The following is a 72,089-nucleotide window of genomic DNA, read 5'->3' on the forward strand; positions in this document are numbered from 1 at the left end:
AGCGGTATGGTTACCTTGCTCACTCATAAATTTACACCAAGTTTCTATAAAAACACCTACAAAAGCTCATTCCATACTATTTGTAACTACAAAAAGTGTAGTGTTTTATTTGATTTGTATTCCTGTACAGATTATTGTGTTGTAACAAAAACGCTAATGGTGCCATTACATTGCTGCAAAGATTTTTTTTCATTAAAATGTTATAAAAATTTTAGGTTGGATAAGCTTGATTGTGAAACTATAGATTAGGAGTAAATGTTTGATACACATCATTCAATGTTTTGTGAAGAATGTGAATCCTAATGCAAGTATAATATCTCCTGAGAGGGGCAGTGAACTAGCTCTGTGCTGTGGTATAGGAAAGTCAAAGTGGGAGGGATTCTAGGGGTTATGACATAGCTATTGTGATGTTTTTTGGGGTTGTCTAAAGAGATGCTTTCTTATGCATATGACAATGCAGTTTATTTGGTCATTTCACTTTTCTTGGAGCTGAAAACTGAATTTGAATCAATCATTGGTTAGTACCCTCGTAGAAAACAAATAAAAAAAAGCTAAACTGAATACACCACAAAAATAGGTTATTATGGTTTAGTTTCAATTTTCCTTTTTCCTCAGATTATTTGTCCACCATTTTGTGCTGCATTCGCAGGCTTTAATAAGATAGGCATATGTAAACTGTCTAAGCTCAATTAAATGGTTTAGTAAATTTTAGATGATGTAGGAGCACCTTTGTTCTCTTATAAGTTGTAAGAAGCTATATATAGGATCATGCCCACGGTTGTTGTTAAGATTCATATTAGTTTGTTTGGGGTGAGCCCAACTCCCAATGTGTTGGTTATGGAATTGGGTACAAGTTATACTGCAATAGGGTGATTATTGTACTTATGTAAGCGATGACAATTACACCCCTATAATGTTTGTCCAAATGTAAAATAATGAAGGCAAATGTGTCATTGACGACCTTGTCTATGGATAAAAGGTCACGTGTGGACAAGAGAGGAGCGTGTGATTGCAATCCGGCCCACATGTTAGTGACTCAAGTCCCTCTAACCTTATTTGAAGAATTAGTTTTAGAGACTGAGTGCCACACTCCATTCATTCAATGTTTTCTTACCTCTTTATTTCTTCCCTCTTGTGCCCTCTTCCTCTATTGTCTTCAAGTTTGGACTATCATGTGGAGGAGAGAGCCTTTGCCATATCCAGTTAAAGCAAGATCATGTTTTGTTATAACTTATAACAAGTTTTAATTATCACCAAGGGTGTAAACAAAAGCATGCTCTGTGTCGACCATTATAGACAATAAAACAATCTACTTCTAAACCATAAAGGAATTTAATTAGTATGTATTTCTACACAAGCAGACTCCAACAGATTCCGAACTTTTAGTTCTGCAGTGGTGCATTTGTGATCATTGGGTTGGGTTGCGAACTATATGGTTGTGTGAAAACAACATGATACTAGTGCGTAACACTGTTAATTTATATTACCACCCTTACTCAAGGCTTTATAAATAAAAAACTAAGATATGTAGCATAGGAGTTTTATTAGTTTAGTAGCATCTAACAACATCCCTAAAATTTTCTCTTCTTTTTGCAGGGGAAATTCCAACACCTCTATTCACTCTTCCAAAGCTACAGCACTTGGATCTTTCAAATAACCAACTTTGTGGTCCTATACATGAATTCAATGGGGCATCTTCACACTTGAAGATAGTAAACTTACCTAATAATGAATTAACTGTGGGCAGATTCCCCGTTCATTGCTGGTACTTCCAAATTTGACAGAACTCAATATTTTTGGGAACAAATTGATGGGCTTAGTTGATTTGGACTTACTATGGAAGTTAGAAAACCTCACTTATTTATTTCTTTCACATAATAAGTTGACGGTAATGGATGGGGAAGGTAGTAACTCTTCATCTCTCTATCCCTCTCAGCTCACTGGCCTACGACTTGCTAGTTGTAATATAACAAAAATACCAAGCTTATTGATGCGCCTTAACCACGTGGAGTATCTGGATCTTTCAAGTAATAAAATAAGTGGAGACATACCAAAATGGTTATGGGAGAGATGGAACGATGACCTCACAGTATTAAACATTTCACATAACATGTTCACTGGCTTGGAACTCAATTCCTCTGTTATCCCATTCAGTAAAACCTTGACTATTTTGGATCTTAGCTCCAACAGGCTTTAGGGACAAGTTCCTATGGCAAAGTCATCACCTAACATCTTGGACTATTCAAATAATGCATTCTCTTCCCTTCTTCAAAACTTCACATTATACCTTAGACATACTAATTATCTTAGGTTGTCAAACAATAATATAAGTGGTCAATTACCAAATTCAATTTGTGATTCACCCATGGTAATCCTTGATCTGTCCCATAACAATTTTACTGGAGTGGTACCACCATGCCTGATGGAAAATGGAGTTTTGATAGTATTAAATTTGAGGGAGAATCAATTCAAAGGGATGTTGCCTTCCAATATTTCAAGTGCATGTTCGGTCTAGACACTAAATTTGCATGGCAATAAGATTGAAGGTCAGGTTCCAAGGGCACTCAATAATTGCACTAACTTGGAGGTTCTTGACCTTGGAAGGAATAAAATTGCGGATACATTTCCATCTTGGCTAGGGGGCCTTTTGAATCTTTGTGTCCTTGTCTTGAGATCCAATCAGTTCCATGGTTCAATAGGTTCTCTTGAAGATGAGAAATAGGGAGATCAATTCGCAAGTTTGCAAATAATTGACCTAGCCTCAAACAATTTTTCTGGTGAGTTGCATCCACATTGGTTTGAAAATTTGAAATCAATGAAGAAGTATAACAATACAGGACAAATCATAGGCCATGGAATCCTAACAAGTGGATTTTACCATGACTCTGTCACAATATCATATAAAGGGTCTATGGTGACATTTGAAAGGATCTTAACTACCTTAACAGCAATAGACATATCAAATAATGCTTTGGAAGGTAGAATTCCTGTGTCAATTGGAAATCTTTGTTCTCTACATGTACTGAACTTGTCTCACAATGCCGTCAGTGAAGAAATTCCTCTCCAACTTGGTAGCATCGCTGCTTTGGAGTCTCTTGACCTATCTTCAAACATGCTATCAGGTGAGATCCCACAAGAGATGACAGATCTCACCTTCCTTAGCATCTTGAACCTGAGCAACAACCAGTTGGTAGGTCAGATACCACAATCGCATCAATTCACGACATTCCAGAATAGCTCATTTGATGGCAATGTCAGACTCTGTGGACCCCCGTCTATCCAAGCCATGTGGCACTCCGACAAATACTCAAACTGAAGAGCATCCACAAAACTCCTTTGACATTGTTTTGTTTCTCTTTGTTGGTGTGGGATTCGGAGTGGGATTTGCAATAGCTATTCTAATGAAGCAAGATTGGATGTGGAGGTGGTTGCATATTATAAGGATTCTATGAACTTGGCCTGAAGCCGACCAGTTGTTTGCAACTTTGATTTACCAAAAAGGGATGATATAAAAGAGGTTGCTGCTCATACAGTTACGTTATCCTTAGCACATAAAGATAAAGTGTTAGTTCTTGTGTGTATGTAATCTTGTGGAATCTTGTAATTGTTGGTATTTTTGCTTACTACTACTTTCTGGTATTAAATATGTTACCAGTGATCAGAATTATTCATCACAGTGGCATCCTCGAGATGAGAATTAGACCTTTTTTTTGCACACATGCATTTCAAATGGAAAAGGTATGTCCCTACCACCGCCGATATGTGGGTTGGACTAATCGGGGGAAGGAGATGGTTTTGGGGATCGGCGGCGGGAGCAGCGAGCGGCGCAGGCAGGTAGCTGGTGAGGAAGATGCGGCCATGCAGGAGCGTGCGCGTGTGCATGTGTGTGGCGATCGAGGAGGTGCGCTGTGCGGCCGGCCAGGAGCGTGCGCGTTCCGCGATGGGCGCCGTGACGCGCAATGGCGCCGGCAAGGAGGAAGACCTCTTGGTGATCAATTGATCCATTCCTCTCACGAGCACCTCAGATTTTGAATTTCCCCCAAATTTCTCCCCTTCTAGGTTTTCCCCGAGATTTGAGTTTTTCGCAAAAAAGCTTTAACCTTGCCGATGATCTTGGTGAAACGAGTCGAAGCTGCATTTAAATCCTTGTTTCTTTGCTTTGAGATTGGCTCAATTCTGTTGAGTTCTAGGTACGCAGTTTTTTCCCTGCACTCCTGTATCTTTTCTGAAACGCATTCAGCGTGCAGCAGCAGTTCTGTATCGTTATTTCAGACCTGCACTTCTTTTAGTTTCTCAGCATTCACCAGTTCTGCTGCTCTATTTCTTTGCTCTGCTCTCAGTTTTATTTGTTCTGCAAGTTAGTCTGTGCAAGAACAGCAGGTAAGCAGATCGACAATGGCTTCAGAGTAAGTGCAGAATCTCAGCCTATCTATTTTCTCAGATTTGTGACAAGTCCTTTTCAAGATACACTGGTAAATCGTTTAAGTAATCATTGCATACATCTTTTTGGTCAGCAGCTCTTTCGCTCCTTTTGACATAGGATCTGTGTTATGTTTCAGTAGTTGTCTGAATTAGCTGCTCTCTCTGCTTTTCAGTTAGTTCAAAGGCTCAAAGCTTCTCTGTATTCCTATTAATTATCAGTACAGTTCTGAACCTGTGTTATGATGTTCTTCTTGCAATAGTGTCGCATGTTTCTGTTAATTCGAGCACGTACTTGTTTTTAAAAAAGAGTTTGACCTCTGCTTATAAGAAAGCACCATGTTTGATACAAGACTGGGGTTACCAGTTTAAGTTGATACAAACATATAACAGCCTCGGCAAACACTAAGCAGTTCAAAGCAAGGCTAACAAAACAGGGAACATAAAGCCAAGCTACAGAGGCCCTAATTTTCTCCGATGTCCGACAGCTCCACCACGCTAGGCTTGAAAGACTTCATCCATTGGAGCACCTCCTCCTTCACACTCAGAATTCGCTCCCCGTCTACCTCCTTTAGCAGAATACTCCATTTCTGCAGTAAAGTCAAAGCAACATATACCACATCAGTTGGCGCCCTTGCAGACCTCTTCTCAATTGCCATCTTGTTTCTAGTAGTCCAAATAGCCCAACTAAAACCTGCAAAAACAAACATAAGAAGTTTAACAGGTAACAGCCCCTTGCCCTGTAACCACACCCCAGAAAAATGATCCACCGATCTTGGATATGTAACAAGGTGAAACACCTCCTTAGCAATACCCCAAATTCGTTTAGCCATTAAACACCCAAAAAAGATATGATTCACTGATTCCAGCTCCCCACAAAGACAGCATCTGTCACTGCCGTTCCACCCCCTTTTGGCCAAGCTATGGGCCACCTGAAGTTTGTTGCTAAAAATTGCCACAAAAAAAATTGATTTCAAGGGAACCTTACATTTCCAAATGATTCCAACCACCCTACTTGCAACCCCCCCATCAGACAAAAATCTATACAGGGATTTCGTAGAGAATTAGCCCTTCTTCTCCAAGGCCCATATCACACTATCAGTAGAATGCCTTTCCAAGTTAACCTCATCCAAGTCCTCCAACAGCTCCTTCCACAACTCAAACTCTCTCAGGGAGAGGGCTTTTCTAAATTCTATCTGCCACTCCCCTTCTTCCCAACAGTCAGCTACTGTACAGTCAGTGTCTCTGACCATCCTGTACAGCTTCCTCATAGTATATCTGTCTGTAAGCCAATTCGAGCACGTAGCCACGTACTTAGTTCACCTCAGTTTGTTCTTGTTTTTGCTGTAGCAGTATGTCTGTCTGAATGTCTTTCGAGTTTTTGCTCTGTAGTACGTCGTCAGCCAGTAGTAGTGCATTTGGTTCCTCTTTGTTTGCAGCTTGTTTTTAGTACAGAAAAGTTTTTTGTTTTTATTTTCAGCTTGTGGTTAGCTTCTACAGTGTGCTTGTCTTTTGTTTCAGACCTTGCTTATTTTGCTTCTACAGTGTGGTTTTAAGAAACTAGGGTTAATCTGTCACTAGTTGGCTTATGTGACCTTGATGATTAGAAGAGAGGTGCTCTGGTCTAGTTTGGCATGTGTGCCGCAACACGGTTACACGAACAGGCTCGAGTAGCCAGGTCATGGCATGAGTGGTGTGGCATCGATGTAGGTTTTGTAGCTCCAAACTCAAAACAAGAAGGGTAAGAGTAAGCTGGCGACGAAGAGTTGTGAACGGACAGGGGAGAGAGTGAGAGGGAATAAAAAAAAGTTTGCATCTTAAATAAAGACTTAAACATAGAAAGTATAGATATACGTGTATATGTATACATATAGATATAGATTTGCAGCTTCTGAGCTAAGTATGTCAAGTTAGGGAATAGTCGGTCAAAATTAGGTCTGGCACCATTATTAGGTGTAAGCCCAGTCTCAAACACCATAAGCTTTTTGAAAAAAAAAACATCAGAGGCGTTGAGACAACTACGGAGTATTATTGTGAATTTAGAAGCGGGAAAAGGCAACAGATATGATAGTTCCTCTGTGTATGAAAAGAGAAAACAAGACTTTGCCTCGGTGCCCGAAACTAAACCTTGTCGATTGAAGTGATTTCTTTGAAAAATTGTAATACTCACAGCAAAAAACATAACAATTGAAAATCACATTCAAATTCGGATATAGTGATTCTATTTTCTATCACCAAATAAAATGTACCTAAATATTGAGCGAATAGCCGCCGATTAGGACCTTATGAAGAAAAGGAAAGGGGCCGTGCATGGAGTGATGATTAATGTTAATGTGGTCATTCAACTGTTTCCACTGAGTGAAATTAAACAAAGAGAAAGTAATACACTAGTGGAGTGCTTTCAGTTCACGATCCACCACGCACATGAATGTGTAGCATGCCATTGTGGGTGTAATGCGCGTGCGATGACCGACGATGACTTGGAAACTTGAACAAGACTATCAACTTCAATTACAAATGCAAATATGCCATCCTTGTGTTACCAGCCAGACAGTAGCCTAGCATGCAAAAATGGCTTCCAGTTGCATTGGTTGGACGCCATTGCTGCTCTGTCTCGTACAGCTCCTCCACTTCCACACACATGCCGCCTCCGCCTCCGGTGTCCATCCTCACGGGCATGCCAACCTCACTCGCCACCACTCTGCTCCTTGGCTATGCCGTCCAGATCAGGCAAACACTCTGCTTACACTCAAGCAGTCTTTCAGCTTCCACCCAAACGGAAGGTTCCCATATGACTTGGAGTCCACCACCACTCTTCCGTCGTGGAAACCTGGCACGGACTGCTGTCTCTGGGAGGGCGTCGGCTGCAGCAACTCCTCCTCAGGCCATCATGTCGTCACAGCTCTCGACCTCAGTGGGTTTCGATTGAACAGTGATGGAATTCACCCCGTGCTGTTTAATCTCACCTCCCTCAGGATGCTCGACCTGAGCATGAACAATTTTAGGGGATACGACATCCCATCAGTTGGTTTGGAGAGGCTCGTTTGCTCAGGCACCTCAACCTCTCCAGTTCAGGAATCAGCGGTCAGGTACCTATTGGCATTAGCAAACTCACAAACCTTATCTCCTTGGATATTTCGGATCGTTCTAATGATATTGAAGACGCAGAAGACGACTATGATATCGATGCCATGTCCGTTGCACCTAATCATGGCCTCTCGGTACCCTATTTCCACAACATAGTGGCGAATCTGAGCAATTTGACAGAGCTTTACCTTGATCTTGTGAGTATAAATTCGTCTGCAGAAGGTTGCTTCAAAGCTCTAGCTAAATCTGTGCCACATCTGCGGGTTCTTAGCTTGGGGTACTGTGACCTCCAAGGTGATATCAGCTCTCTCTCAAGGTTGAAGTCTCTAGCCGTGATCAACCTCAGCGGCAATTCTGATATCACCCCCGGTCCATTTCCTGAGTTTCTCATGAATTTTCCCAATTTAAGAGTGCTCCAACTATCTGGTATTAATCTTCAAGGGTGGTTTCCTCGAGGAATGTTTCGATCAGAAAATCTAAGGGTGCTCGACTTGTCCGGGAATTCAAATCTCTCTGGCCACCTGCCAAGCTTTTCTAATGCCACTTCTTTAGAAACACTATGGATAGACTGGACCAACTTTACCTATGTTAAATCAAGCTATTGTAGTGGTTTCAAGGCATTAACAGAATTGTCTATTGATGGAAAAATTATTTCCACGGATTTCCTCTATTCATTTGGTATGCTTGCATCCTTGCACAGATTGTTCGTGACACACCTAGATTCACCAAGACAATTGGAGTCACTCTTTTCTTGGTTTGGAGGCATCAAGAACCTGAGAAGCTTGGAGTTCTACTCCTGCCACTTCTCCATGACAATACCTTCATCCATTGGAAATCTCAAAAACTTAACAAGTTTAGTCATTTTTGAGAGCAAGCTCACAACACAAACATTATCATCAATTACCAATATTATAAACCTAAAATTTCTCAAAATCGAGTGCGATGATAGCTTCTTTGCTATTCCATCTGCTATTGGGAATATGACTAACTTGGAAAGATTGCACATCCTGAATTGTTGTTCTCGGCCAATAGGCCCAATACCACATGAAGTTGGCGCACTGAAGAAGCTGGAATCACTTGTACTACGTTTTATGGGTCTTTCTGGCAGAATACCAAGTACAATTGCTAATTTGACTCAACTGACTGAGCTGCAGCTTGGAGGAAATTATTTCAGCGGTAGAATACCAAGTACAATTGCTAATTTGACTCGGTTGACTGAGCTGGGGCTTGAAGTAAATCTTCTCAGCGGTACGGTTAGCTCACTCGCTCATTTACACCTAGTTTTTGTAAATAAAAGCTCACTCCGTACTATTTGGAACTCCTAAATTGCTCTTTTGTTTGTGTTTCCTATACTGATTCTTCTGATCTTGTAATGAACTACAGTAATAGAGCCAGTGCATTGATGTAGAAATTTGGTTGTTTAAAAGCTTATGAAATTTATACTGAATAGGTTTGAGTGTGAAAGGATAAACTAGGACTAAATTTCAATGTGCATCATTCATTGTTTTGCGTACGTAGAATGTAATTCCTTATGCAAGCATAGTATCTCCTTGGAGGGGCAATGCATTATGTGCTACGGTGATTGCAAAGTGGAAGGGATTCAAGGGGTTATGGTATAGCTATTGCACAATTTTTGGGGGTTGGTCCAAAATGATTCCTTCTGTGATGCAAATAACCATGCAGTTAATTTATTAGGCCAGTTCCATTTTTCAACCTGGAAAACCGAATTAGGACAAACTGGCCCCCGCATCGCTCCTCCTTGGGGCGGAAACCTCAATCCCCAGCGCTGGTGCCCACATCACCTCCCTCCCCTGCCTCGCTGCCGCCCGCGAGGATGGCAGTGGCAGTTTTTTTTTTCCCGCAAAGTTGAGGTCCAAGCAAGCTCCAGTGACAGTGGTGGCGGCTCTTTTGGCTCCGGCGGGTGGATCCACTTTTCCCCCGGCCGGATCTGCGAGGGGCGGCCATATCCAGTGGGTTGGAGCTTGATTCCGGCAATATCGGCCTGGGCAGCAGCGGTGGAGCTCGAGCCACAGAACCCGCATGGGTGGCGACGCAGAGATCGTGCGGGTGGCGTGGAAGTTGCCCCAAGTGGCGGCCGGCGGCGCCTGGCTCATTGGCACGGAGGCCGCGCGGGCGGCGTGCCCGTGCCTTGCTTGCGAGCTCTAGACGCGGCAGCGCAGCAGCAAGCGGGTTGTGCGCGAGTTGGCCAGCAACACATGGTGAGCGCGGTGGTCGATGACTCGCATGGTGACGTGGATCTGGATGGTGTGGCGTTGGAGGCCAGATCTGCGTGTTGGTGGCCGGATCTTATAAGAAGCCGGAGAAGCATGGTGATGCTGCAACCTTCAGGTGGTGCTGCTCACTCCTGCAGGTGGTGCTGTTTATCCGGCAGTGAGGCCGAGCAGCTGCGCGTCAATTTCGTGGTCTCCATTAAGTTCTTCGTGCCCCTGCTCTGTCTTGCACTCAGTCTTCCGTTGAGGGTGCTCCCAGCTGATGGTGCACAGCCTCGCTGCTGGCGTGACTGTGCCTCAGCTGCGTTCTACGGGGGTTGGTAGGTTGAGGTAAGCTCAGACGGCGACGCCGCTTCCTCCTTGGAGGCATCCACCCTGCCCAACCCTGCTGAGTTTCAATAGGTGAAAACCTAACCTATTTGTGGGCTGGCGATGGCGGTGTCGTTAGCGCCGTAACCTTCCTGGAGGCATCGTCTTGTACATCTTGCATCGTGCTTAGTTCCTCGACAGGTGGTGGCACCTAATTACATCTTTGTTGAGAAGTTGGAGCTACTGTGTTAAGGTTTCAACGAGCTCAACAACGATGACTCATAGTTGTGATTAGTCGTTGACAGTGGATAGAACAAGGATCTTAGTGGTAAACTTCGTATTTGACCGTGCGTGGTAGCTGTTTGGTGCTTTGACGAGGTTTTTGTCTCGTGGTTGATCTAAGCTTTCGAGATAAGGCTGAGGTCCTTTGTCGGACGATTTCCAGGCCCGGTTTCTTTTATAAACAGGACCAATTCTCCTCTTTTTACTAATATATACGTCGAATGTTTCCAGATCTTTAAAACCCCGAATTAGAAACATCGATCAGTATCATTTTGAAAATCAAATAAAAAATATACCGAATATATTCCCAATACCTCATAGGAGCTAATATTTTAAATAAATCTTAGCCTTTGGTCTATAAAATACATAAAACATTTAAATGATTAATAATTAATTGAAATATTAGAAGGAAAAAAAAGGAAAATTAAAGGCGGGAAATCTCGGCCCATAGTTCAGTGTTGGTCTCCTTCATTATCCTCATGTTTTTTTCGAAGGGAAAAATTCCACATTCTCCAAGAGTACCTAATATTTTCTTTCTAAAAACATGGTGTGCCGCGCAAGGAGGAAGACCTCTTGGTGATCAATTGATCCATTCCTCTCACGAGCACCTCATATTTTGAATTTCCCCCAAATTTCTCCCCTTCTAGGTTTTCCCCGATATTTGAGTTTTTCGCAAAAAAGCTTTAACCTTGCCGATGAATCTTGGTGAAACGAGTCGAAGCTGCATTTAAATCCTTGTTTCTTTGCTTTGAGATTGGCTGAATTCTGTTGAGTAGGCACGCAGTTTTTTCCCTGCACTCCTGTATCTTTTCTGAAACGCATTCAGTGTGCAGCAGCAGTTCTGTATCGTTATTTCAGACCTGCACTTCTTTTAGTTTCTCAGCATTCACCAGTTCTGCTGCTCTATTTCTTTGCTCTGCTCTCAGTTTTATTTGTTCTGCAAGTTAGTCTGTGCAAGAACAGCAGGTAAGCAGTAAGTGCAGAATCTCAGCCTATCTATTTTCTCAGATTTGTGACAAGTCCTTTTCACGATACACTGGTAAATCGTTTAAGTAATCATTGCATACATCTTTTTGGTCAGCAGCTCTTTCGCTCCTTTTGACATAGGATCTGTGTTATGTTTCAGTAGTTGTCTGAATTAGCTGCTCTCTCTGCTTTTCAGTTAGTTCAAAGGCTCAAAGCTTCTCTGTATTCCTATTAATTATCAGTACAGTTCTGAACCTGTGTTGTGATGTTCTTCTTGCAATAGTGTCGCATGTTTCTGTTAATTCGAGCACGTACTTGTTTTTAAAAAAGAGTTTGACCTCTGATTATAAGAAAGCACCATGTTTGATACAAGACTGGGGTTACCAGTTTAAGTTGATACAAACAGCCTCGGCAAACACTAAGCAGTTCAAAGCAAGGCTAACAAAACAGGGAACATAAAGCCAAGCTACAGAGGCCCTAATTTTCTCCGATGTCCGACAGCTCCACCACGCTAGGCTTGAAAGACTTCATCCATTGGAGCACCTCCTCCTTCACACTCAGAATTCGCTCCCCGTCTACCTCCTTTAGCAGAATACTCCATTTCTGCAGTAAAGTCAAAACCACATCAGTTGGCGCCCTTGCAGACCTCTTCTCAATTGCCATCTTGTTTCTAGTAGTCCAAATAGCCCAACTAAAACCTGCAAAAACAAACATAAGAAGTTTAACAGGTAACAGCCCCTTGCCCTGTAACCACACCCCAGAAAAATGATCCACCCATCTTGGATATGTAACAAGGTGAAACACCTCCTTAGCAATACCCCAAATTTGTTTAGCCATTAAACACCCAAAAAAGATATGATTCACTGATTCCAGCTCCCCACAAAGACAGCATCTGTCACTGCCGTTCCACCCCCCTTTTGGCCAAGCTATGGGCCACCTGAAGTTTGTTGCTAAAAAATTGCCACAAAAAAATGATTTTCAAGGGAACCTTACATTTCCAAATGATTCCAACCACCCTACTTGCAACCCCCCCATCAGACAAAAATCTATACAGGGATTTCGTAGAGAATTAGCCCTTCTTCTCCAAGGCCCATATCACACTATCAGTAGAATGCCTTTCCAAGTTAACCTCATCCAAGTCCTCCAACAGCTCCTTCCACAACTCAAACTCTCTCAGGGAGATGGCTTTTCTAAATTCTATCTGCCACTCCCCTTTGTTCCCAACAGTCAGCTACTGTACAGTCAGTGTCTCTGACCATCCTGTACAGCTTCTCATAGTATATCTGTCTGTAAGCCAATTCGAGCACGTATCCACGTACTTAGTTCACCTCTGTTTGTTCTTGTTTTTGCTGTAGCAGTATGTCTGTCTGAATGTCTTTCGAGTTTTTGCTCTGTAGTACGTCGTCAGCCAGTAGTAGTGCATTTGGTTCCTCTTTGTTTGCAGCTTGTTTTTAGTACAGAAAAGTTTTTTTGTTTTTATTTTCAGCTTGTGGTTAGCTTCTACAGTGTGCTTGTCTTTTGTTTCAGACCTTGCTTATTTTGCTTCTACAGTGTGGTTTTAAGAAACTAGGGTTAATCTGTCACTAGTTGGTTATGTGACCTTGATGATTAGAAGAGAGGTGCTCTGGTCTAGTTTGGCATGTGTGCCGCAACACGGTTACAGGAACAGGCTCGAGTAGCCAGGTCATGGCATGAGTGGTGTGGCATCGATGTAGGTTTTGTAGCTCCAAACTCAAACCAAGAAGGGTAAGAGTAAGTGGCGACGAAGAGTTGTGAACGGACAGGGGAAGAGAGTGAGAGGGAATAAAAAAAAGTTTGCTCTTAAATAAAGACTTAAACATAGAAAGTATAGATATACGTGTATATGTATACATATAGATATAGATTTGCAGCTTCTGAGCTAAGTATGTCAAGTTAGGGAATAGTCGGTAAAAATTAGGTCTGGCACCATTATTAGGTGTAAGCCCATCTCAAACGCCATAAGCTTTTTGAAAAAAAAAAAACATCAGAGGTGTTGAGACAACTACGGAGTATTATTGTGAATTTAGAAGCGGGAAAAGGCAACAGATATGATAGTTCCTCTGTGTATGAAAAGAGAAAACAAGACTTTGCCTCGGTGCCCGAAACTAAACCTTGTCGATTGAAGTGATTTCTTTGAAAAATTGTAATACTCACAGCCAAAAACATAACAATTGAAAATCACATTCAAATTCGGATATAGTGATTCTATTTTCTATCACCAAATAGCCGCCGATTAGGACCTTATGAAGAAAAGGAAAGGGGCCGTGCATGGAGTGATGATTAATGTTAATGTGGTCATTCAACTGTTTCCACTGAGTGAAATTAAACAAAGAGAAAGTAATACACTAGCGGAGTGCTTTCAGTTCACGATCCACCACGCACATGAATGTGCAGCATGCCATTGTGGGTGTAATGCGCGTGCGATGACCGACGATGACTTGGAAACTTGAACAAGACTATCAACTTCAATTACAAATGCAAATATGCCATCCTTGTGTTACCAGCCAGACAGTAGCCTAGCATGCAAAAATGGCTTCCAGTTGCATTGGTTGGACGCCATTGCTGCTCTGTCTCGTACAGCTCCTCCACTTCCACACACATGCCGCCTCCGCCTCCGGTGTCCATCCTCACGGGCATGCCAACCTCACTCGCCACCACTCTGCTCCTTGGCTATGCCGTCCAGATCAGGCAAACACTCTGCTTACACTCAAGCAGTCTTTCAGCTTCCACCCAAACGGAAGGTTCCCATATGACTTGGAGTCCACCACCACTCTTCCGTCGTGGAAACCTGGCACGGACTGCTGTCTCTGGGAGGGCGTCGGCTGCAGCAACTCCTCCTCAGGCCATCATGTCGTCACAGCTTTCGACCTCAGTGGGTTTCGATTGAACAGTGATGGAATTCACCCCGTGCTGTTTAATCTCACCTCCCTCAGGATGCTCGACCTGAGCATGAACAATTTTAGGGGATACGACATCCCATCAGTTGGTTTGGAGAGGCTCGTTTTGCTCAGGCACCTCAACCTCTCCAGTTCAGGAATCAGCGGTCAGGTACCTATTGGCATTAGCAAACTCACAAACCTTATCTCCTTGGATATTTCGGATCGTTCTAATGATATTGAAGACGCAGAAGACGACTATGATATCGATGCCATGTCCGTTGCACCTAATCATGGCCTCTCGGTACCCTATTTCCACAACATAGTGGCGAATCTGAGCAATTTGACAGAGCTTTACCTTGATCTTGTGAGTATAAATTCGTCTGCAGAAGGTTGCTTCAAAGCTCTAGCTAAATCTGTGCCACATCTGCGGGTTCTTAGCTTGGGGTACTGTGACCTCCAAGGTGATATCAGCTCTCTCTCAAGGTTGAAGTCTCTAGCCGTGATCAACCTCAGCGGCAATTCTGATATCACCCCCGGTCCATTTCCTGAGTTTCTCATGAATTTTCCCAATTTAAGAGTGCTCCAACTATCTGGTATTAATCTTCAAGGGTGGTTTCCTCGAGGAATGTTTCGATCAGAAAATCTAAGGGTGCTCGACTTGTCCGGGAATTCAAATCTCTCTGGCCACCTGCCAAGCTTTTCTAATGCCACTTCTTTAGAAACACTATGGATAGACTGGACCAACTTTACCTATGTTAAATCAAGCTATTGTAGTGGTTTCAAGGCATTAACAGAATTGTCTATTGATGGAAAAATTATTTCCACGGATTTCCTCTATTCATTTGGTATGCTTGCATCCTTGCACAGATTGTTCGTGACACACCTAGATTCACCAAGACAATTGGAGTCACTCTTTTCTTGGTTTGGAGGCATCAAGAACCTGAGAAGCTTGGAGTTCTACTCCTGCCACTTCTCCATGACAATACCTTCATCCATTGGAAATCTCAAAAACTTAACAAGTTTAGTCATTTTTGAGAGCAAGCTCACAACACAAACATTATCATCAATTACCAATATTATAAACCTAAAATTTCTCAAAATCGAGTGCGATGATAGCTTCTTTGCTATTCCATCTGCTATTGGGAATATGACTAACTTGGAAAGATTGCACATCCTGAATTGTTGTTCTCGGCCAATAGGCCCAATACCACATGAAGTTGGCGCACTGAAGAAGCTGGAATCACTTGTACTACGTTTTATGGGTCTTTCTGGCAGAATACCAAGTACAATTGCTAATTTGACTCAACTGACTGAGCTGCAGCTTGGAGGAAATTATTTCAGCGGTAGAATACCAAGTACAATTGCTAATTTGACTCGGTTGACTGAGCTGGGGCTTGAAGTAAATCTTCTCAGCGGTACGGTTAGCTCACTCGCTCATTTACACCTAGTTTTTGTAAATAAAAGCTCACTCCGTACTATTTGGAACTCCTAAATTGCTCTTTTTGTTTGTGTTTCCTATACTGATTCTTCTGATCTTGTAATGAACTACAGTAATAGAGCCAGTGCATTGATGTAGAAATTTGGTTGTTTAAAAGCTTATGAAATTTATACTGAATAGGTTTGAGTGTGAAAGGATAAACTAGGACTAAATTTCAATGTGCATCATTCATTGTTTTGCGTACGTAGAATGTAATTCCTTATGCAAGCATAGTATCTCCTTGGAGGGGCAATGCATTATGTGCTACGGTGATTGCAAAGTGGAAGGGATTCAAGGGGTTATGGTATAGCTATTGCACAATTTTTGGGGGTTGGTCCAAAATGATTCCTTCTGTGATGCAAATAACCATGCAGTTAATTTATTAGGCCAGTTCCATTTTTCAACCTGGAAACCGAATTAGGACAAACTGGCCCCCGCATCGCTCCTCCTTGGGGCGGAAACCTCAATCCCCAGCGCTGGTGCCCACATCACCTCCCTCCCCTGCCTCGCTGCCGCCCGCGAGGATGGCAGTGGCAGTTTTTTTTTTCCCGCAAAGTTGAGGTCCAAGCAAGCTCCAGTGACAGTGGTGGCGGCTCTTTTGGCTCCGGCGGGTGGATCCACTTTTCCCCCGGCCGGATCTGCGAGGGGCGGCCATATCCAGTGGGTTGGAGCTTGATTCCGGCAATATCGGCCTGGGCAGCAGCGGTGGAGCTCGAGCCACAGAACCCGCATGGGTGGCGACGCAGAGATCGTGCGGGTGGCGTGGAAGTTGCCCCAAGTGGCGGCCGGCGGCGCCTGGCTCATTGGCACGGAGGCCGCGCGGGCGGCGTGCCCGTGCCTTGCTTGCGAGCTCTAGACGCGGCAGCGCAGCAGCAAGCGGGTTGTGCGCGAGTTGGCCAGCAACACATGGTGAGCGCGGTGGTCGATGACTCGCATGGTGACGTGGATCTGGATGGTGTGGCGTTGGAGGCCAGATCTGCGTGTTGGTGGCCGGATCTTATAAGAAGCCGGAGAAGCATGGTGATGCTGCAACCTTCAGGTGGTGCTGCTCACTCCTGCAGGTGGTGCTGTTTATCCGGCAGTGAGGCCGAGCAGCTGCGCGTCAATTTCGTGGTCTCCATTAAGTTCTTCGTGCCCCTGCTCTGTCTTGCACTCAGTCTTCCGTTGAGGGTGCTCCCAGCTGATGGTGCACAGCCTCGCTGCTGGCGTGACTGTGCCTCAGCTGCGTTCTACGGGGGTTGGTAGGTTGAGGTAAGCTCAGACGGCGACGCCGCTTCCTCCTTGGAGGCATCCACCCTGCCCAACCCTGCTGAGTTTCAATAGGTGAAAACCTAACCTATTTGTGGGCTGGCGATGGCGGTGTCGTTAGCGCCGTAACCTTCCTGGAGGCATCGTCTTGTACATCTTGCATCGTGCTTAGTTCCTCGACAGGTGGTGGCACCTAATTACATCTTTGTTGAGAAGTTGGAGCTACTGTGTTAAGGTTTCAACGAGCTCAACAACGATGACTCATAGTTGTGATTAGTCGTTGACAGTGGATAGAACAAGGATCTTAGTGGTAAACTTCGTATTTGACCGTGCGTGGTAGCTGTTTGGTGCTTTGACGAGGTTTTTGTCTCGTGGTTGATCTAAGCTTTCGAGATAAGGCTGAGGTCCTTTGTCGGACGATTTCCAGGCCCGGTTTCTTTTATAAACAGGACCAATTCTCCTCTTTTTACTAATATATACGTCGAATGTTTCCAGATCTTTAAAACCCCGAATTAGAAACATCGATCAGTATCATTTTGAAAATCAAATAAAAAATATACCGAATATATTCCCAATACCTCATAGGAGCTAATATTTTAAATAAATCTTAGCCTTTGGTCTATAAAATACATAAAACATTTAAATGATTAATAATTAATTGAAATATTAGAAGGAAAAAAAAGGAAAATTAAAGGCGGGAAATCTCGGCCCATAGTTCAGTGTTGGTCTCCTTCATTATCCTCATGTTTTTTTCGAAGGGAAAAATTCCACATTCTCCAAGAGTACCTAATATTTTCTTTCTAAAAACATGGTGTTTTACAACTCCTAAAAAAGTATTAAAAAGAATAAAAAAGGTCATCTCCAAGAGTTTCTAATAATCCACTCCTAAAATACAGAAGACAATTTTACATCAGGAATCCTATACTATTTCTAAATTATCATAACCACTTTTATATATTCTTTCTCTCTTGTACACTTGCATCTGGAACCCTTTCCTACTCTTTATTCTTTCGACGCCCTTCCACCTTTAGATTGGCCGACAAACACGTTGGGTGAGAGAAGATACGCGTGATTCGAAAGCGCGTAACTTTACGTGGAACAGGGTGACTTTTCCCAAGTTCTAAAAGATTAGGAGGATGGATTAGGAGTTGTTGGAGAGATATTTTTTCTCATCTTCCTAAAAACAAAGGATTAGGAATGGATTTAGGCAACTTTTGGAGATGCTCTTAAACCGGGTAAACCACCTCCCTGAACTTTTAAAACTGTTCGTTTTACCTCCCTGACCCGTTATAAGCGGTTTTCAAAGACGATTTTGTCTTTTTCTTTTTTATTTATTTCGGACGAATCTTTGAAAAAATCATAGTAAAATTACAGAAAAATCATAAAATGAAAAAATTCCAATTTTATTGGACTCCACATGAGTAGATCTACACAGTGACCATAAAATATGATATGCTTTAGTACAAATTTTTTTGTTATACTTTGGATTTATGCTTTTCTACAATTAATTTATAGCTGCAGTTTCTATAATCCAATTGTGGTGAAATTTTTATGTTGGGCTAATTATTGTATGCTTGAACTGTAGTAAAAATTTCATACTCATTGGATCATGTATAACTTAGTTATAGATTTATTTAGGTGTATACTTGTAAAAAGTATTTAGAAATCCACAGTGTAACTAAATTTATTTTCTTTGTGCAGGAGAAATCCCAACATCTCTTTTCACTCTTCCAGCTCTAGGCTACTTAGATCTTTCAGAAAACCAACTTTCTGGTCCCATAAATGAATTCGATGCTGCATCTTCATGCTTGAAGAATGTATACTTGGAAATGAATAATCTGACAGGGCAAATCCCCCAGTCATTGTTGGTACTCCCAAATTTGAAGCATCTCCATATTGAGGGCAACAACTTAATGGGCTCAGTGGATCTTGCGTCAATATGGGGGAAGAACCTCACTTCTTTATTTCTATCATACAATAAGCTGACTGTAATAGAAGGGGAAGGTATTAATAATTCTTTATCCACCTATCCCTATCAGCTTGTGGAGCTAGGTCTTGCTAGTTGCAATATGATAAAAATACCAAAGTTAATAATGCATGCCAAGCACATGATTTATCTAGACCTTTCAAGTAATAAAATCAGCGGGGATATACCAAGTTGGATATGGGAGAGATGGAATTATGACCCCATGTGGATAAGTCTTGCAGACAACATGTTCACTGGTATGGAACTCAATTCATATGTTATCCCATTCAGTAACACCTTATATTATAGTTTCAATCTTAGCTCCAACAGGCTTCAGGGGTTGATTCCTATGCCATACTCATCAGCTGAAATATTGGATTATTCAAATAATAGTTTCTCTTCCCTTCTTCCAAACTTCACGTTATACCTTAGCTTCACTGCGTATCTTATGTTGTCACACAATAATATAAGTGGTTATTTGCCACGTTCAATTTGCCATTCACCTTTGGAAGTCCTTGACTTATCGTATAACAACTTTAGTGGACTATTACCACGATGCTTGATGGAAAATAGTCTGAGCATAATAAATTTGAGGGAGAATCAATTCAAAGGGATGCTACCTTCCAATATTTCAATTGGATGTCCTATCGAGACAATAAATTTGAATGGCAATAAGATTGAAGGTCAGCTTCCAAGGACACTCTCTAAATGCACTGACTTAGAGGTTCTTGACCTCGGAAGGAATCAAATTACAGACACTTTTCCATCCTGGCTAGGAGGCCTTTTGAATCTTCGTGTCCTTATCTTGAGATCCAACAAGTTCCATGGTTCAATAGGTCATCTTGAAGATGAAAAATACAGAGGACGACACTTCTCAAGCTTGCAAATCATTGATCTGGCCTCAAACAATTTCTCTGGAAAATTGCATCCGCAATGGTTTGAAAATTTGAAATCAATGAAGCAATATGACAATAGAGGACAGATCATAGATCATCCAAACATACCGGGACTTTACCAAGACTCTATCACAATATCATGCAAAGGGTTGACCATGACCTTTAAAAGGATCTTAACTACCTTAACTGCAATAGACATATCAGACAATGCACTGGAAGGAAATATTCCTACTTCGATTGGAAATCTGCTTTCACTGCATGTACTAAACATGTCTCATAATGCCTTCACTGGACAAATTCCACCCCAACTTGGTAGCATAACTGCTCTGGAGTCCCTGGACCTGTCTTCCAACATGCTATCAGGTGAGATTCCGCAAGAGTTAACTGATCTCACCTTCCTTAGCATCTTGAACGTGAGCAACAACCAGTTGATGGGTAGGATACCACAATCACATCAATTCACGACATTCCAGAATAGCTCATTTGATGGCAATGTAGGACTCTGTGGACCCCCTCTATCCAAAAAATGTGGCACTCCGGATATTCCAAGTGAAGCACGTCTGAAAAGCTCCTCTCACAGTGTCGATGTTGTTTTGTTTCTCTTCGTTGGTATGGGCTTTGGAGTGGGATTTGCAGCAGCTATTCTATTGAAACTGGATTATTGGATCAGCAGGTGGTTCCATATTTTCAGGATTCTATATTGACTTGAAGGTGCCTGATTGCTATAAAGGAGGTGCAATATGTCATGCATAAACAACTTGGTGGTACTGCATATCCTACGGTACCTAATTATACAGTATGGTTTAGGCTATCCTTAGCACATCAAGATAAGTGTTAGTTGTTTTGTGTATGTAATCTTGTGGAACCTAGGTTTGTTTGGCACCTTGGCTTACTAGTACTTGCTGGTCTTGTTACTATATGTTATCAGTGATCATTGCTCATCGAAGTGGTGTCATGTAGATGACAAGTACACATTTTGTCAATGTCCAAGAAACTGCTACTTTGTCAGTGACTTTTGCTCTAAATCAAACCTATTATAAACTAAATGCATGTGTTTCCTTTCCCATGTTCCTTTACATTGATGGCAGATTGGGCCTGCATACCACTCACCAAATACGGTAACAAGAGGTATATATAATTAGGATTGATGAGGAAGTATCCCGGGTGTGTCATTAGGCTTGTGGTGACACCCAGAAGAGAGTACGCTATATCATCTGTGAATGTCAGTCAAGATTATGCTACTAGCTAGTACTTTCCAAAAAAAAAAGTATGCTACTAGTAGAATTGCAATGGCTTGCAAGATAGAAGTGGGTTCAATATGTATTTTCGAATGTGAACTTACCTGTGTCTACCAACGCGCGCAAGGGCGCGCGCCTTCCACTAGTATATACACTCCATACATCATGTTACTCATGAGAAGAAAGGAAAACATGCGCCTTCATCCAGGAGCAGGATTCACGACGAAGTTTCTAAAGAGACTGATGTGTGTTTCCCAGAAACCGTTGCTATATATGTACATAGGATTGAGATGGCAAGGCAATCACGGCCGCGTCTGATGTGATAAATATAACCTAGCACATCTCGCCAAATGACGAAGCAGCCATCTTGTTCCATGTTGTCACTCTATGCAGCAGCAAAGACAATCAGTTTTAAAATAGTAGGTAGGTAGACCAGCGTGATCTTTCTTAATTCAGGTAGGATAGGGAGGAATGGTTGGTGCTTGGTAAACAGAAGCAGAGGGCTAAGAGTGTTACCAGTTCGTCATCTCCTCCTCAGTCGCTGCTGATGCAATTATAGAGGGCTGCCATGGCAGAGCACAATGCAGAATTCATTAGGGCTTCCAAGTTAGTTACCCAATTAGCTACCTATGCATAATGCTACCTAATAAGAGGCATATCAGTTTCCTTTTCTTTCTTTCTTTTTTTGGCAAATGTATAGCCAAGAAGGTGGGGAAGAAGGTTGTAGGCTATTTGCCATCTCTTGGCCGTAGCCATCAGGAAGCTACTCCTCTCTGGGGTAGTTTTGCTGTTCATAGAGGAGCTTTAATTTTGCTATGTGTAATTGCGCTATTGTTGATTGTTGGTAGAAAAGAAAACCAAAAGCCTAGATCAGATTACTCTTGAAGAAAATCTAAGCCTGCATAAATTTCTTATAGCTCATATTACAATATAAATTTGTGAAAATAGGACCATATGCAATAGTAACTTACACATGTTGCAAAGAACACTTGGTTCACCCAAAAATATCAAGTTGCACACAGCAAATCGAAAGCTATAGAAAATCAGTGTAAATACAAATATGAAAAAGTAATCGAACAGGACCTCAGAATTGAAACACCAATCAGAATAGATATATGATCCCAATAAGTTAAAATAGGATCATGATGGTACAGCTCAAACTGAGACATTTATATATGACACACTTAGATCGTAACGAAAAGAACTTAAAAACTGCCATGTACAGAATTGTCTAGCAGAGGTCCAAAGATTTTAAAAAAGAGGTGGGAATCAATGACGGGAAATTAAAGGGAGGAAATGAACACATGTCCAAAGTATGTTACTGAGACGTCGATTGCCAAATTTGAGTACCTGATAAGCGTAGTGCAGTTGCCCTTTTGTGATATCAAATTGCGTTATTACTAAAACATAACATACACTGCAGCCACAAGCATTTCCCTTGAATATCGACTGATGCAAACACCTAATACAAAGCATGCAAGCACACTTCCTAATTTGACTCTGCTGAACATCTGCAGTGTGCAGTCAAGTATTCTCGAAAACTGATAAGGTAGAGAACAATCACTGTTACTTATCTCGAATCTGCTAACATAACGGATTTTAGCTCTTTAGGTATTCCCTCATGAGTCCATTGTTGATCAATCATCATGACCATCTAAGATAAAGCCTGATACTTGACAAACAAAAGGGAGCACAAGAAAAAGGCGACATTCTGTGCAGAAAAAAATTCAGCTATACATTGCACTATCCCTTAGAAAAAGTTGTCAATCCTTAGGGAACTGTTTAGGACGTTGCAGAAACTTATCTATTTGAAGCAACCAAATACCACAAACTGATAGAAATTCCACTGCCAAACAAATGCGAACCAAACTGTGAAATCACTAAATCAGACAAAGGGAACATGAAAGAGATGACCAAGGGATTACCTAGGTACTCGTCCAGATCTTTTTTTTCTTCCTTTCCATAGGAGTCCAACCTCACTGCGGTAGCAGATTCATTATTGGGTCACCCTTGTCAGCTATCACTTTGACCTACATGTGCATGTAGATTATATAAATGTAGCAGGTGTAGGCAAACTGAACACATAGTTCTAAGTTGCAAGATAGTATCAGTAAACTAAAGGTAACAACAAGACATGACTGTATGAATGTCTTTTGTTGCGACTGTGAGCACACTCGAGCTAATGTTAGATTGGACCGGATAATGGCAACATCGATGGTTTGTGAAAAAAAAAATATGTTCGAAATCAATTTGAAGTGGGGCAGTTTCAAGACTTTACAATGCCTTATGTCTCCGAGGTAGCAGATGGTCACTAAATTGCAAAAACAATACCAAGAAAACTTGAATGCAGAATACACCACTGCAACGTACCTGAAGTCACACGGATAGGAAAGGTTATCAAGAAAACTGGAGGTGACAGTTTTGACGAGAGCACATGTGAAGTAGACGGAAGCTTACATATGTAGCGACTGGAACAGCCAGAAATAACAGAAAAAATTGAAGGACAGATCAATAGATCATCAAATATGATAACACGAATAAACTAACATATCATAGGGAGCATAGCCACCCTCTGTTTTGCTGTGTAGTCTGAAAATTCTCTCAATTCTCAGTCAGACAAATGCTAATACAGCCTATACAACTAAGACCACTCTGATCTATGTTTTAGTGAACGTAACTCATATATCTGATGCGGTGAAACTACCAAAATAATAAGCAAGTATGCGATGAAATACGAAAGGCGAAGCTTAGATTAGATAAAGGAGGAAGTCATCATAGCCAACGATCTCAGGAGTTCAGATTTCATAAGTAAGAGGCAGTTCTAACCGCATAGTATGCGACTGAATAGGCAACAAATACCAACTCTCATTGGTGCCTCCAAAATACAGAACACAGAATAGATAGGAAAAGATGGCAAAAAACAGGAATAACCAATTGACCTAGGTAGAAGGAGATGCCAAAAAAAAAAGCGCAGAGCGCTACATAAATAATAGCAATTCCCGTTGACATTTCTCTGTAAACCAACATGTTCTTTTAAAGGTCATACACGTTTCATTTAAGGATTTTCACTTTGCTACTGGGAAAACCTCCACCACCACCTTGTTTTCAAAAAGCTGGAACCTGATATTTGTTTAGCTCCAAGGCACTAAAGGTAGTCATAGAATAATCTTTCAAGGATATGAAGTAATTGTTTTTTCATCTAGAATGAGAGTTTTTTTAGTAGCATGCACACTGTACTATGAAGCCCTCGTCACAATATATCTTTGTATCGTCTATAAATTTAACACATACACCGAACCATGGGCACATATAAACAGAGAATGGCATATTGGTGCATATAGGAGCAGTAACAGAACTAAACAGAGTGTTATCACCTTTTGGCACCCGGAGAAGCGAGACAGAGCAGAGGAGAAGGCAGCCGCTTCGACGCAAATCCGGGCAGAAGCCGCTTCAAAAAAATCTAGCGGGGACAAGCTGAGCCATCGGTGGAGGAGATTGGATGGCTGGGACAATTTAGGGCGACGTGGATGGTGCTTCTACCCTAGAAGCTGACGCGGTTTACAGGAATAAATAAATTAGACCAGATTGGAAATAAACTTAAGATTAGATGAACTTCCAAAGCAAGAAAACAATGACCTTTGCTGTGCTTCTTCTTCAGGCATGCAGTCACCCCACCTGAGTTCACATAACACCAGTGCAATAATTAAGATGTATCGAAAATTCGAAGGAACAGGAGAACCAAAATCTTGACGATGTAATCATTGGGAATAGGGCATGTGCTCAGAGGCAACAACATATAACTTGACGTCAGAAAGCGACGATCACAAGCAAGGATCATAAGGCTAGAAAGAACAAGAATATATGTATCAGTTCACAGGCAGTAAATAACAGAAGCTCAGATTGCACAAACGTGTGTATCGACATCACAGACAATGATCATAAGCAAGCATGAGCGGAAAACGAAAGGCAATCATCAGCAGGCAGCGTCATCAGAAGCTGCGATTTCATAACTAAGAGATAATTGCAACCGCCTAGTCTGAGACTGGATAGGCAATAAAAATTACCCCTCACTGGTGTCTCCAAACAACACAAATTTGAACAGGTAGGAAGAGATGCATAAAAAAACAGGAACAACCACCATCGCCTCAATTAGCACAGAATAGTATGTGACTCGATAGGCAATAAAAATTATCCCTCAAACAACACAAATTTGAACAGGTAGGAAGAGCTGCATAAAAAAACAGGAACAACCACCATCGCCTCAATTACCACAGAATAGTATGTGACTCGATAGACAATAAAAATTACCCCTCACTGGTGTCTCCAAACAACACAAATTCGAACAGGTAGGAAGAGATGCATAAAAAATAGGAACAACCACCGTGGGCTTAATCACCACGGAACAGTTGGCAAAAAAATAGAATCTAACAGCCTCTGATCATTGCCTGAGTTATGGACATAGCAGAGAGATGTAAAACGAAGGAAGAATCATCATAGCTCATGAGCATCGCCTTATTAGTTATGAAAAAGAAGGAGGAGATGTAGAGCATGGAAAGATAGGCCATGATCATTGCATCAAACACTACAATAATCATCACTGCAGTAGCCCATTCCCTCAAAGTAAAACGTAGCAGGAAGAGAAAAGTATATCCATCATTGAAGGTGACCAAAATGCAAACACTGAAGCAGAAACCACCAGGACTACAGGGTAGAAGGTCACATTCTCAGATGTATGGCACAATAATTGGCCGCTCTCAAAATCCAACAGAACCGATCAGGCCACAGCCTACAAAACGCAAAACAATCGTTAGTAGCATGCAGATTGGTAAGACAAGGAGACAACAATAGATCTAGGCTGAAAATGACCTTGCCTTGCTCATTTGTCTCCTCTGACCAAGATTCCCAGCTCCAAATGTCACATGCAGCGAAAAATCATGCAAGAGGAGAGTTAAAGAGAGGTAAAACAAGGGAGGGGGCTGGGAGCGAACTGTGCGAGCGAACAACACGAGGAAACAGTGGAGCCGTGTAGACCACCTGCACCAGCCCCTGCGGAGGAGCCAGCGGGCACTGACGGCGGCCTGCTACAACAGCCGCTGTCGTGCACACGGCCATGTTCGGGGGCACAGACACCGGGTGAGCTCGAGCCGGTGCGCTCTACAGGGTGGCGCCACCTACATGGCCGCACGCAGCAGGGATCCGCCGGCGCTGGCAGCCGACGGATGCCGCTGGCACCGCATGCCGGGGGTTGCGGTCGGCGGAGGCACGGTGAGACGGCGGTGAGGCGGAGAAGACGCAGGCCCCCCGGCGCGTGGAGACGGCAACGGATCCCGCCTCCGCCGGGAGCTGAGCAAGGCGACAGCGGACGGGCCCCACAGTACGGTGACCGCGGAACCTAGGGTTTGAGCTTGCCCGCGGCCGTCCTGTCGCGGCGGGGCCCGCGCGCCGCGCTGGGGCATGGCCGGGTTGCCTCCACCGGCTGCCTCAGCCGGCCGCGCAGAACCCTAGGTCGGCATCGCGGAAGCAACGGGCGCCAGCCACCTAGGCCGATGTGTCGCCCAGGACGGCTGCCGCGAGGGCCGACGCGGGGCGCCGCGATGACCCGCTGCACCGGCGCAGCACCCCGGCAAGTGCCGCCGTCGCCCCGCCCTTGCGGCGCGAGGAGGGAGGGGCGAGGAGGAGGAGGAGGAGGAGGGTGGGCGCCGCCGCGCCGAGGGCCGGCCGCCACCGAGATGGGCAGGGAGAGGGAGGGAGAGAGGAAGGGACGACGGGGCGGAAGCGGCGGAGGCGCGGGTAGCATGAGGAAGGGGCGCGGCCTCGGGAAAGACCGAGAGAGGGAGACGAAGGAAGAGTTTTTTTTTCGATCTAGGACGAGGAGGGGGAGAGACGGAGATATTTTTGCGGAGGGGGCGGCGAATTGTAGCGGGCGGTGGAGCGAATACGGAGCATCGATCGGGAATCGAACGGCTGAAGGATTTCAGGGCGACGTGGCGCAGCTCTCTGTCGGGCGTGCACCTCCGGCTTGTATAGGTAGATTAGCCTTCCAACTAGGCTATAGATTCTGTCATTTATATGGGTTGATTATTAATACTCACAATATGACATTCGCACCTAGTACAGAGCATTGACATGCAGAATATGAAAGATCAGTTGAGCTTCTTTCTCATATTCATTGTAAGAAAAGCATCCAGTGTGAACCACAAGATCTCTCAACAGGCCTTTTGTAAGAAGTAGGGAGTCTAGGAACTACCTTTTGTATGAACCACAAGAATGTATTTTCCTTGAAGCAGTCAAGTATATTCTTGGTAGTACACTGTAATAATGAAAAACCTTACATGCGAACCTCCCGACATGCAGTTTATTCCTCAACGAAAGACATGCCTAAACTAAGGTTCAACACGAAAAACAGCAGTACATTATATATATATATATATATATATATATATATATATATATATATATATATATATATATATATATATATATATATATAAAACAGCAGTACAGCCTACAGGCACTGTGTAACTGTGTTACATCATGAACTCTGTTGTTTCAAGATGGTTACATGAGGAAGTCCCTGGGGTCCGTGACGTACCCCGTCAGGGCCGAGGCGGCGGCGGTGTAGGGGGACGCCAGGTAGATCTGCCCTTCCTTGTGCCCCATCCTGCCTGGGAAGTTCCTGTTCGTAGTGGACACGCAGACCTGCATCCAGGTTACCAGATCCATATGTTAAATTCATCTCATCAAAGCCGCACATGTCAACATACTAGAATTTCAGAGTACTTGTTTTCCTTCACAGACTGAAGGACTTCAATCAATGACAAAAAGTTCTACAATACTTGTAGTTTCAACTGGCATTGATAGCATCTATACACGTAGAGAGAGAAAAAAAGAAAGGAAAAAGAATATGCATCCCCCAACAGGAGGGGGGAAGGGTCTAGTAGTAATAAGAAGGTGCTAGTGCTAAATCTGCACAGGGTGCATTATTGTTTAGTGATTCCAGCCATAACTATTCAGTAACAACATTAGAACAGCAACCTAGCACATAACTGAGATGGAGGTACAGTTATGTACCCAAGTAAGCATAATTTGCGCATCAGTTAGCCAGTCAGAGTGTGAAATTTGTATGTGCACAGGATATATTTTATCATTTGATAGTACTTTGCTTTTTAAGGTAACAGGCAGAGCTTTATCATTCAATAGTTAAGATAACATAGCAACATACTAATTTGTGCACCAGAACCATAGTTCCCCACCCTAGGTATATACTAAGTACCATGCCTATTATATAGAAATGCTTCTAGATTTGCATGTGATACTTACCATAGGTTCATTCATCCGTGCATATGTATCACGAGGGCCACCCAAACAAGCACCACAGCTAGGACTTGCTGGTGTATCACAACCAGCCTCCTCAAATATCTGGGAGCAAGTTTTGCCACCAGATCCTGGTACAGGGAGGCTATATACGTCCATCCACACCTGCAGAGATTTATCACAATATTTCCAAATTATGAACAAGTCTACACTCTACATGGTGATCACATTGGAATATTTTTATTCTAAATGTCACCTTTTGTGTAGCAGGGACAAGAAATGTGGGAACTTTAACCTTCTTTCCCTGGATTAAAAAAAAAAGTTTCCAGTAAGTCAAGTAGCCATGGGATAGGAGGTCTGAAAGATAACAAAGTACGTACACCATGATAGGATTCAAGCTTCTTACCGAGGCTAAGAACACCTTTGCAGCAGCAAGGAAGTCCTCAGTCTTACCACCAGTGCAAGAACCAATATAGACTCGGTCGATCTTGACATCCTTGCATTCTCTTGCTAGAGCACGGTTGTCGGGCGAATGTGGCTGCAGATTCAAGACAGTTATTATTGCTTCGTTTTTATAGGAAAATCAACAAAAGATGAAGATTGCAAAATACTACATCAACAAACCTTGGCAACTACTGGCTCCAGTTTTGATACATCGAAACGGTAATCACTAAAAAATCTGGGAACAAAGGCAATCAAATAAAATAAGCAATAAATCATGCGCATGCCGTATCAGATGATCACACAGAGGCAAATTTGGAAGCAAAGAAATGACTTCATCTTTGATAGAGGACGTCCCTCCTTTAGTTCTTGGAAGAGGCTATTCATGGAGGAAGCTAAACTGCAAGCTTTGAGATTCAGTGATGCTAAACGACCGGCTCTCTCTTTGTATAGACTCCCTAGCTTAGTTTCTTCTTCTTCCGTCATCCTTAGACCTGTTGCTCTTTCTGTTTTGGTGTCTGTTGTATAGTTGTACAGGCTTGTTCCTTTTTCCTCTTTTTTATTTAATAAAAAAAATCTTACAGTGGGGGCTTCCCCTGCTGTATTCTCGCTCAAAAAAAAGATGATCACACAGAGACTACAGAGCCAAATGTCTGGAAGGAAAGAATTAAAAGGGCAGACCCAGTGCCGGAGGCTCCCACATGAGTGGGGTCTGGGGAAGGGAAAAACCGAGGCAAGCCTTCCCCCCGCAAAATCTGCGGAGAGGCTGCTTCGAACCCGCGACCTGGTGACTCAGTGAGACAGCACCCACCACTGCACCAGGCCTGGAAGGAAAGAATTAGACAACAAATTATAGTTCTTGTATGTGCATAACATAATCAATTTTTAAAGACAAGAGATAAGAGAATATGGAAAAACTAGTGGTGTATCTTTTATCCATTTACTTTCGAAGTTCGATGTTGTCTAACAAGGACTCGTGATCTGTAAGGCAAATAACTTTAAAACTGAAAGGGTTTTTGGTGTTCTTGCCCCTTATTTTGAAGTGCAATTGTGATTTTGCCCTCGTTTTTCTAACTTTGTGATTTTGCCCTTCACTGTTAGCAAGTCAACGCGATTTTGCCCCTCGTCTTTGTGAATTTGCCCCTGTTTTGACCGTTGACTAGGGGCAAAATCGCGTTGACTTGCTAACAGTGAAGGGCAAAATCACAAAGTTAGAAAAACGAGGGCAAAATCACAATTGCACATCAAAGTAGGGGCAAGAACACAAGAGCCCCAAACTGAAAACATGCACATAGATGCATACATAACATGAGCTAAAGGTCAAGAAAAGCAGGGACAGCCTATAGTCACCTGGCCTGAGCATCACTGTAGACAGGTTCATAATCAATTGATGTCTTACCCTGCAGTATACCAGCATAACAACAATGATGTCAGATCTATTCTACAAACTAAACAGTACAAGCTCATTTTTGCAAATTGTTCTGAGCACTCTCTCAAAGTTATTGGAATGTTATGAAAGAAAAGCATATTGGTCCAGCTTTATTATGAGCATTTCAAGGGCACTAGTTTTGTACCTCAAGGTATTTAAATGTAGTTTCATCTGCAGGCACAACACCGTTCTTTCCACCAGCTTCAATAACCATGTTGCATAGTGTCATACGCTCTTCCATCTAGCAAGTGTGTGAAAAGGACTAAGTTCAATGTTACGAAGTGTGGCAATTAATTAAGATAATCTTGAGCAGGAAACGCACAGTTAGACTTTCTACAGTTGATCCAACAAACTCCATTGATTTGTAGGTTGCACCAGATACTGAAATCTCACCAATAATCTGTAAGTAGCAATTAACAAGAATAAGAAGTCCCGATTACAGGTAGATCCTAAGAAAGGAACAAATTTAGCACAGCTTGTAAGCTTACTTGCAAAATCAGATCCTTCGCAAGTAAATAAGGCGGCATTTCTCCGTCTAATACAAACCTGATAGTAGGGGGCACCTGAAATGAACATTAAAACAGATCAAAACACTGTATTCTTTTTCTGGAGTTGACTGAAGCCGTGAAGCGTATCCAGTATCCACAATATATGACAATGCGATAAGATAAATATAACTGATGTATAAGTAGTGCTAACTGAAATACTGGATACAATACGCAATATTTCTATTATTGTTATCCTTTGATGAAATGCGAGTCAGTGTAACAACAATAATATTTTATTGATTCTCATCTATCTTGAACTTTGATTTGTAATATAAAAAAAAATTGTCACTCTCCTGACCGATAGAAGAAATAGAGGTACAGTTCAGTTTGCGTATACCCTGTCTTTTTTTCTTTTATTTTCTTTTCTTTTATGATTTTGGTTCTGTAAGACTGATTTCAAAATTTTACCTTCGGAGAGTAACAAGAACCATGGGCATACCTTGAGAAGAGCTTTTCCAGTGCCCAACACAAAACCTGCATCGGTGTTTCCAATTCCGGTTGCAAATTGACCGAAGGCTCCAGCATTGCATGTATGAGAATCAGTACCCAGGAGAACCTAGACAGCAATTGGAGCAGGTTAGCGCTCCCCAACATGCTGATGTTGTACAATCACAGGTGACCTGTATACTTGAAAAACAGCAAGGTACCTCGCCTGGTCGGCAGTGGCCTTCCTGAGCAAGTGCGACGTGGCAGACGCCTTTGTAGTCTGGATTAGCCTGCAAACAACTCTGAAATGTAAACTGTTCCGGAAGGGCGAAAAACTAGAAGGAACCTAAACTTTAGTACTATGAGGCAGAGAAGCTAAGATATGTATGAATTGAAATGAACCGAGAAGCAAAGGAGTGGGAGGCATACCTTGAAATTGCTGAGGTCCTTGATGTCATAGAAGTACTTGATGTTCTGCTCCACACAGAAGTCCCTGATGATATCGACATTGCGGTTGGCGCGCTCGTCGCTGGTGAAGATGTAGTGGTCCGGGATGATGACGACCTTCTCGCGGTCCCAGACCTTGCGTCCTCCCCGAACTCCTTCTTGAAGATGCCGATGGTGCCGGGCCCGCAGACGTCGTGCGTCATGAGCACGTCGACGTCCACCCACACGTTCTCCCCGGGCTCCAGCGCCGTGCGCTCCGACGCCCGCGCCAGGATCTTCTCCGTCGTCGTCATCGCGCTCTTCACCTGGAGAGGGGCAGGCGGGCGGGGCGGCCGCGCGAGTTCGTGTGTGTGAATCGAACGCGGCGCGCAGAGCAACAGCGACAGCAGTTCGGGATTCAGGGAGGAGAGGGGGGCGTACCGAGCCGGTGGACGACGGGGCGCGGGGGGCGCGCGCGGGCGAGGCGACGGCGCGCACGCGGCACGGCTTGGTCCGGCGGCTCGAGCCCGCGCGGTGCTGCGCCGGCGCCGGCGCGGCCAGCTCCTTCTGGGACGGGAAAGGGAAGGGGGCCGGTGAGTAACGGGGCGCGAGCGGGCGAGGAGGGAGAGAGGGAAGGGGGAAGAGGACGGACCTTGTGGGCGAAGGCCGCGGAGGCCTTGGCGGCGGTGGAGATGGAGGAAGCCATGGCGTGGCGGCGCGCGGTCGGCCGGGTCAAGCGAGAGAGAGGGAGGGATTGGGGCGGGGTGGTCACCGGGTGAGGAGGGAAGTGGGCGAGCACACGAGGCGGTGGTAGCTGCGACTGCGAGTGGGACCAATATATATAACGGTGGGGAAAGAGCCGAGGTGAATGGGTTTGCAAAATGTGCACGGCTTTGATGTCGGTATATGACCCATTGAGCTATGAGCTGTTTAGGCTAGCTTTGACATGACATGGAAAAAAAATGGCATTTACTTGGAGTGTTTTCTCCCTCCAAAAGCACATTTGAGTATAAATAAAAAAGGTCTTCAAAATAGTTTAGCTTCACTGTTTATATTCCAATATTTACCAGTTGTTACAAAACAGCATAATCCGGTCATGGACTTTGTATTAGAAACATGTGTATGATTTTACTGATTGTCGAGCATAAACTTACATAGTATTCCCTCCATTTCAAATTATAAAAAATTTTGAATTTTAATATATACATATATATATATATATATATTTAAGTGTATAACAAAAGCTACACATATAGAAAAACCAAAACAACCTATAATTTGGAATGAAGGGAGTAGTATAATCGGTCTATATAAAAATGCATCTCGCATTGACAAACATATAGAGTAGGTGAGAAGATTATAGATACCAGGAGTGCTTGGCTGCACTTCTTGTCGCTGCTACAATTGTTAGCCACAAGAAGTGGAGCCTAACAAAAGCTATTTATTCATGTAGTTATGGAGAACTAAATGTTTACAACCGATGATCAATTATGGTTTTTACCCTCTCGAACCAAAATTATAGGTTGTTGTCCTAAATCAAATTTCTTTAATTTTGAAAGTTTATAGAAAAGATATAGAAACATATTTAGCATCAAATTACTCTTATTGATTGTTTTCTCATTTCATTACATATATATGTTCTAGTACTGCATTTATTCGAACTTATAGGTGTCAACATATATTCTTTAAAGACGTGGCTAAAGTTGGAGAAGGTTGGTTTAGTACAAAGCCAAAGTGACCTATAATTTACGACTTATTATATATAGAGTAATGATTTTGTCAACCGGTTCCAAATTTCATCAGAACTACCTTAACAAAAAAAAAAGAACAAATCTACTCAGCTATTGCTAACAGCCATGTTTCTCTTTTGCTAGCTAATTATTTGGTTCATCTTTTGGAACTCATGGTTCCTTGGCCACTACTCTCCCCAATTGGCATTTGCAAACTTGGACAAAACTGCTGGACAAGCAGCATTTGCAAACTTGGCCGCTACGCTTGCTCATTTTGTCTTGCCAGCCCGTGGATGAATACGCGCACGTGGTCCATGTCCACCCACTTGCGTTCTCTTCTTCCCACGTATGCTAATTTGGCAGCCCACGGAAGCGCAGCCCAGTGCAACGACGCAGCCCAAGGTGAAGCCATTTGGACTGCGCGGTGGCCTGCGCTGCGTGGCTGCGCCTGCACGCTCTCATGCACGGATCCGCGGAGGGCGTCCGGCAGCTCGGCAGCCAGCGCGGGTGATGTGCAGCTGCCGCGCCTGGTCGAGGTACATATGGCCAGGACGCCCTCCCGGGCCGCGGCGTGAAAGGCATGCTCGGGCGTGAGCCCCGCGGCGATGCCCGTGGCAACGTGCTGGTAGGAGTAGAGCACGCACGGCCTGGGCGCACGTAGGCGGCGCCGAAGGAGGCGGCGGAGGACCGCCTCGCCGTCACCGTTGGCGCGCGACGGACAGCGCCGGATGGCCAGGTCACAGGTGAATGATGTAGGTGAACTGCGCACGCGCCTCGGCCGACGCCGCGGTGACAGCAGCGAGGCCGCCCGAATTTTTTATTTTTTAGTCTTTTTTTTTTGAAAAATTTTCACTATAGAGAGGTAAGATTTCAAAATCTGGACTCTTAACTCGGCGTCATCGTTGCTGGCGCCGAGCTTACACTTCTCGGCGTTATCGTTGCTGGCGCCGAGGTCTTGGGCTCAACGCAGACGTGGCGGTGACTTGGCAGTCAGCTCGGCACCGTAGATCCTGGCGCCGAGCTTGGCGCCGTGGTTATTAACGCCGAGGTGGTGTTTTAACCCCGCCCCTGCCCGAGCCTTCTTCCTCTTCTTTCTCCTCCCTCGCCTCGCCGTCGCATCCGTCATCTGCGCATCGCCGCCTCGCAGCCTCCGCCTGCTCTTCCTCTCCCCCGTCTGCGACCTCCACTGCCCGTGCCCTCCGCCGAACGCTGAGCGGCCCGCAGGGCGTGGCGGCGCTCCGGCCCACCTCCGGCCAGCTGCGACGACACCACACCGGAGCGCCCCCCTCCTCTCCCGCCTACGCCCTCCCCCGGCCATCTCCCTCGTGGAGCTTCGTCCTCGCGTACTCCTGCAGCAGCGACGGCCGCGCCCACCGCCCGCAGGCGCAGGGAGGCACCAAGCGTCCTCCGCCGTCGCCCAGGGAGATGCGAGCAGCAGGTAGGCTCTCCTTTTTTTTCTCTTTTTATTTCCTCAATTTTCCCGTATGATATATTGATATGCACATGAAAATTCATTTGCAGGGCCACTACCTCTCGCTGATAGTGTCTACCACCTCCTCCTGCATCATGTGACAGGCACGAGGAAAATCATGTTTACTCATTTTGGTTCTGCAAGCTCATTTACATCTCTGAGCATTCAGAAAAACGAATCTTTGTGTATGTCATTCAAACACATAGATGTTAGTTGTCCATTAGCCAATAAATTACTTTCTCCTTTCAGTTAGCTGTCATATCCATTAGTTTTGTTCATTGCTGCAGTGCAATTTCATCTTCTACCGGATAATCTAACGCAATGTTTGTTCACCGAAAAAACATGTTTTGTTCAGTTGCTGAACTGAATTTGACAATGTATTTTCTCTGCACAGAAAAAATTGTGATGATCCTTCTCATACACTGCATAACTTCTTATTTGCGACAAAGTCATGCTGGGCTACGATCACAAGAGTGACCTGTTGCCCCTCATCTTGGTTTTGATGCTTACTACAGAATGATTTCTTTTTTCCCAGGTGTCCACTTCGTAGATTTCCCAGGTGTCCACTTCGTAGATTCCAATATTTACCAATTTGACAAAGTCATGCTGCAACGAACACATTTGCAACTGTTTGTCAGAGAGGTTGCTAGCAGGTGCAACAAGGGCAAAGAGGTGACAATAGTTACTGAAAATTACCACGCCATCAGTAGTGTCGTCGCTATCGGGCTGGGTGGCCTCCTGGGTAGTCCAATACTCAGGTTCAGCGTCAATGCCCCCCGTTTGTGTGTTCCGACCGAGCCCAGTGGCGGATAGCTGCTTCTTCCAGTTTTGGTAATTGGATTTGAGGGTCCATAGTTTGTTGTTGACCTGTCTTTCGATCGTATTGGGGGAAGTAGGTGTAAAGGTTGTTCCAACCATCCCTAGTTACACCCTCATGGGTGAAGTTGTGCTTTTCCTTCTCTTGAAGGCACATGTCCTAGCAAAAGGTTGGTTTCAGCGTTGACCCAATGTGCTGCATTCCTTTGCAGCGTCGACGTGGCATCTGTGTGCATGTTCAATGGCTAATTTCGTTGTGTGTTTGCAAACAAATCATAGAGCACATAGCTAAGGCTAGCAGGACATCACTAAAAATACTGACATGATGGAATGTGCATCACAAGTAAACTTGCCTTGCTTATTCGCTTTCGCACATTTGGCATGCTAACTTCTACCTAGTAGCTTCCTGACGGTGAGCGGGAAGCTGTGATGACGGTACCTAGAGTTGTCTAGACTAGCAAGATGGAAGAGGGAAGAAAAATGTCAGAGTTCACAATTTGAGAACAGTCCGGATCTGCAAGAGGGAAGAAAAATTGAACGAGCAAAAGTAGTGTACGTACCGGATCAGGAGAGAAAGAAGTCCACGAGGAGGAACCATGGAGGCCGAAAGCAATGACATCGAGCTACTGGAGGCATGGTCAAGGCAAGAGCAGAGAGTGGAGACGAGGATAAAGGGCGAAGGCAGCTGCTGGCATGGCTCTATGGCGGCGGTATGTGGCGTGGGTGCTCCGCTGACGGCGGAGCACGGCGGCTATCGATGTGGCTCACGGCGGCGGTGTGTGGCGGGGGTGCACCGCTCATGGCGAAGCAGGCCGGCTACCCACGCTGGTGACGGTGGTGGTGTGGGGTGTCGGTGCGCAGCTGATGATGCAGCATGGCGGCTGGTGGTGACCCAAAACCCTAGGTGCGGCGTGATAGGGATTAGAATGAGGAAGGGGGGCCTCGGAAGAGACTAGACGCCTCTTTTAGATTGGGGCCTCAGAGTTGAATCATTGTGTGCCATGGTTTGGGCCTAGCTGATGGTTGGCCCAGTAGAACGAAGCGGATGATGGCTCGATGCTGAGTCAGGCCGCGCCAGCAGCTGGGCCTCAGCATTCAGTGCTTGAGCATCGACCGTTGGGCCCACCAGCACAACACGGCTTAGTGCTTGGCGATGAGTCGTTGAGCGCCGTGCATTGGGCCCAGCAGCACCACGCCAAGATATGGGCCTCAGCCCATTGACGTGTAGGTTGGGGTCGGTGGAGCTCGGCATCGAGTCGAGCAGCGTCGAGCTCTGTGGGTCGTTGTCTTTTGACCACACACCGAGGTAGGGCATGTCGACGTCTTTTGACCTCGCGTCGAGCGTTGGGCCTAGTAGCGCAACGCTGAGATATGGGCCTTGGCCCATTGATGTGCAGGAGGGGTCGGCAGAGCTCGGTGTCGAGTCGGGTAGCGCCGAGCTCTGTGGGTCGGCGTCTTTGGACTGCACACCGAGGTAGGGCATGTCTACGCCACGAGCACCCCAAACTCAGTAAGGAACTGGTTCCGGGCAGCCACCTCGGTGTGAAATAGTGTGACACCGAGGTTACATATCTCGGCACTTTTTGATCGACCGTCGACCTTTTTAGTAGGTATTGGCAACACAAATTAAAGGAATTGCACATAACTGAATACACACCATTTCCAGACATAGCATTTGAACATACTTCATACAACAAGTTCATACAAGTTGCATACATAGTTCCTAGTAATTATTCAAAGAGATAGAATGGTCCATACAAGTTTGCAACATAATCCATCCATTTTGTTTCCAACATAGGCAATACATGTTGCCAATAATACACACAAAAGTTAGCACATCAAAAGGAACCACTCATGCGCGTTCGTAAGATGGCATTGACTCAACTTTGCCCACTTCACTTGACGTGATGCATTCTACAAGAGTGGACCACTGAAAGGCACAAAGGGGCTTCAAGTAAGGCTTGGAGTAATAGCACAAAGGGGTTTACCAATGTAACATTCAAAGGCAAGGATTGTACCTTAACGTGGACGCCGAGTCCTACGCTTGCCTCTACCAAGTGCATACGTCCCTGGAGTGAACCTGTCGACTGGTTTGGACGTCCTATGCGGACATCCAGTAGCAGAGGATCCTTGAGTTCCCTGTGGTGCATCATCAAGCTATGACATGCCTAGCTCATCATAGTCGACGTCGTCATCGTCATTGTCATAGTCATTGTCATCATCTTCTCCTTGGTCGCCTCCTTGGTGTTCTCCTTCGTCATCATCATGGGCAGCGCTGGACGTACCTACACCACCATGTGAAGCCGATGGGCCTACACCATGTGAACCAGATGGTGCAGCAACAAACTATGGTGGGACTGCAACATCTTGGCCATGTCGACATTCGATGCGTGCTGCTATTTTGCGTAGGCGATAAATGGCACGCTGCGGTTGTCAACACGATGCAAGTAAACCAAATGTTGAATATCCTAGTCTAAAGACAACAAAAGTTTGAGGACCACCTGAAGGGCCTGTCGTAGCAGGATAGCCTCATCAGCATCACCCTCGGGAATCATCAATGCCACCCCTTGCTCTGCTACTGTCCTCATGATTTCCTTGCCCTAATCAAGCAATTCGTTAGTACATTGCCCACCAAAACTAAAAAACAAGCTTTGGTTCTCACTCACCGCTCGGGTTAAGAGAGGGGCGACCTCAACTTGTTATCCTCCTCGAGTAGCTTGGTCATAGGGGTTGTCACCTTCATCCGAGCTCACCATCTCAGCAATATCTTGCTCCGTCCAGGCTGGCTTCAAATGTAACCTTATCCTTTCCCCTAGCTAAACAAGGTACTCACGGAATGCCTTATTGTAACAGAACCGACCAATTATACAAAATTAAGTAAGAAAATCATCTGCCAGAGCAGACGATTTAGCAAACTTAAGCCCGTATAACCCGGTAGTCCGTGAAATCACGAAGGATTTCAAACCAACTTCCATTCCAGCCAAGATCGTAATAAGTTTAGCGGTCACCATCACATATTACATAAAAGTTTGCATCTCAGATACATCAGAGTTTAAACATAGTTATTACAAAACAAGTTCGAATAAAAGTAGCGGAAGCCATTTGTTCAAACCACACACACACTCACACGGAGTTCAAATACAGTGCCAACGAATGATCATCTCCAACAAAAGCATCAGACGAGACGTAAGGAATGACCATGCCCATGGTCCTAAGCATCACCCATCGCAGGATAAAGGCAGTTGATACAGTAGCCGTAATACATCTGCCCCTCTGCAACAAGTGGGAATAAAATCCTGAGTACGAGAAGATACTCAGCTAGACTTACCCGACATAACCGAAAATAAGTGACACCAAGGATTATGAAGGCTTTATAGTAGGGTAGCTGACTCATTTGCAAAAAGAAGTATTTTTAGCATTTCAAGACCCTTTTCAAAAGCATTATTGTCAAGTTAATTGTTATTAACCTGTCGACTAGATTTGCACCTATACTAGAGCAAACATGTGATTAAGCAGATAATGATAACCAATGATCATTAACAACTTCCATAATGTCATATTCATTATAACTGTCCAAGTGTTCCATCAACATTACTACGATGAAGTAACTCAAGTCAAGTACTCACTATCCAGGAGCGATGGCGATTCGAATCGATTCCTAACCAGCTGGTGATTTATTCCTTACACAAACCTCACTCACCCGTTAAAGTGAGATATTGATCACCGAGTCAACTATCCAGGAATCTCGAGTTTGCCAGGAACCACATGTACCCGGGGGCCGACCGACTGCACTTTGGTCTTATCATCTCGCCCCCGTGTCCTACCACACCTGCTCCGGCATAGTGCGCTACGGGCAATCTACTCGGCCCGAATAATCTCCCAGCTTCGCGGTCGGAAGGTACTTTATCTAGCCAGCTAAATGTAAGGCATGCGTTCAACATGACTCGAGGCCCAACAACGGTCGGTCCTTAATCGACACAGACGGAAAGCACTACAGTCCAAAACGCTGCAAGTCTCCGTCCGGTCTCAACTTCATTTAACACTTAGTTATACCATGACTTCATAGTCATCCAAGCAGATCTAGGTAACCACCTATAGCTCGCAGGTGACAGGAAATCACCCGACTTCTACCGGTCTAAGCCAGCTAAGCATTGACTCGACTGCGGATACCAGGGTAACAAGGATATAGTATAACAAAGTTAAATAAGGTATAATGCAGCAACGGTTGCAAACAACTCCTGAACGTAATGCATCAATTAAAGTAAAGTATTTAATTAAAAATTGCAAACCGGGAGAAAATGCTCCAGGGCTTGCCTCTCTCGAAGGAGCTCGGGCGGTGATTGGGGCACTCCGGAAGTTCCTCAACGTCCTCCTCGTCGGCTTCGGGCACTTCCTGCGGCTGCACCTCGAACTGCTCCTCAGGCTCCTCGGGTATGACGACTAGGTTCTCGGTTTGCGATCCTGTATGATGCAATGTGCGTAAGTGCTTATGCAATCGGTGCATCGGATGAGATGAATACAAGGGATATGCTTGAATGCAAGGTAGTCAACATCATCCAAGAACATATACTACAAGCACATGTCATCTACTACATTCTCTTCTACTACTAATATGTTAAGTCAACACATCTTATTAAATGCTTCAAAGATACACCAAAGATTCACTAATTTCTTAATCACACATAAAGCAACACTTGATTAAACCCTAATTAATAATAGGTTTGAATAGCAACATCTATTTTTATTGCTTAGAAAAATCTTAGAAAATTACCATAGCACAGTACTACCCTAAGTAGTCCACCATCAGATTTTCATGGTATTTGAATGAGTGGATTAGCCTACACAAAAATAACAAGCTATGGCATAATTATGAACATGAAAATACTTTGTACTGTGAAAAGTGTCAAACAACAGAGTTAGTATTTTTCCTATGTTCTACACAGCAATTAATCACTGTACAAAAATTATCACATGCATGTTTTATACAAATTTTGCTCTCTAGCAAAAATAACAAAAATCAGCCATTAAAGGTACTTGAACTACACCTCAAAATTTTTCTACAGCACATGCATGACACATATTTTTCCTAGGAAGTACATTACATAAGAAGGTTAACAATCTTGGAAATCATATTTTTCTGAAGCTTATAGGTTTTTCTACATATTTTTCAAGTTATCAGCAATATACATGATTAAATAAAGTTCTACAGAAAAGTATCTCAAAAATGACATACAATAATTTTTCCAAGTAGATCTGGTGATAAGGAACCTAGCAAAATTTATTTCAACAGATTTGGAGCAAATTTGAGTATCCAAACATTTTCCAAACCATTTCTATTTTCAAATAATAAAGAAAAATTGAAAACGAATCCTCCTATCGCTACTGGGTCGGCCCGCGGGAATCAGCCGGCCCACGGCCACACTTGGCCTGCTCGGCCCGAGCGACGGGAAAGGGAGGCGGCCCGGTAGGGGCTTCGGCCCATGGCCTCTCGGCCCAGCTCGGCCGAGGTGAAGGCCACGCCGGCGCCGTGACGTCGCGGCGGCGCGGCTCGGCCAACGAGGTCGGCGGCCATTACCGGCCGAGCCAGAGCAAGCGAGCAAGCGCATGTGGTTCGTGAGAAGCTGGCGAATGCAGGCATGTAGCTAGGCAGGGAGGAGAAAGGGAGGAAGAGTGCCTTCCACGGCGGCCGAGCACGGCCACGCCATGGCCGACGGTGGTGAGGCGCAAGAAGGCGCTACCTGGGCTCAACAGTCGGCACAAGCGCGAGCACAAAGTGCCAGAGAGCGAGGCGGAGCTGCTGGCGCTCGATTGCTGGCCGAGGTGGAGGAGGGGCGGCGAATTTTGCCCGGCGGGTGCGGTGGCCACGGCGAGGGGGAGCGAGTGAGCTCGGCGCGGGCGGAGAAGAGAGGCAGCACGGGAGAGCGAAGGCGAGCGCAGTAGCTTCAGTAGAAGTAGGCGGGCGCGTGGGAGTGGGCGCAGGCTGGCTGCGACGCGCGGCGGTGTCGACGGCGCATGGCCACCACACGGCGGGCGTGTTCTGCCGCTGGTCGGGACGCGACGCGGCGCGTCAGTGAGTGGGCGAGCGCGGAGGCAGGCCAGGCGCAGCGCTGGGCTAGGCCAAGGCGAGGCGCGCGGCGCTGGCGCGGGGGGCTCGCTGCTGCAGGCCGGGCCGGAAACGAGGCGGCGGCCCGCGAAATGAGGGAAGCCTTTTTCAATTTATATTTTCAAGAAATTTTTAAATGCCAGCTTTCAAATATCATTTTGAGCAAGAAAATGACATCTTTTGAAAATGTACCAAAAATGAAAATTGATTAGAATGTAATTCTCTACAACTTTGCTTTTATGACCAAAGCCAAATTCTTGATAGATTTTGAATTCTAAAATTAAAGTCAATTTTAACTCAAAACCCTAATTTTGGAGAATTATTTTGAAAAGCAAAATTTGGCAATAATTCAAATACAAACCTTGCTCCAAAAATTGTGCTAAACAGTACTAGATGATTTACCATGATAGCCAAACATGTTTTACTAGCCTAGCAAACATAATCAGGGCAAAATAACTCTTAAACAGGTGTATGCAACATTGACGTTTCACGAACATGTTTCATATGTTTCGAAGCAGTGTTTCAGTTGTTATTTACATGATTAGGCATGTATGATTAGGATGCTTTATGATGCATGATTTGTAGTGCCTAAATGCTGGCATAACACCGGGGTGTTACAACCCTCCCCCCTTATAAAAATCTCATCCCGAGATTTGGGTTACGAACCATTTGTTATAAAAATCTTCATAAGCTTTTTGTAGATACTCTCCCGTTTCCCAAGTTGCATCTCCCTCATCATAATGATCCCACTGTATCTTGTATGTTTTCACCACACTATTTCGAGTAGCACGTTCTTTAGTGTCTAACACACGGACTGGTTGTTCACGGTACACCAAATCTGATTTGAGTTGGATACCTCGAGGTTCTATTCTTTCCTCTGGAACACGCAAACATTTCTTGAGATGTGATACATGGAAAACTGGGAAAATGGTACTCATTGTCTCAGGTAACTCTAACTTGTAGGCTACCGGACCTCTTCGTTCCAGGATCTTGTATGGTCCTACGAATCTAGCGGCAAGCTTTCTTCGGACTCCAAACCTTTTCTTCTTCATTGGCGTGACTTTCAGATAAACATAGTCACCAACTTCAAACACAAGGGGTCTCCTTCTTTTGTCTGCATAACTTTTCTAACATGATTGGGCCGCCTTCATATTCTGCTGAATAATATGAACTTTCTTCTCGGCTTCTTCTACAAAGTCAATGCCATAATACCTTCTATCTCTAGGCTCGATCCAATTCAATGGTGTTCTACATTTTCTGTCATATAAAGCTTCGAATGGAGCCATCTTGATGCTTTCTTGATAACTATTATTATAAGAAAACTCAGCTAACGGTAACCATGACTCCCATGATCCCTTAGAAGACAATACACAGGCTCTTAACATATCCTCCAAAACAGCATTCACTCGTTCAGTCTGACCATCTGTCTGAGGATGATAAGCGGTACTACGAATCAAACTAGTTCCTAAGCCTTTATGTAAATGTTCCCAAAAGTGAGCCGTGAACTGTGAGCCTCTATCAGATACTATGGTCTTTGGTATACCATGCAACCTCACAATTTCTGCGATATACTTCTCGGCATATTGAGGTGGTCGATATTTTGTTTTGACAGGCAAGAAATGAGCGGTCTTGGTAAGACGGTGCACAATTACCCAAATCGAATCATGTCCTTTTTGAGTAGTGGGCAAACCCGAGATAAAATCCATACTGATATCGTCCCACTTCCAACTAGGGATTGACAAGGGTTGCAACATGTCGGCAGGTTTCATATGAATAGCTTTCACTCTACAACATGTGTTACATCTGACAACATATGCTATAATTTCTTTCTTCATTTTGGTCCACCAATAACGAGATCTTAGTTCTTGATACATCTTACTACTTCCGGGATGGATAGATAGCTTAGAAAGGTGAGCTTCATCCATGAGTTTATTCCTAAGCTCTCGATCCTTGGGAACCACAAGACGGTCATCAAACCACAACACGCCCTGTTCATCCACTTTAAAGTGCTGAGATGACTTTTCTTTTATTTTCTCTTTGATGTGGAATATTCCCTTGTCGGTTTTCTGGCCTTCTATTATCTTACTCTCCAAAGAGCAACTAATCTGAATACTATGTAACATAGCAGGATGCATCAGATCGAACCCATCTTCAAGTAATGGCTGCACATTCAAGTAATGTGACTTTCTGCTCAAAGCATCTGCCACTACATTGGCTTTTCCAGGATGATATTGTACATTCAAGTTGTAATCCTTGATCAATTCCAACCATCTGCGCTGTCTCATGTTTAGCTCTGGTTGGGTAAAGATGTACTTAAGACTCTTGTGATCTGTAAAAATGTTGCACACATTACCAAGTAGATAATGTCTCCAAATTTTTAGGGCATGCACAACTGCCGCAAGTTCAAGATCATGTGTTGGATAGTTGACCTCGTGCTTTCTCAATTGGCGTGAAGCATAAGCAATGACTCTCCTTTCTTGCATAAGAACACAGCCTAATCCAGTCTTCGATGCATCGCAAAACACATCAAATGGTTTCTCGATATCTGGTTGTGCAAGAACAGGAGCAGTGGTCAACAGTTTCCGCAAAGTGTGGAAAGCTGCTTCACACTCCTCTGTCCACACAAACTTGTGATCCTTCTGTAGCAGACTTGTCATCGGTTTGGCAATCTTTGAGAAGTCTGGTATAAAGCGACGGTAATAACCCGCTAGTCCTAAGAAACTTCTAATCTCAGGAATTGTGGTCGGTGCTTTCCAATTCATAACCTCTTGCACCTTACTTGGATCGACTGAAACTCCATTTTCTGACAGAATGTGACTAAGGAAAGGAACTTTCTTCAACCAGAATTCGCATTTGCTAAACTTAGCATACAGTTGATGATCCCTAAGTCTAGTCAAGACAATTCTCAGATGCTCTTCATGATCCTTCTCGTTCTCGGAGTACACCAAAATGTCATCGATGAACACCACCACAAACTTATCCAATTCTGGCATGAAAACTGTATTCATCAAAAACATAAAGTATGTAGGAGCATTTGTCAAGCCAAAGGACATGACAAGATACTCATACAACCTGTATCTGGTGGAAAATGCAGTTTTTGGTATATCCTGTGGCCTAATCTTGATCTGATGATAACTGGATCTCAAATCTATTTTTGAGAACACCTTGGCCTTGGCTAACTGGTCAAACAGAACATCAATATGAGGCAAGGGATACTTATTCTTTATGGTTACAGCGTTGAGTGGCCTGTAATCTACGCACATTCTCAATGTGCCCTCTTTCTTCTTCTTCACAAACAAGGCGGGACATCCCCATTCAGACTTGCTTGGCCGAATAAACCCCTTTTTTGATAAATCTTCTAATTACTTCTTCAGCTCAGCTAACTCATCTGGAGGCATCCGATAGGGTCTCCTTGAAATCAGAGCTGTTCCGGGGATTAACTCAATTCCAAACTCAATCTCTCTATCCGGCGGAAGACCAGGTAGCTCATCTGGAAATACATCTGGAAACTCACACACTACCAGAATCTAATGAATAGGAATGACTGTTGTAGCACATGTAACACTTATAAGGTCTGTTCTTAGAGGTAATGGTACTTGGAAAGTACCCTCACCTAGGGGATCCTTAAGGGTAAGTACTCGACTTCCAGTATCTATGACTGCTCCCCAATCCTTTATCCAATTCATCCCTATAATGACATCCAAAACTAATCCAGGCATAACTATCAAGTTCACTCGAAACTTCCTGCTACCTAATTCAAGGGTTGCCCCTCGAACCATCCGGTTGGTCAAAACATCAGCCCCTACTGAACTTATACGGTAACCATAACCCAATTCTGTGCATAGTTGTTCATGTTTCTGTGCAAATGCTTGACTCATAAAAGAATGCGATGATCCAGAATCAAATAGAACAACTACAGGGTTTTTGTTGACAGGAAACTTACCAGCAGTGACGGGCTCTCCCTTAGGAATTTCATCCACAGTCGTACTATGCACCCTAGCATTAAAAGTCTGCTGCTTCTTCTTGGGCGGATACAGACAAAACCTCGAGAAATGGCCGGGTTGATCACAGTTATAGCAGGGTCCCCTCACTGTCCTAGCAGATCCCACAGCTCCCTTGGAACTGCCTTGTACCGCAGTTGCGGCTGCTTTGTTGGGCTGTACTGCCATCTTGTAAGGCTTCTGGGGTCCACGGAAATTTTGACTTCTTTGTTGAGGTGGCCTGAACCTAGCGCCAGGTGCCGATGGGCGATATGGAGGATGACCTCCCATAGGTGCTCTAGCTTGGGACGGACCACCTTCAAGGGCTCTCTTGCATGTCTTAGCTGCGGTGCTGGCATTGTTATTCTTCTCCTGCTTCAGACAGTCGCTGATGAAGTCATTGAATCTGACGCGGTTGTTGGTACCAACATGCTTCATCATTTTTGGATTGAGTCCCCTCTTGAAACTAGCTATTCTCTTAGCATCTGTGTCAACCATGTCGGGAGCATAGCGACACAAGTTGTTGAAGGCATGCAAATATTGCGTCACGGTCTTGGTGCCCTGACTTAACGCCAAGAACTCTCCCAACTTCATCTCGGTCAGCCCGGGTGGAATATAAACTCCACGGAAGGCCTCAGCAAACTCTCTCCACGAAATCTGAGCATTTGGAGGGAAGGTGGTGCGATGGTGCTTCCACCACATTCCCGTTAGTCCTTGCAACTGAAGTGCAGCATACTCCGTTTTCAACACCTCAGTCATCCTCAACACACGGAATTTATCTTCTATAGTGTTGATCCATTCCTCAGCATCAAGTGGCTCTGTTGCTTCCTTGAATACTGGCGGCCTGGTGTCCATAAAATCTTTGAAGCTGCTATATTGGTTCACTCCCATGCCACCACCTTGATTGTTACTGCGTTGAACGTTGTTGGCGATGGTACGCAGAAAATCCTCCATGTTCTTCTAGGATTGTTCCGCGTTGCGCTGACTCCCGAGCAACTGTGCGAGGAACATCTCGGGGGTAAACGGGGGAGGAGGTGGCAAATGCGGTTCATGGGGAGGCTCATTGTTGTTGCCGTGGTTTCCACCACCACCACCGGTCCCCGCACCGTTAGCACCGGTCTTAGCGGCCTCATACGTGGTTCGGTGAGTGTTTGTCATCTGCATATTCCAGCAACAAGTAATGATTGAGTGAAGCTGTAATAATTGTGAGTGAAGGAAAAATTATGCCGCACTGAATTTACTGGAGAGGATAAATTCATACAATAAAACAGAGGCACAACAATCGCATCCCAATTAAAACAACATCACTTAATCAAATTACTTCAACAGTCCATACAACCAAATTGCCAGCATACATACACTAGACTTTTATGCGTTCAGATATCGCACTCCTAATCAAGTTCCAACCACATGCCAAGTCTCATAAGTTCAAAGCAAAACACATTAGGTTACATGCCAACAAAAGAAAGGTCATCATGACAGGACCTAGATACTAGCGCAAGGCAACTAGCCTACTCCTCGGGGTCATCATCGGGATCGGAGACGTCACCATCGCCCCCAGGTGAAACTATAGGCTCGTCCTCGTTGTCGTCGTCGATGTCCATGCTAGCGGCGTCTGGTGGAGCATATGGGCCAACCCCATTGTAGAGCACGTGAAACTCCTCGTGCAGGTTGCCGTTGTATTCCTCTAGCTCATTGACCCTCTGTAGCAGAAGGTCCCTCTCGTCCCAGGCTTCATTCCTTTCCTGAACTAACTGTCCCATCATATGGTCTGCATTGTTGTTGGCTTGAGTCAATGTATGCACCCGCTGCATAGCTCTATCACCTCTCTCAACTGCATGGTCTCGCTGTAAGTTCATATCAGCCAACTGCTCCTGCAAGCTAGCTATAGCACGTGCCTGTCTCTTCTTCTGCTTTCTCCCCTTGAGCTTATCATGTCCACGCAAGCCAGTCAAAGTCTAGTAGGTACTCTCGAGACCCTCATACGCTCTGATGGCGGTGAACATAGCACTCATAGAATGGTTGTCGCTAGCCTATCCCTCAGCTAGACCTCTAACCAAGGCGCTTCCCTGAGGCTGAACCCAAATGGCATCACGAGGATCATCCCTAGGAAAGGTGCCCGCTAGAGCTGCTGCAAGCTCACTGGGAAATCTACTCATAATATCCCTGATGACACGGAAGGCTGCTCCCTCTGCACCCTCAGCAGGAGTGCGGCCCTCAAACTCCATGTGCCAACCATCCCAATCTGGAGCATCACCGAGAGCAGGAACTGTGATCTCTACCACTGCAAGTCCATCCTCTGCTAACTGGCTCTCATTCCAAGAGTACACCGGCTCTTGACCCTCTGGGTACCCCACATCATGGAGCACTCTCCAAAGCAAAGTCGGCATGCCAAACTCGCTCAAGAAGGTGTCCGTGGTGCGGTGCTCACTCAGGGCCAACGGACATCGAGGTGCTCTTCCTCCGGTGGACTTACGGGTGGTCTGCTTCGTATGGGCCCATCTATAGCAAAAGTTCTTTCATTACCCCGGGGAAAACATATTTTAGGTGATACAACTTTTATCAAAAGGAGATAATCAATTTATAAGGGGAGGAATGCATGACATGAATGAAATGCATAAGTAATATGATGTATGTACGTGCCGTACGTTCTCACAAACTTATGAAATGAATAATTTCTAACGACGAATTCGGTGGCATACAAACGATCTCTCAAATACGTAGCTAATACGTTCTACATGATAGCGTTGTTATGTACCTGCAGAAGATTCATTTCAGCCCAATTCCCAATGAATGCATAAAAGCAGTAAATTTTATCTACACGCTCTACACGAATCCCTAGATACGTGTATAACGGTAGTAACTACCCGAACCATCGTCCTATTGACGGCATCGCCTCAACAGACGAAAGACCCATACATGAGATACCTTTGTAAAACATGCGTAGAACATGTAATTACTCCAACATCATATAAGCATTCACCCTAGATCAGCGGTGTATCCGATCATGCTCTCACAACTCACACTTACCGAGGCGTAGAAGCAATTGATCCATACATTACCACTGAAACAAGTGGCACTCATATAATAGCACGTCGTATGAGCGACGAAAGAGAAATATGATGCAAGAACCCCAAGTTAGTACTTAATTAAGCCACCTAAAGTCCTTAACTGGGCATAAAGGATATGACCACTGGCACACTTTATAGTTTTGGAAATCACATTTTTCAAATGCCTTTTTGTTTTAAATACACTTGTGAACAGTAACACGCTAAACCATGCTCTGATGCCAGCTGTAACAGAACCGACCAATTATACGAAATTAAGTAAGAAAATCATCTGCTAGAGCAGACGATTTAGCAAACTTAAGCCTGTATAACCCGGTAGTGGAAGCCATTTGTTCAAACCACACACACACTCACACGGAGTTCAAATACAGTGCCAGCGAATGATCATCTCCAACAAAAGCATCAGACGAGACGTAAGGATGACCATGCCCATGGTCCTAAGCATCACCCATCGCAGGATAAAGACAGTTGATACAGTAGCCGTAATACATCTGGCCCCTCTGCAACAAGTGGGAATAAAATCCTGAGTACGAGAAGGTACTCAAGCTAGACTTACCCGACATAACCGAAAATAAGTGACACCAAGGATTATGAAGGCTTATAGTAGGGTAGCTGACCTCATTTGCAACAAGAAGCATTTTTAGCATTTCAACAAGACCCTTTTTAAAAGCATTATTGTCAAGTTAATTGTTATTAACCTGTCGACTAGATTTGCACATATACTAGAGCAAACATGTAATTAAGCAGATAATGATAACCAATGATCATTAACAACTTCCATAATGTCATATTCATTATAACTGTCCAAGTGTTCCATCAACATTACTACGATGAAGTAACTCAAGTCAAGTGCTCACTATCCAGGAGCGATGGCGATTTGGAATCGATTTCCTAACCAGCTGGTGATTATTCCTTACACAAACCTCACTCACCCGCTAAAGTGAGATATTGATCACCGAGTCAACTATCCAGGAATCTCGAGTTTGCCAGGAACCACATGTACCCGGGGGCCGACCGACTGCACTTTGGTCTTATCATCTCACCCCCGTGTCCTACCACACCTGCTCCAGCACAGTGCGCTGCGGGCAATCTACTCGGCCTGAATAATCTCCTAGCTTCGTGGTCGGAAGGTACTTTATCCAGCCAGCTAAATGTAAGGCATGCGTTCAACATGACTCGAGGCCCAACAACGGTCGGTCCTTAATCGACACAGACGGAAAGCACTACAGTCCAAAACTCTGCAAGTCTCCGTTCGGTCTCAACTTCATTTAACACTTAGTTATACCATGACTTCATAGTCATCCAAGCAGATCCAGGTAACCACCTATAGCTCGCAGGTGATAGGAAATCACCCGACTTCTACCGGTCTAAGCCAGCTAAGCATTGACTCGACTGCGGATACCAGGGTAACAAGGATATAGTATAACAAAGTTAAACAAGGTATAATGCAGCAACGGTTGCAAACAACTCCTGAACGTAATGCATCAATTAAAGTAAAGTATTTAATTAAAAATTGCAAACCAGGAGAAAATGCTCTGGGGCTTGCCTCTCTCGAAGGAGCTCGGGCGGTGATCGGGGCACTCCGGAAGTTCCTCAACGTCCTCCTCGTCGGCTTCGGGCACTTTCCTGCGGCTGCACCTCGAACTGCTCCTCGGGCTCCTCGGGTATGACGACTGGGTTCTCAGTTTGCGATCCTGTATGATGCAATGTGCGTAAATGCTTATGCAATCGGTGCATCAGATGAGATGAGTACAAGGGATATGCTTGAATGCAAGGTAGTCAACATCATCCAAGAACATATACTACAAGCACATGTCATCTACTGCATTCTCTTCTACTATTAATATGTTAAGTCAACACATCTTATTAAATGCTTCAAAGATACACCAAAGATTCACTAATTTCTTAATCACACATAAAGCAACACTTGATTAAACCCTAATTAATAATAGGTTTGAATAGCAACATCTATTTTTATTGCTTAGAAAAATCTTAGAAAATTACCATAGCACAATACTACCCTAAGTAGTCTACCATCAGATTTTCATGGTATTTGAATGAGTGGATTAGCCTACACAAAAATAACAAGCTATGGCATGATTATGAACATGAAAATACTTTGTACTGTGAAAAGTGTCAAACAACAGAGTTAGTATTTTTCCTATGTTCTACACAGCAATTAATCACTGTACAAAAATTATCACATGCATGTTTTATACAAATTTTGCTCTCTAGCAAAAATAACAAAAATTAGCCATTAAAGGTACTTGAACTACACCTCAAAATTTTTCTACAGCACATGCATGACACATATTTTTCCTAGGAAGTACATTACATAAGAAGGTTAACAATCTTGGAAATCATATTTTTCTATAGCTTATAGGTTTTTCTACACATTTTTCAAGTTATCAGCAATATACATGATTAAATAAAGTTCTACAGAAAAGCATCTCAAAAATGACATACAATAATTTTCCCAAGTAGATCTGGTGATAAGGAACCTAGCAAAATTTATTTCAACAGATTTGGAGTAAATTTGAGTATCCAAATATTTTCCAAACCATTTCTATTTTCAAATAATAAAGAAAAATTGAAAACGAATCCTCCTATCACTACTGGGCCGGCCCGCGGGAATCAGCCGGCCCACGGCCACACTTGGCCTGCGCGGCCCGAGCGACGGGAAAGGGAGGCGGCCCGGCAGGGGCTTCGGCCCATGGCCTCTCGGCCCAGCTCGGTCGAGGCGAAGGCCACGCCGGCGCCGTGACGTCGCGGCAGCGCGGCTCGGCCAACGAGGCCGGCGGCCATTACCGGCCGAGCCAGAGCAAGCGAGCAAGTGCATGCGGTTCACGAGAAGCTGGCGAATGCGGGCATGTAGCTAGGCAGGGAGGAGAAAGGGAGGAAGAGTGCCTTCCACGGCGGCTGAGCACGGCGGCGCCATGGCCGACGGTGGCGAGGCGCGAGAAGGCGCTACCTGGGCTCAACAGTCGGCACAAGCGCGAGCACAAAGTGCCGGAGAGCGAGGCGGAGCTGCTAGCGCTCGATTGCTGGCCGAGGTGGAGGAGGGGCGGCAAATTTTGCCCGGCGGGTGCGGTGGCCGCGGCGAGGGGGAGCGAGCGAGCTCGACGCGGGCGGAGAAGAGAGGCAGCGTGGGAGAGCGAAGGCGAGCGCAGCGGCTTCAGCAGAAGTAGGCGGGCGCATGGGGGCAGGCGCAGGCCGGCTGCGACGCGCGGCGGCGTCGATGGCGCATGGCCGCCACGCGGCGGGCGTGTTCTGCCGCTGGTCGGGACGCGGCGCGGCGCGTCAGCGAGCAGGCGAGTGTGGAGGCAGGCCAGGCACGGCGCTGGGCTGGGCCAAGGTAAGGCGCACGACGCTGGCATAGGAGGCTCGCTGCTGCAGGCCGGGCCGGCTTCGGCCGTGGGCCGGAAACGAGGCGGCGGCCCGCGAAATGAGGGAAGCCTTTTTCAATTTATAATTTCAAGAAATTTTTAAATGCCAGCTTTCAAATATCATTTTGAGCAAGAAAATGACATCTTTTGAAAATGTACCAAAAATGAAAATTGATTAGAATGTAATTCTCTACAACTTTGCTTTTATGACCAAAGCCAAATTCTTGATAGATTTTGAATTCTAAAATTAAAGTCAATTTTAACTCAAAACCCTAATTTTGGAGAATTATTTTGAAAAGCAAAATTTGGCAATAATTCAAATACAAACCTTGCTCCAAAAATTGTGCTAAATAGTTCTAGATGATTTACCATGATAGCCAAACATGTTTTACTAGCCTAGCAAACATAATCAGGGTAAAATAACTCTTAAACAGGTGTATGCAACATTGACGTTTCACGAACATGTTTTATATGTTTCGAAGCAGTGTTTCAGTTGTTATTTACATGATTAGGCATGTATGATTAGGATGCTTTATGATGCATGATTTGCAGTGCCTAAATGCTGGCATAACACCGGGGTGTTACACTTATCTCGATTGACAGCGTGGATTCGCATGTTGTTTTGCTCAAACAAATGCCACTCATCGATGAAACACTGGTGTTCACTCTGCCAGTTCGTGACCTTCTTTTGGCGTTGTCGATTCAACCTGCAATATTGACAGCAATTCAAAGAAAATGATACGTTGCAATGACACATGACATAGTGGAGGTTACATACTTGTGGAGCTGCCAGCTCATGGAGAAGTCCTTCGGAGGACAAGGCTGTATCCTACCAAACTGTCATGCAACACGGTGAGGAAGATGGTACTCCACTGCGTAGAAACAAATGAGCGGGCACCTCATCGTCCACAACTCCTCGTCTTCCTTGCATAGTGTGCTCAAATTCAACCCCGTAATCCTTTCCCGAGTATATGGACGCCATTCAACCTGCATACAATGTGGTGAGAACTATGTACACAAATACAAATACGAGTTAGCTTGTTCACAAACTTACGTGTTGTGGCAATAGGATGTCGAACTCATTCATGTAGCGTGGCGGGAGACGCGGTAAGTACCGCATGCTCACTCATAGAGGTGTGCCATAGTAGGGCCGATAATTGGGTCTTCGGCTGGGAACCAAGCCTGAGGGTGTTCAATCTTATGCGGCCTCCCAACTGGAAGTCTCTCCCACATCCAAATCTGAAAAGTTATAGAAATGTGTTAAACAAACAACAATCGAAGAATTCATACTTACACAAGTTTTGATTTACCTAGAATAGTGTGGTGCACCCTGACATTGTAGTGTGCGTGCCTATAGGCCACCGGCAAGCGTCGCATAGCTAACGGTATAGGAAGGAAAGTACCGTCGTGCCCCAGCTCCTATTCCCGGCATCGTCCCAGTTAAGAAGGCACAGGGATGTACATCCATGACGCCATGTCTCCGGTGCCGTCAGGGGATAGAACAATACCAAACATGTGTAGGACCTAGGCCTTGCAATAGTAGTTCATGGTTGCCTCATCTGCTAAGGGTGGGCACTGCTGAAACTCCTCTCGAAGCACTTCAGTGTCATACCACTGCTGCGCCGCTTCTTGCTAGGCTGAAGCTCTAGTAGGTGACGTCCCAAGAACTGAGCCACATGGTCCTCCCATCTAGCGGACTCTGTGTCTCCTGTGACTGAGAATCCTTGGATTTTTAGCCCAAGGATCATGGCTGCATCCTCCAAAGTGATCGTCATCTCTCCGCACGGTAGGTGGAAGATGTGTGTCTCTAGTCGCCACCTATCAATCATCGTTGTCAGCGCTGCTGGGTTGAAAGGTGGCACCCCACGATGACAGACATGAGCAATAGTAGCAAGCTTCACATGCTTCAGGAGGGGCATGTAGCGCTCATCATAGACCATGGTCGTAGCTGTGGCAGAACCGCCCGAAATAGTACACTTATGGAGGCGCTCGTCTTCCACCAGATACTAAGCACCCCAAAAGCAAGCTACAACGGGCGGTATCCGTCCGGCACACCCCAAGGGAGAACCCGAAAGATCCACATTTTCCCCAAGGATCCAATAATGAGAACGAGTTACAATACAAGTCTATTTCATACATCAAAGTTTCTTAAAAAGTACATTATTACAATACCAAATATCAGAGTGTGGAATGATAAACAGCGGAATTTAAAAATATACATCTAGCGATAGGGACGAGGATCCGTCTGAGCCCACCAGAAGAATCCTCCACACAAGGTACTTCTCAAGCATCACCTGCAACAGGGGTAAATAAACCCTGAGTACACAATGTACTCGCAAGACTTAACCGACTAGTGGGAATAATTTCCCGACTCCTAGGAATATAATAAGCTTTATGGTTTACTGGTTTCTTTTTGTAGAAAGCCATACTAATAGTGAGTCCTTATTTATGTATTATTATCAGCCATATTAAGTTATCACCTAGCCCGTCTATATAAGCACATGTTCTATTTTCAAGTAAGAGTTGAGCAATTAGTTTCATTTCTTCTCCTTTCAACTTTCAGTTCTTACTACGGTGCTAAACCGTAGACAAGCCATACCGGATCGCCCTACGATTCGCGAATCAATGTGCCCAACTGGGTGCCCTAAAAACACACACCCCACTTATACCTCAGGCACAAGCAGGACTAACCCATCACTCTCCTGTCCCGGGTGTCTAGGTCCCCGTCCAAATTTGGACTCCAAGCCCCCACTCCTGAGTTCCGGACTCAGTGTGGTGCAAGGACCTCTACCATCTCCACCTCCAATTAGTTGGTCCGGAAAGAGCCGAATCCACGACAAGAGAGCAACAAGTCTTCCCTGCGCCCATACCCAAGTATGCGCTCAGGACAATAAATCTGTGACTTGCCTAGAGTCATATGCAACGACCGGTCCTTAATTGACACGGACAGGGAAAAAGTGTAACCGAGCTATGCCCTGTTGGCCGCAGGACACAACCCTTTACACCCACCAATACCCAAACCATATCTCTACCCAGTCACCATTTACCTTTCCACCATTTTATCATGAGTGATCATATTTTATCACCTATTTGCGAGTAACGGTAGGTTACTCATGCTACCGATATCCTGAGCATAGCAGCTACTCGATCTGTACTAGTAGGACTCATGGGTAGATATATTTATGCATGTAGTTTCCATAAAATGCCTGTAACTTAAATGCACATCACATATATATATATTCAGTGATCATTAAAATAGGGGTTATGCACCAGAGCTTGCCTTGGGCAGGTGACAGGTCAGCAAGGTCAACACCAGTAGGCTCCAGGGCTCCCTCCTACATGAGGATCTCCTCCTCATACTCCTCGATCACCTCGTCGTACTCCAGCTTGCCGACGGGCACGAAGTCTACCAGCTCGTGATCTACATGCATGAAATGACGATGCAATGCTTAGGAATATAACAACAACAACTCTTAAAATAACAGTACATCGATTTAACTACTAAGCTAGTGCTACCGATCACGGTGCTAAGCTATCTGATAACAAGTTTAAAATATGGCATTTATTATTATTATAGCAACTACAGATATTCTTACTCCAAATGCTGATTTACGCTATATACGATAAAGCAAGGGTAATAACTACTTTATTTAGCATCTTGTTCTAAGGCTACAAAATTTACAGCAAGTACATAATATCCTAGTGAACCTACTGTAAAATTTTCAAAGCAAAAACTATTACCGATTTGCCACAAGAATTCCTACAACATTAAGCTAACTAATATTAAGTTTTTCTATTTTGACTTCACGAACCTAGCATCACAACAACTAACTGTAATCTAAATACACTAATAGGTAGATGGTATTTTTGTGAACCTACCAAATTTGGTTTTATTATTTTTGGACATCTACAAGATTTACCACAATTTATCAAAGTTTAGCTTGAAAACTAAGAGCGGCCCTGGACTTCTTATTGAATAATAACAAATAATCGTTGATGTTTTTTAAATGCTATCTCATTATTCATGTTATCAGTTTCATGTGATTAACCAGGGGGATTGCTAAACATGTTACTACTCAATTGCTAAAATTATGACTCACTAAAAGCTAATCGCAGTAAATCAGTGCCAACCTTTTGAGCCTCCTGAACCCCATGTTATATTAGTACGATATGTACTTACGCTTGCTTTATATTCAAATTTTGGAAAAAAAATCCTGGATGGGTAACACAAGATGGAGCTTGGTTAAAGTTTTTGAGGAGTGTTGGGCGTATGTTACCCCCAGACAACTGTAATTGTGGCTCTGGAGGCTTCACTTGAAGATTAGAATGTGTATTTCCGCTACTCTGAAAAATATCTTGTCTCTATATAAAGCATTGTCTCTTGATACTATTGTTAATTTGTCGTCAAATGTGTGTGCTTTATTTCTGGGCACACGTATGATTCTACATTTGATTTTGTCCTTAAAATCGGGTGTGACAATACCCCGGTCATTTGCTGGTACTCCCAAATTTGATACGACTTCATATTTCTAGGAACAACTTGATGGGATTAGTGGATCTTGACTCACTATGGAGGTTAGAAAACCTCACTTATTTATTTATTTCACACAATAAGCTAACTGTAATGGAAGGGGAAGGTAGTAACTCTTCATCTACCTACCTATCTCAGCTCGTGCACCTAGAACTTGCTAGTTGCAATATAGCAAAAATACCAAACTTATTGATGCGTCTTAACCACGTGAAGTATCTAGACCTTTCAAGTAATAAAATAAGTGGAGATGTACCAAAAAGGATATGTTCACTGGCACGGGACTCAATTCATCTTTTATCCCGTTCAATAATACCTTAGCTATTTTGGATCTTAGTTACAATAGGTTTGAGGGGCAAGTTCCTATGCCGCAGTCGTCAACTAAACTCTTGGACTATTCAAATAATACATTCTCTTCCCTTCTTCAAAGCTTCACATTATAACTTAGCAACACTAGTTATCTTAGGTTGTCAAACAATAATATAAGTGGTCATTTACCACATTCAATTTGTGATTCAACCATGGAAATCCTTGATCTGTCATATAACAATTTTACTGGACCGGTACCATCATGCCTGATGGAAAATGGAGTTTTGAGAATAATAAATTTGGGGGAGAATCAATTCAAAGGGATGTTACCCTCCAATATTTCAAGTGCATGTTCTGTCCAGACAATAGATTTGCATGGCAATAAGATTGAAGGTCAGCTTCCAAAAGAACTCATTGCACCAACTTGGCGGTTCTTGACCTTGGAAGGAATAAAATTGCGGATACATTTCCATCTTGGCTAGGGGGCCTTTTGAATCTTCGTGTCCTTGTCTTGAGATCCAATCAGTTCCATGGTTCAATAAGTTCTCTTGAAGATGAGAAATCGGGAGATCAATTCGCAAGTTTGCAAATAATTGACCTAGCCTCAAACAATTTTTCTGGTGAGTTGCATCCACATTGGTTTGAAAATTTGAAATCAATGAAGAAGTATAACAATACAGGACAAATCATAGGCCATGGAATCCTAACAAGTGGATTTTACCATGACTCTGTCACAATATCATATAAAGGGTCTATGGTGACATTTGAAAGGATCTTAACTACCTTAACAGCAATAGACATATCAGATAATGCTTTGGAAGGTAGAATTCCTGTGTCAATTGGAAATCTTTGTTCTCTACATGTACTGAACTTGTCTCACAATGCCCTCAGTGAAGAAATTCCTCCCCAACTTGGTAGCATCGCTGCTTTGGAGTCTCTCGACCTATCTTCAATCATGCTATCAGGTGAGATCCCACAAGAGTTGACAGATCTCACCTTCCTTAGCATCTTGAACCTGAGCAACAACCAGTTGGTAGGTCAGATACCACAATCGCATCAATTCACGACATTCCAGAATAGCTCATTTGATGGCAATGTCGGACTCTGTAGACCCCCTCTATCCAAGCCATGTGGCACTCCGACAAATACTCAAACTGAAGAGCATCCACAAAACTCCTTTGACATTGTTTTGTTTCTCTTTGTTGGTGTGGGATTCGGAATGGGATTTGCAATAGCTATTCTAATGAAGCAAGATTGGATGTGGAGGTGGTTGCATATTATAAGGATTCTACGAACTTGGCCTGAAGCCGACCAGTTGTTTGCAACTTTGATTTACCAAAAAGGGATGATATAAAAGAGGTTGCTGCTCATACAGTTACGTTATCCTTAGCACATAAAGATAAAGTGTTAGTTCTTGTGTGTATGTAATCCTGTGGAATCTTGTAATTGTTGGTATTTTTGCTTACTACTACTTTCTGGTATTAAATATGTTACCAGTGATCAGAATTATTCATCACAGTGGCATCCTCGAGATGAGAATTAGACCTTTTTTTTTGCACACATGCATTTCAAATGGAAAAGGTATGTCCCTACCACCGCCGATCTGTGGGTTGGACTAATCGGGGGAAGGAGATGGTTTTGGGGATCGGCGGCGGGAGCAGCGAGCGGCGCAGGCAGGTAGTGGTGAGGAAGATGCGGCCATGCAGGAGGAAGACCTCTTGGTGATCAATTGATCCATTCCTCTCACGAGCACCTCAGATTTTGAATTTCCCCCAAATTTCTCCCCTTCTAGGTTTTTCCCGAGATTTGAGTTTTTCGCAAAAAAGCTTTAACCTTGCCGATGGATCTTGGTGAAACGAGTCGAAGCTGCATTTAAATCCTTGTTTCTTTGCTTTGAGATTGGCTCAATTCTGTTGAGTTCTGGAGGTACGCAGTTTTTTCCCTGCACTCCTGTATCTTTTCTGAAACGCATTCAGCGTGCAGCAGCAGTTCTGTATCGTTATTTCAGACCTGCACTTCTTTTAGTTTCTCAGCATTCACCAGTTCTGCTGCTCTATTTCTTTGCTCTGCTCTCAGTTTTATTTGTTCTGCAAGTTAGTCTGTGCAAGAACAGCAGGTAAGCAGATCGACAATGGCTTCGGAGTAAGTGCAGAATCTCAGCCTATCTATTTTCTCAGATTTGTGACAAGTCCTTTTCAAGATACACTGGTAAATCGTTTAAGTAATCATTGCATACATCTTTTTGGTCAGCAGCCCTTTTGCTCCTTTTGACATAGGATCTGTGTTATGTTTCAGTAGTTGTCTGAATTAGCTGCTCTCTCTGCTTTTCAGTTAGTTCAAAGGCTCAAAGCTTCTCTGTATTCCTATTAATTATCAGTACAGTTCTGAACCTGTGTTATGATGTTCTTCTTGCAATAGTGTCGTATGTTTCTGTTAATTCGAGCACGTACTTGTTTTTAAAAAAGAGTTTGACCTTTGCTTATAAGAAAGCACCATGTTTGATACAAGACTGGGGTTACCAGTTTAAGTTGATACAAACATATAACAGCCTCGGCAAACACCAAGCAGTTCAAAGCAAGGCTAACAAAACAGGGAACATAAAGCCAAGCTACAGAGGCCCTAATTTTCTCCGATGTCCGACAGCTCCACCACGCTAGGTTTGAAAGACTTCATCCATTGGAGCACCTCCTCCTTCACACTCAGAATTCGCTCCCCGTCTACCTCCTTTAGCAGAATACTCCATTTCTGCAGTAAAGTCAAAGCAACATATACCACATCAGTTGGCGCCCTTGCAGACCTCTTCTCAATTGCCATCTTGTTTCTAGTAGTCCAAATAGCCCAACTAAAACCTGCAAAAACAAACATAAGAAGTTTAATAGGTAACAGCCCCTTGCCCTATAACCACACCCTAGAAAAATGATCGACCGATCTGATACGGCGTTGCCGCCGTGGAGTACGCATAGGAGATTGGAGGAGAAGGCTGGACTGAGAATTGGAACGGAGGGGATAGCGAGGCAAGGGTGCAGTGGGGGCGTCGCCGGCGGCAGCGGCAGAAGCGCGCGCAGCCACCGTCGAAGAGGAACCCCACCTGCACGGTAGAGTTCTATTCTTCTTCGATGCCAATTACATTATTCCTAAGCCACCTTTATAGTTTAGGTGCTTTCCTAACAAACCAAGACTCAGATCCTAACAAACCAAGACTCAGATCCTAAAATTCCTCCCACCTGATTGCCTTTCCAAACCAACTAAAACCGACTCAGCCACTGTTGGCCGTGGTAGGCCTGGACCTACGCCGGTACTGCCGGCCTACAAATGAGTCCACAACATTTCCCTCATCCCCAACAAACAGCTCGTCCGTGAGCTGAAACGCTGGATAGCGCTCCTTGAAGTCGGCAATTGGTTCCCAAGTAGCATCAGCAGCGGAGCGTCCATCCCAGTGAACTAAGAGCTCCCAACGGCCCCTGTTAAGGCGAGCCCGGACCACTTGAGACGGTGAAGGAATCACACGGCCCCTCAAAATGTCTGGGAGCGGCATGAGGGCAGAAGGAGGGTCACCGGTGTACTTCTTCAGCAGAGCAACATGAAAGACATTGTGGATACGTGCCTTTGGAGGGAGTTGCAGGCGATAGGAGACTGCACCAATTCGCTCGATCACCATATATGGCCCATAGAAACGCGGAGCAAGCTTGGAAGGGTTGGCGGCCGTGATGCCCACAGCAGTCCGCTGATGGAGCCGAAGGAGCACCCAGTCGCCAACAGCAAACTCCACATTGCGACGCCTCTGATTGTGATGCTCCCGCATAGTGTCCTGGGCAAAAACAAGACGATCACGGATCTCTGCCAAGAATGTGTCACGATCTCGGAGCTGGTGATCAACAGCAGCCACACGTGCAACGCCCGGCGTGTAGGACACCAGGGCTGGTGGAGCCCTGCCATAGACCACTCCAAACGGCATGGCGCGAAGTGCAGATTGGTAGGATGTGTTGAAGCAAAACTCTGCCCAAGGCAGCCACTGCAGCCAGGAGCGCGGGTGGTCGCCAGCCAAACACCGCAGGTACATAACGATGATGCGGTTGGTGACTTCCGACTGGCCATCTGTTTGGGGATGAAAGGCCGAACTTCGCAAGAGCTTGACACCGGCCAGTTTGAACAATTCCTCCCAGAAGTGGCTAGTGAAGACCGTGTCACGATCGCTGACAATCGAGCACGGAAAGCCATACAACCGGACGATGTTGACGAAGAACGCCCGAGCCACGGACTGCGCGGAGTAGGGATGGCTCAAGGCCACAAAGTGGGCCATCTTGGAGAAGCGGTCGACGATGGTCAAGATAACTGACTTCCCGCCGACCCGGGGAAAGCCCTCGACGAAGTCCATGGCGATGTCGCTCCAGACAGAGGATGGTACAGGTAGGGGCTGAAGGAGGCCAGCTGGGTGTAGGTGCTCCGTCTTGTTGCGCTGACAGATGGCGCACGCCCTGATGAAGTCGCGCACCAGCCGGTGCGCACGGCTGTTGTAGAACGAAGCCCGCAGCCGGTGCAAGGTCTTCTGGACTCCCTCATGGCCGGCCTCATGAGCATCCCGCAGCAGCTGTGGCCAGATGCTGGAGGTCTCGGGCACAAAGACCCGACCACGGTAGAGCAGCAACCCATCGATCAGCTGCCATCCATCCGGGGCTGTGCCAGCCGTGAGCTGATCCCAGAAGGCCTGAGCCGCCGGGTCGGCCTGCAGCTCCTCGCGGGGCCCGGTCAGGGCCAATGCCGTGCCCTCCTCATCCCGCCGAGATAGCGCGTCGGCGATGGTGTTGAACCTCCCGGCGCGGTACTCAACCGTGAGGTCGTACCCGAACAGCTTGGAGACCCAAGTATGCTGCGGAATGGTCGTCAGGCGCTGGTCAAGGAGAAACTTGAGGCTCCAGTGGTCGGTTCGGATGGTGAACGCGTGACCCCAGAGGTAAGGCCGCCAGTGACGGACGACCTTGACCAGCCCAATGAGCTCACGCTCATACGCTGGAAGCTTGGCATGGTGAGGCGCCACCGGTCGGCTGAAGAAGGCGATGGCACCATCACCTTGGTGCAGCACAACGCCAAACCCGGCACCGGACGCGTCGCAGTCCACCACAAAGCGCTTGGTGAAGTCCGGAAGTTTCAGCAAGGGAGCGGTGACCAGCGCTGATTTGAGGGCGAGGAAGGCGGACTCCGCGTCAGCCGTCCAAGTGAAGGCCTCCTGCTTGAGGAGGGCTGTGAGCGGCGCCGCCACACCGCCATAACCGGCGATGAATTTCCGGTAGTAACCGGTGAGGCCCAGGAACCCCCGCAGCGCTCGGGTCGTACGGGGGCGTGGCCATGCCTCCACGGCCGCCACCTTGTCGGCGTCCATGGCAACCCCCTCGGCTGAAATGATATAGCCGAGGTAGGCCACTGACGGCTCGCCGAAGTAGCACTTGGACCTCTTGGCAAAGAGACCGTGATCGCGCATCAGCTGCAGCACAGTCTTGACATGTTGTAAGTGCTCAGCCCACGTGGGGCTATAAATTAAGATATCATAGAAAAAACCAAAACAAAGCGGCGGAGGAACGACTTCAGCATGTCGTTCATAAGCGCCTAAAACGTCGCCGGCGCATTGGTAAGGCCGAAGGGCATGACGAGGAACTCGAAATGCCCGTGATGTGTCCGGAAGGCGGTCTTGGCGATGTCGTCCGGATGCATGCGCACCTGATGGTATCCGCTACGAAGGTCGATCTTGGTGAAGAAGCGGGCACCCTTGAGCTCGTCCAAGAGCTCGTCAACCACCGGGATCGGGAACTTGTCTTTACGGTGATGGTGTTGAGAGCGCGGTAGTCAATGCAGAAGCGCCAAGTCTTGTCGTGCTTGCGGACCAGGAGCACCGGGGAGGAGAATGGTGATGTCGACTCCCGGATGATCCCCTGGCCGAGCATGTCCTCGCACTGCCGCTCGATTTCGTCCTTGAGGAGCTGCGGGTAGCGGTATGGCCGCACCGCCACAGGTGGGGATGCCGGCAGGAGGTGGATTCTGTGATCATGTTGGCGTGGTGGCGGCAGCGGCAGAAGCGTGCGCAGCCACCGTCGAAGAGGAACCCCACCTGCACGGTAGAGTTCTATTCTTCTTCGATGCCAATTACATTATTCCTAAGCCACCTTTATAGTTCAGGTGCTTTCCTAACAAACCAAGACTCAGATCCTAAAATTCCACCCACCTGATTGCCTTTCCAAACCAAGTAAAACCGACTCAGCCACTGTTGGCCGTGGTAGGCCTGGACCTACGCCGGTACTGCCGGCCTACAAATGAGTCCACAACAGATCTTGGATATGTAACAAGGTGAAACACCTCCTTAGCAATACCCCAAATTAGTTTAGCCATTAAACACCCAAAAAAGATATGATTCACTGATTCCAGCTCCCCACAAAGACAGCATCTGTCACTACCGTTCCACCCCCTTTTGGCCAAGCTATGGGCCACCTGAAGTTTGTTGTTAAAAAATTGCCACAAAAAAAAATGATTTTCAAGGGAACCTTACATTTCCAAATGATTCCAACCACCCTACTTGCAACCCCCCCATCAGACAAAAATCTATACAGGGATTTCGTAGAGAATTAGCCCTTCTTCTCCAAGGCCCATATCACACTATCAGTAGAATGCCTTTCCAAGTTAACCTCATCCAAGTCCTCCAACAGCTCCTTCCACAACTCAAACTCTCTCAGGGAGAGGGCTTTTCTAAATTCTATCTGCCACTCCCCTTCTTCCCAACAGTCAGCTACTGTACAGTCAGTGTCTCTGACCATCCTGTATAGCTCCTCATAGTATATCTGTCTGGAAGCCCATTCGAGCACGTAGCCATGTACTTAGTTCACCTCAGTTTGTTCTTGTTTTTGCTGTAGCAGTATGTCTGTCTGAATGTCTTTTGAGTTTTTGCTCTGTAGTACGTCGTCAGCCAGTAGTAGTGCATTTGGTTCCTCTTTGTTTGCAGCTTGTTTTTAGTACAGAAAAGTTTTTTTGTTTTTATTTTCAGCTTGTGGTTAGCTTCTACAGTGTGCTTGTCTTTTGTTTCAGACCTTGCTTATTTTGCTTCTACAGTGTGGTTTTAAGAAACTAGGGTTACTCTATCACTAGTTGGCTTATGTGACCTTGATGATCAGAAGGGAGGTGCTCTGGTCTAGTTTGGCATGTGTGCCGCAACATGGTTACATGAACAGGCTCGAGTAGCCAGGTCATGGCATGAGAGGTGTGGCATCGATGTAGGTTTTGTAGCTCCAAACTCAAAACAAGAAAGGTAATAGTAAGCGGCGACAAAGAGTTGTGAACGGACAGGGGGAGAGAGTGAGAGGGAATAAAAAAAAGTTTGCTCTTAAATAAAGACTTAAACATAGACTCAAATTTCGCGTGACGACGTACTACAGAGCAAAAACTCAAATTTCGCGTGACTTAAACATAGACTCAAATTTCGCGTGACGATGTAGGTATAATATGATATGCTTTAGTACAAATTTTTTTGTTATTGGTTTGGATCTATGCTTTTCTATAATTAATTCATAACTGCAGTTTCTATAATCCAATTGTGGTGAAATTTTTATGTTGGGCTAATTATTGTATGCTTGAACTGTAGTAAAAATTTCATACTCATTGGATCATGTATAACTTAGTTATAGATTTATTTAGGTGTATACTTGTAAAAAGTATTTAGAAATCCACAGTGTAACTAAATTTATTTTCTTTGTGCAGGAGAAATCCCAACATCTCTTTTCACTCTTCCAGCTCTAGGCTACTTAGATCTTTCAGAAAACCAACTTTCTGGTCCCATAAATGAATTCGATGCTGCATCTTCATGCTTGAAGAGTGTATACTTGGAAATGAATAATCTGACATGGCAAATCCCCCGGTCATTGTTGGTACTCCCAAATTTGAAGGATCTCAATATTGAGCGCAACAACTTAATGGGCTCAGTGGATCTTGCGTCACTATGGGGGAAGAACCTCACTTCTTTATTTCTATCATACAATAAGCTGACTGTAATAGAAGGGGAAGGTATTAATAATTCTTTATCCACCTATCCCTATCAGCTTGTGGAGCTAGGTCTTGCTAGTTGCAATATGATAAAAATACCAAAGTTAATAATGCATGCCAAGCACATGACTCATGTAGACCTTTCAAATAATAAAATCAGCGGGGATATACCAAGTTGGATATGGAATTATGACCTCATGATGATAGATCTTTCACAGAACATGTTCACTGGCATGAAACTCAATTCATATGTTATCCCATTCAGTAATACCTTGGACTATTTCGATCTTAGCTCCAACAGACTTCAAGGACCGATTCCTTTGCCAAGTTCATCAGCTGGACTATTGGATTATTCAAATAATAGTTTCTCTTGCCTTCTTCCAAACTTCACGTTATACCTTAGCTTCACTGCGTATCTTATGTTGTCACACAATAATATAAGTGGTTATTTGCCACGTTCAATTTGCCATTCACCTTTGGAAGTCCTTGACTTATCGTACAACAACTTTAGTGGACTATTACCACGATGCTTGATGGAAAATAGTCTGAGCATAATAAGTTTGAGGGAGAATCAATTCAAAGGGATGCTACCTTCCAATATTTCAATTGGGTGTCCTATCGAGACAATAAATTTGAATGGCAATAAGATTGAAGGTCAGCTTCCAAGGACACTCTCTAAATGCACTGACTTAGAGGTTCTTGACCTCGGAAGGAATCAAATTACAGACACTTTTCCATCCTGGCTAGGGAGCCTCTTGAATCTTCGTGTCCTTATCTTGAGATCCAACAAGTTCCATGGTTCAATAGGTCATCTTGAAGATGAAAAATACAGAGGACACTTCTCAAGCTTGCAAATCATTGATCTGGCCTCAAACAATTTCTCTGGAAAATTGCATCCGCAATGGTTTGAAAATTTGAAATCAATGAAGCAATATGACAATAGAGGACAGATCATAGATCATCCAAACATACCGGGACTTTACCAAGACTCTATCACAATATCATACAAAGGGTTCACCATGAGCTTTGAAAGGATCTTAACTACCTTAACATCAATAGACCTATCAGATAATGCACTAGAAGGTAGTGTTCCTATGTCTATTGGAAATCTAGTTTCACTACATGTACTTAACATGTCTCACAATGCCTTCACGGGAGAAATTCCACCCCAACTTGGCAGCATAATTGCTTTGGAATCCCTGGACTTGTCTTCAAACATGTTATCAGGTGAGATTCCACAAGAGCTAACTGATCTCACCTTCCTTAGCATCTTGAATTTGAGCAATAACCAATTGGATGGAAGGATACCACAATCACGTCAATTCGAGACGTTCCAGGAGAGCTCATTTGATGGCAATGCAGGACTCTGTGGACCCCCTCTATCCAAAAAATGTGGCCCTTCGGATATTCCAAGTGAAACACATCTGAAAAACTCCTCTCATGGTGTCGATGTTGTTTTGTTTCTCTTTGTTGGGGTGGGCTTTGGAGTGGGATTTGCAGCAGCTATACTATTGAAACTGGATTATTGGATCAGCAGGTGGTTCCATATTTTCAGGATTCTATGTTGACTTGAAGGTGCCTGATTGCTATAAAGGAGGTGCAATATGTCATGCACAAACAACTTGGTGGTACTGCATATTCTACGGTACCTAATTATACAGTATGGTTTAGGCTATCCTTAGCACATCAAGATAAGTGTTAGTTGTTTTGTGTATGTAATCTTGTGGAACCTAGGTTTGTTTGGCACCTTGGCTTAGTACTTGCTGGTCTTGTTACTATATGTTATCAGTGATCATTGCTCATCAAAGTGGTGTCATGTAGATGACAAGTACACATTTTGTCAATGTCCAAGAAACTGCTACTTTGTCAGTGACTTTTGCTCTAAATCAAACCTATTATAAACTAAATGCATGTGTTTCCTTTCCCATGTTCCTTTACATTGATGGCAGATTGGGCCTGCATACCACTCACCAAATACGGTAACAAGAGGTATATATAATTAGGATTGATGAGGAAGTATCCCGGGTGTGTCATTAGGCTTGTGGTGCCACCCAGAAGAGACTACACTATATCATCTGTGAATGTCAGTCAAGATTATGCTACTAGCCAGTACTTTCCAAAAGAAAAAAAAAAGTATGCTACTAGTAGAATTGCAATGGCTTGCAAGATAGAAGTGGGTTCCGTGGGAAGCATGACATACTGCAAAACCCCAGCAGGATTCCCCAGGGGATCCTGCTCCTGGATGAAGGCGCATGTTTTCCTTTCTTCTCATGAGTAACATGATGTATGGAGTGTATATATTAGCCTTCCAACTAGGCTATAGATTCTGTCATTTATATGGGTTGATTATTAATACTCACAATATGACATTCGCACCTAGTACAGAGCATTGACATGCAGAATATGAAAGATCAGTTGTGCTTATTTCTCATATTCATTGTAAGAAAAGCATCCAGTGTGAACCACAAGATCTCTCAACAGGCCTTTTGTAAGAAGTAGGGAGTCTAGGAACTACCTTTTGTATGAACCACAAGAATGTATTTTCCTTGAAACAGTCAAGTATATTCTAGGTAGTACACTGTAATAATGAAAAACCTTACATGCGAACCTCCCGACATGCAGTTTATTCCTCAACGAAAGACATGCCTAAACTAAGGTTCAACACGAAAAACAGCAGTACATTATATATATATATATATATATATATAAAGAACAGCAGTACAGCCTACAAGCACTGTGTAACTTTGTTACATCATGAACTCTGTTGTTTCAAGATGGTTACATGAGGAAGTCCCTGGGGTCCGTGACGTACCCCGTCAGGGCCGAGGCGACGGCGGTGTAGGGGGACGCCAGGTAGATCTGCCCTTCCTTGTGCCCCATCCTGCCTGGGAAGTTCCTGTTCGTAGTGGACACGCAGGCCTGCATCCAGGTTACCAGATCCATATGTTAAATTCATCTCATCGAAACCGCACATGTCGACATACTAGAATTTCAGAGTACTTGTTTTCCTTCACAAACTGAAGGACTTCAATCAATGACAAAAAGTTCTACAATACTTGTAGTTTCAACTGGCATTGATAGCATCTATACACGTAGAGAGAAAAAAAAAGAAAGGAAAAAGAATATGCATCCCCCAACAGGAGGGGGGAGGGGTCTAGTAGTAATAAGAAGGTGCTAGTGCTAAATCTGCATAGGGTGCATTATTGTTTAGTGATTCCAGCCATAACTATTCAGTAACAACATTAGAACAGCAACCTAGCACATAACTGAGATGGAGGTACAGTTATGTACCCAAGTAAGCATAATTTGCGCATCAGTTAGCCAGTCAGAGTGTGAAATTTGTATGTGCACAAGATATATTTTATCATTTGATAGTTCTTTGCTTTTTAAGGTAACAGGCAGAGCTTTATCATTCAATAGTTAAGATAACATAGCAACATACTAATTTGTGCACTAGAACCATAGTTCCCCACCCTAGGTATATACTAAGTACCATGCCTATTATATAGAAATGCTTCTAGATTTGCATGTGATACTTACCATTGGTTCATTCATCCGCGCATATGTATCACGAGGGCCACCCAAACAAGCACCACAGCTAGGACTTGCTGGTGTGTCATAACCAGCCTCCTCAAATATCTGGGAGCAAGTTTTGCCACCAGATCCTGGTACAGGGAGGCTATATACGTCCATCCACACCTGCAGAGATTTATCACAATATTTCCAAATTATGAACAAGTCTACACTCTACATGGTGATGACATTGGGATATTTTTATTCTAAATGTCACCTTTTGTGTAGCAGGGACAAGAAATGTGGGAACTTTAACCTTCTTTCCCTGGATTAAAAAGAAAAAGTTTCCAGTAAGTCAAGTAGCCATGGGATTGGAGGTCTGAAAGATAACAAGTACGTACACCATGATAGGATTCAAGCTTCTTACCGAGGCTAAGAACACCTTTGCAGCAGCAAGGAAGTCCTCAGTCTTACCACCAGTGCAAGAACCAATATAGACTCGGTCGATCTTGACATCCTTGCATTCTCTTGCTAGAGCACGGTTGTCGGGCGAATGTGGCTGCAGATTCAAGACAGTTAATATTGCTTCGTTTTTATTGGAAAATCAACAAAAGATGAAGATTGCAAAATACTACATCAACAAACCTTGGCAACTACTGGCTCCAGTTTTGATACATCGAAACGGTAGTCACTAAAAAATCTGGGAACAAAGGCAATCAAATAAAATAAGCAATAAAGCATGCGCATGCCGTATCAGATGATCACACAGAGGCAAATTTGGAAGCAAATAAATGACTTCATCTTTGATAGAGGACGTCCCTCCTTTAGTTCTTGGAAGAGGCTATTCATGGAGGAAGATAAACTGCAAGCTTTGAGATTCAGTGATGCTAAACGACCGCCTCTCTCTTTGTATAGACTCCCTAGCTTAGTTTTTTCTTCTTCCGTCATCCTTAGACCTGTTGCTCTTTCTGTTTTGGTGTCTGTTGTATAGTTGTACAGGCTTGTTCCTTTTTCCTCTTTTTTATTTAATAAAAAAATCTTACAGTGGGGGCTTCCCCTGCTGTATTCTCGCTCAAAAAAAAAAACATGATCACACAGAGACTACAGAGCCAAATGTCTGGAAGGAAAGAATTAGACAACAAATTATACTTCTTGTATGTGCATAACATAATCAACTTTTAAAGACAAGAGATAAGAGAATATGGAAAAACTAGTGGTGTATCTTTTATCCATTTACTTTCGAAGTTCGATGTTGTCTAACAAGGACTCGTGATCTGTAAGGCAAATAACTTTAAAACTGAAAACATGCACATAGATGCATACATAACATGAGCTAAAGGTCAAGAAAAGCAGGGACAGCCTATAGTCACCTGGCCTGAGCATCACTGTAGACAGGTTCATAATCAATTGATGTCTTACCCTGCAGTATACCAGCATAACAACAATGATGTCAGAACTATTCTACAAACTAAACAGTAGAAGCTCATTTTTGCAAATTGTTCTGAGCACTCTCTCAAAGTTATTGGAATGTTATGAAAGAAAAGCATATTGGTCCAGCTTTATTATGAGCATTTCAAGGGGACTAGTTTTGTACCTCAAGGTATTTAAATGTAGTTTCATCAGCAGGCACAACACCGTTCTTTCCACCAGCTTCAATAACCATGTTGCATAGTGTCATACGCTCTTCCATCTAGCAAGTGTGTGAAAAGGACTAAGTTCAATGTTACGAAGTGTGGCAATTAATTAAGATAATCTTGAGCAGGAAACACACAGTTAGACTTTCTACGGTTGAACCAACAAACTCCATTGATTTGTAGGTTGCACCAGATACTGAAATCTCACCAATAATCTGTAAGTAGCAATTGACAAGAATAAGAAGTCCCGATTACAGGTAGATCCTAAGAAAGGAACAAATTTAGCACAGCTTGTAAGCTTACTTGCAAAATCAGATCCTTCGCAAGTAAAGAGTTAAATGCACCACAGGCCCTGAACTTGTAAGCGTGTGTCACATAGGTCCCTGAACTTGAAAAATGCATTTCTGGCCCCCTAAACTTGTTAAGTGGTACACATAGGCCCCTGAACTTTGAAAATGCATTTCTGGCCCCCTAAACTTGTCAAGTGGTACACCACAGACCCCTAAACAGTAACTTTTGCTATTTTTCCAAAACTTTTTTAGAAATCCATTTGCAACGCTCCGTATACACAGTCATATATATATAGAGCAGCAGGGCATCCATCAGGCGATATGATGCAGCAGGGTGAGGCCGGCCGGGTCGGCGGAGCTGCTGCTGCTGCGTTGGCATGAGTGGTCGGTCACTGGTACGTACAATGCATGCATGCATGTGCTGATTTGTGTGCGGTGTACTACGTGCTACGACGACATATATGTAGGTGTGCGCATGGCAACTTATATGGACATGCATGCATGTGCGTGGCTGACCTGACCCGGTCACCCGGTCGGCCGGCCTCAGCCTGGGTCGCATGCGCCATGCCATGCGCGCACTGCAGCAGCACCGGTTCTCTTCTTCCTCACGCCAACAACACCAGCAGTACCAGCCAGACGCCGGCAGCAGCAGCGGCACAGCCGCGCAGGTCTGTCTGTCTGTCTCTCTCTCTCCCTGTGTCTCTCCATCCATGGAGGGAGGCAGCAGCAGGCAGGGGCAGTCAGGCACAAGAGAGCGAGCGAGTCAGGCGCCGCTGTACCAAGGCATGCACGCTGAGCATGCAGTTACACGTTCAATGCCAAACCTACTTGCTACTGCATTCCTGTCTCACCCTGCTGCATCATATCGCCTGATGGATGCCCTGCTGCTCTGTACCGTATATATATATGACTGTGTATACGGAGCGTTGCAAATGGATTTCTAAAAAAGTTTTGGAAAAATAGCAAAACTTACTGTTTAGGGGCATGTGGTGTACCACTTGACAAGTTTAGGGGTCCATAAATGCATTTTCAAAGTTCAGGGGCCTATGTGTACCACTTAACAAGTTTAGGGGGCCAGAAATGCATTTTCCAAGTTCATGGACCTACGTGACACACGCTTACAAGTTCAGGGGCTTATGGTGCATTTAACTCGCAAGTAAATAAGGAGGCATTTCTCCGTCTAATACAAACCTGATAATAGTGGGCACCTGAAATGAACATTAAAACATATCAAAACACTGTATTCTTTTTCTGGAGTTGACTGAAGCCGTGAAGCGTATCCGGTATCCACAATATATGACAATGCGATAAGATAAATATAACTGATGTATAAGTAGTGCTAACTGAAATACTGGATACAATACGCAATATTTCTATTATTGTTATCCTTTGATGAAATGCAAGTCAGTGTAACAACAATAATATTTTATTGATTCTCATCTATCTTGAACTTTGATTTGTAATATAAAAAAAAATTGTCACTCTCCTGACCGATAGAAGAAATAGAGGTACAGTTCAGTTTGCGTATACCCTGTCTTTTTTTCTTTTCTTTTCTTTTTCCTTTATGATTTTGGTTCTGTAAGACTGATTTCAAAATTTTACCTTCGGAGAGTAACAAGAACCATGGGCATACCTTGAG

The 72,089-nt window shown here is 44.4% G+C and overlaps 3 protein-coding genes and 3 pseudogenes across 3 annotated transcripts in view; 4 read left to right on the forward strand and 2 right to left on the reverse strand.

The window, feature by feature from the left end:
- The first annotated feature begins 1,891 nt into the window (after window positions 1-1,891).
- LOC136465109 (receptor like protein 27-like) lies at window positions 1,892-4,086 on the forward strand (annotated as a pseudogene).
- A 9,632-nt stretch (window positions 4,087-13,718) lies between these two features.
- LOC136465110 (receptor like protein 22-like) lies at window positions 13,719-20,838 on the forward strand. The gene is made up of 3 exons (XM_066463974.1): window positions 13,719-14,251; window positions 14,327-15,609; window positions 18,621-20,838. The coding sequence occupies exons 1-3, from the start codon at window positions 13,845-13,847 to the stop codon at window positions 20,483-20,485; spliced, it is 3,555 nt and encodes a 1,184-aa protein (XP_066320071.1). The 5' UTR covers window positions 13,719-13,844; the 3' UTR covers window positions 20,486-20,838.
- A 6,317-nt stretch (window positions 20,839-27,155) lies between these two features.
- Window positions 27,156-32,389, reverse strand: LOC136466571 (3-isopropylmalate dehydratase large subunit, chloroplastic-like; annotated as a pseudogene).
- Window positions 32,390-56,951: 24,562 nt separating this feature from the next.
- Window positions 56,952-58,348, forward strand: LOC136465111 (receptor-like protein 9DC3; annotated as a pseudogene).
- A 6,790-nt stretch (window positions 58,349-65,138) lies between these two features.
- On the forward strand, window positions 65,139-66,581 carry LOC136465112 (receptor like protein 22-like). The gene has a single exon (XM_066463976.1). The coding sequence runs from the start codon at window positions 65,139-65,141 to the stop codon at window positions 66,579-66,581; it is 1,443 nt and encodes a 480-aa protein (XP_066320073.1).
- Window positions 66,582-67,586: 1,005 nt separating this feature from the next.
- Window positions 67,587-72,089, reverse strand: part of LOC136465113 (3-isopropylmalate dehydratase large subunit, chloroplastic-like) — a 6,145-nt gene continuing 1,642 nt past the window's right edge. Inside the window, exons 3-13 of the mRNA XM_066463977.1 lie at window positions 72,084-72,089; window positions 71,605-71,658; window positions 70,464-70,478; window positions 70,298-70,375; window positions 70,121-70,216; window positions 69,897-69,946; window positions 69,172-69,226; window positions 68,954-69,085; window positions 68,804-68,851; window positions 68,554-68,712; window positions 67,587-67,932 (exon numbers count right to left, since the gene is read on the reverse strand). The exon at window positions 72,084-72,089 is cut by the window's right edge and continues 162 nt beyond it. Of these exons, the coding sequence (XP_066320074.1) occupies window positions 67,792-67,932; window positions 68,554-68,712; window positions 68,804-68,851; window positions 68,954-69,085; window positions 69,172-69,226; window positions 69,897-69,946; window positions 70,121-70,216; window positions 70,298-70,375; window positions 70,464-70,478; window positions 71,605-71,658; window positions 72,084-72,089 (834 nt within the window). The 3' untranslated portion in view covers window positions 67,587-67,791. The remainder of the gene's footprint in view (window positions 67,933-68,553; window positions 68,713-68,803; window positions 68,852-68,953; window positions 69,086-69,171; window positions 69,227-69,896; window positions 69,947-70,120; window positions 70,217-70,297; window positions 70,376-70,463; window positions 70,479-71,604; window positions 71,659-72,083) is intronic.

Source organism: Miscanthus floridulus, chromosome 7, assembly GCF_019320115.1.
Source record: "Miscanthus floridulus cultivar M001 chromosome 7, ASM1932011v1, whole genome shotgun sequence".
Classification (NCBI taxonomy): domain Eukaryota; kingdom Viridiplantae; phylum Streptophyta; class Magnoliopsida; order Poales; family Poaceae; genus Miscanthus; species Miscanthus floridulus.

Excerpts from the sequence above, each read along its gene's own strand:
- LOC136465112 (XM_066463976.1), top strand. The coding sequence starts at position 65,139 with ATGACTCATGTAGACCTTTCAAATAATAAAATCAGCGGGGATATACCA.
- LOC136465110 (XM_066463974.1), top strand. The coding sequence starts at position 13,845 with ATGGCTTCCAGTTGCATTGGTTGGACGCCATTGCTGCTCTGTCTCGTA. Across the intron at positions 14,252-14,326 it reads AATCTCACCTCCCTCAGGAT|GCACCTCAACCTCTCCAGTT; the intron begins GCTCGACCTGAG and ends CGTTTTGCTCAG. Across the intron at positions 15,610-18,620 it reads TGAAGTAAATCTTCTCAGCG|GAGAAATCCCAACATCTCTT; the intron begins GTACGGTTAGCT and ends TTCTTTGTGCAG.